General features: G+C 36.6%; 1 pseudogene; it reads left to right on the top strand.

Annotated features, from left to right (window-relative positions):
* The first annotated feature begins 37980 nt into the window (after positions 1-37980).
* LOC116756379 lies at positions 37981-70568 on the top strand (annotated as a pseudogene).
* Positions 70569-72089: the final 1521 nt, after the last annotated feature.

The raw sequence follows: 72089 nt of genomic DNA, 5'->3' as shown, positions 1-72089 counted from the left end.
GAGCATCTTTATGACCATACTTTGAGTTATTTATCAGGTAAATTACTTAGCTCTGTTCATTAGAGTTTAAACAGAGGTTAAAACTGTCTCCAGCCCCCCCACCCCCAGGGTTTTATGTTGTTCTTGTATTTGGAACTGTTCTTCAGTCTCATTCTGTTTGACTTTCTGTGTTTGTCTTCATAAATTATGCTAAACAGTTACCTCTCCTGGTCTTGAAGATGTGGCCCTATTTTGGAGCACCCCCTATGTAGGTGTGGCTGCCAAGTGGCTTAGGCTTTCTGGGGCTGGAGTAGGCATGTGGTGGGGGTGTCCCAGGGTGCACCAGGCCAAGGCTGCTTTTGCAGGACTACTGGAGCTGGAGCAGGAGGGGCTGAGGTTTTTCCCAGGATGTGCTGGGCCAAACTGGGGTTGCTCTGGCAGGATTTCTGGAACTGGAGTGGGCATGAGCTAGGGACATGCTGGGATGGACTTGGCAGGCCAGCTAGAGTACCAGGTGCTTTACAAACTGCTGCCTCTGCACTAGGACTCAGAGCAAGTGAATTTGTGTGAGCCCTTTAAGTGTGGAGATATGGTTTCCTACAGCCCTCTGGCTCTCCTGGATGTAAGCTCTGTTATTTTTCAAAGCTAGGTGTTATGGTGGCTTGTCTTCCTTGTGCAGGTCCTCAGGGCTTGGGTGCCTGATGTGGGAGTGGAACCCCTCAATTTTTAGGGAGGATCTCCACATTTGTCTCTATGCTTTTGTTCCATTCTCATTTTCAGCAAGACTGGCTTTCTCTGCTTCAGGTTCCTTTTGAATACTTGGAAAAATGTAACATCTTGTTCCCATGAACCACAGTGATTGAGGAAACTTTTACATCTGTTACTTCACATTCTCAAGAAGAGATTATTGACAATATAGCTTAAGTAGAGTGTCTATACCTGATCCAATAAGCTATGGCCAGAGGAATAAAATCAGCAGCATGGCTGCCTATTTCTCATTTTTTTTTAGGATAGATTGTGGAGTTATTCTCAAAAACAGAGTTGGGTTGTGCAGCTAACACCCAAGAATCTGTTATGCTATGTTTGGCAACACAGCGTATATAGGATATGTTAGAGTCAGTGGGGGTAAAGTGTCAAATCTAGTATTTCCAAGTTGAGGGGTTAGAAAAATTATAGTGTTGATGGCATAACTAGGAAGTTAAAAGTAAGAACTAATGTGGAGAGGAAAGTTGGTAACAGGATATTATTACATTGTAAGAGAGATATTGGGGGTTCAGTTTGGAGAAAATTGAGCTATTTATTATTGGATCATAACATTTTCCCTTGATATGTGAGAAACTGACCCCGATAAATCTTTGTCTAAATAAAAAACCTCTCATATCTTGATTCCTCAATCTAACCTACCAACTCCTTTCCTTTCTACAAGATTTATGTAGATAAACCAGATTAACATTTTCCCCTGGCTATCTTCTTAGGCATAATTGACAAAGCTCATTGATTGACCTTTGAAATTGAATAAGAGATACAATTGTGCAAATCCAAGAACAATACAAGTCATGTTAAGACAATTCTCTGAAATGAAAAATGATAGTTTGGAAAACTCACTACTTATACTAATGGCAAGATTACATATACCATTATCTCCAAACTTATAATGGGCTCAAAAATTTACTCTGAATCTAGGAAAATTGAACCATAGTATAAAACATGCTTATTTTCCTTGAAAATCTTTTCTCTCAATTTTATTGTTAATCTGTAATAGGTGCCAGAAATATTTGACCTGGCAGTCAAACTGTATATACTATGGACAGCTGGGCTGGATGGCTTCTGCCTTACAATTATGTGGAATATAAAGTGTATGACTCATAAGCGCAATTACCATCAACTTTGAATTTCTAACAATATATGACAGAGAAGTACCAAATATCATTGTTAACACTTTTTATATAGCTTAACAATATACTATATTTATATTCAAAATGAGAGTGCTTTAGTTATGTCCATTTTCTAAAACTACAAATGCAAAAATCAAAGAAGTTATAATAGAAGTAAAAAACATGACAATGTCTATTAGAAATTGAGATATGAGAATTTATATATGATAGCATGTGTTTTGTGGGTAATGATAGCCCACCAAGATCTAATTTAATCAAATATATAAAGAGGTAATAATTTTTAAAGAATTGAGGTAAACCATACTAGAAAAAATGTTATTGTTTATTTTTAATGCCAGAACAGTATTCCTGGTGCAATTTTAATATTTCATTAAGGCATTAACTTTCATATTGTGGGTTTTATCCAAGGATTTTATGGTTGATGATATACTTTTTCTTCTTGAAAAAAGTTAGAATTTTATTTCATAGCAGTGGTGGATGATGGGAATGTTCTTTTCCCATCCATCTGAATATGTTCTATTATCACTTAATTACTAGGACTTAATCCAGCAATTTAAGAAAAGTATATTGGCTTTTGTTAGAAACATAAATTATAACCACGTACAGTGCTCCGTATTTTTTGGGAATTATGCAAAAACATTTTGCTAGATGTTTTTCTTCAAAAATTTTCTTACACTAGATAGCTCTTAGGTGTTCAAGTCATAATGAGAATGCTCCTTTAAATTTTTCTTGCCTTTTTTCATTAGTTTCAGGATGCAGTATGTTTCTCACATTTTAAGCATTTGCCTCTGAATCTGGGAAAACTTAAATAAGTTTCTCTTGTTTCAGCCATAGATAAAAGTGTAAATTACTAAAATTTGTGTATAAAGGTTATACACAAATTTACATGGCTGTGGAAACAGTATTTGACAGAAGAATGCATGCTAAATGAATGTTTGACAAAAAGAATTTAAGATTAAAAAGAGAGAGAGAGGAAAAAAAGCAAAGAAAACGACTCCTAAGTCTGACAGATGAAGGCAACATATACTTGTAGTTCATTTGTGGGATGCAAAAAGACATGCACACCGAATGGTACTCATTTTAAGACTTTAGCTTATTTTTTGCACACTTTACCCTGACTCCGACTTGTGACTTTTCTGTTTTATCACTGGTATATTTATATTCTGCCAGACTTGAAAACTTAGTCATCTGTGACTCCTCTCTGGCTGCTTTAAGCTCTGTAACCAATAAGTCATAAAATTTTTTATTTTATTCAAAGAAATGTTATACTTTCACAGGGTATAGGTAGATTTCTAAGAACAGTCTTTCCTCAGCATTGGGGAATAATTAGTCCTATACTGGGCCCTGCTTGGTCCTACTTAATATGCCTTCAAAGTAAGATCCAAAAATATAAAACCTTGTCTAAGAAACTTAACTGTGTCTCAGAACATAGCTTGAAAATACTTATGAGAATACAAAATATATCTAGCACCCATCAAGTTCACATTTACAATGTAAGGTATCTGATAAAAATGACCAGGCATGCAAAAAAAAAAACCAAAAAAAACAGGAACATACAGCTTATATGACGATAAACCAGTCAGTTGAAACTGACCCAAAACTGACACATAACATAAATTAACAGACAAGGACATTAAAACTGTTGCTATAACAAGTATATTCCAAATGTTTAAAATGTTAATTGAGACATAAAAGAACAGCAAATGTAAAGAAGACCCAAATTGGGCTTCTAAATAAAAACTAGAATGTGTGAGGTGTAAAACACAATGGATGGGATTACTGATATGTTAGAAATAGCAAAAAATATTAAGAAGTTGCAAACTTGGAGATATAACTATAGAAACAATCCAAAATAAAGCACAGAGAAAGAGAATAGTTAACATGCACAGATTATCAGGTATCTGTGGTATCAAGATGGCTAATACATATTTAATTAGCATCCCTCAAAGAGGATAGGGGAGAAAATATATTTGAACAAAAATAGGCCAAATTTTTCCAAATGTAATAAGACAGTAACCTATAGCTCCAAGAAGCTCAATGAACACCAATAGATGCTTACATACATACACACACACAGGAGGAAAGAAAACTGTAACAGGCACAGCACAACAAAACTGCTGATAATTAAAAAAAAACTTAAAAAAACAAGAAAAATATAAACAAAATTAAGAATGGGAGCAATATTCTTATCAGAAACAAGGCAAATTAGAACACAGTGGAGTGACATGTTTATAGTATGTAAAGAAAAAAAAACTGTCAACCTAGAATTCTATACCTAGCAAAAATATCTTTCAAAAACAAAGGCAAATAAAGATATTTCAGGACATAAAAAAAGAAACAGACTCACACTATAAAAAATATTAAAGCACATTCATTTGAATAAAAATGCAGATAGCAAGATGAAATCTGCATCTACAAAAAGGATTAAAGAGTACCAAGAATGGTAACTTAAAGATATATTATAAACCCTAAAACAACCATTAAAACAGCAAAACAGTTATGGCTAATAATTCAACTATGGAGATAAAAATGGAATCATAAAAAATATTCAATTTTTTTGTTAAACCAACATTATTTTTTAATATATCTACCTCAACTGGAGACTTATTTCTGTAAAACAGATACAAAACAAAAACGACACCACAGCCTACAATACAGAATGTTCTGTATAAATCAATGAGGGAAAACATGATCTAAGAGAAAAAAACAGAAAAAGAAAAAGAAAAGGACAACACATGGAGAGAGGATGAACAGCTCAGGTCAGGAATTTTATCTGAAATTCTGCATTGAATAGAATTCTTTCAGCCACTTCTTAAAGGCTATGGACATTTTCCCCACAATCAGATAGGAGAGATAAAAAACACATACCAAGATGTTTATATCAATAATCATATTAAATGTAAATGGCCTAATTTCCCAATCAAGAGGTATAAATTGTCTAATTGGTGAAAAAAATAAAAACAATATAATGTTGCCTACAAGAATCACACTTCACATATAGAGAATATTAGATAAAAGTAAAATGATAAAAGGTTAGCTATGCTAACATTAATAATAAGACAGCTAGAGTAGCTGTTAAATGTCAGACAAAGTAGATTTAAAAGCTGAGATAATGTATCATTTAATAATAAATGGCTCAATTCATTAAGAGATACACACCCAATCATTTACGCACCTAATAACAAAACTTCAAAAATCATGGAGCAAAAACTGATAAAACTATAAGAAACAATAATCTATAATTATAGTCAGATATTTTAATAGCCATCACTCAACAATAAATAGACCATGTAGGCAAAAAAATCAGTATGAATAAAGAAGATTTGAACAACACTATAAACCAACTTGACCTAATTGCCATTTAGAGAACACTCCACCCAACAACAGCAAAATACACATTTTTTTTCCAAGTGTGCAAAGAACATTTACAAAGATAGACTGTTATTTGCATCATAAAACGAGTTTTGATAATGTTTAACAGGATTTGCATCATATAAAATATGCTCTCTCATCTCAATGAAGAAATCAATAAAAGATGTCTCAAAAAATCCCCAATATTTGTAAACAAAAAACACGTGGTTAGGGCTTCCCTGGTGGCACAGTGGTTGAGAATCTGCCTGCTAATTCAGGGGACACGGGTTCGAGCCCTGGTCTGGAAGGACCCCACATGCCACAGAGCAACTAGGCCCATGAGCCACAACTACTGAGCCTGCATGTCTGGAGCCTGTGCTCCGCAGCAAGAGAGGCCGCGATAGTGAGAGGCCCGCGCACCACGATGAAGAGTGGCCCCCACTTGCCACAACTAGAGAAAGCCCTAGCACAGAAACAAAGACCCAACACAGCGAAAATAAATAAATTAATAAACTCCTAGCCCCAACATCTTCTTTTAAAAAAAAAAAAAGAAACCATCCTTTTAAAAAAAAAACAAAACACGTGGTTAAATGACACAAGTCATAGATGAAATCAAAAGAGAAATTACAAAGTATTTTATCTAAACAAAAATGAATATGCAACATATTCTAATTTTGGGGATACTACAAAAGCAGTACTGGGAAAATTTATAGCATTAGAAAAAATTTTTTAAATGAATGCTTTTCACCATAAGATCAGAAAAAAGACAAGGATATTCATTCTCACTATTTCTATTCAACATTTTACTGAAGGTCCTATCTAGCACAATAGGGGGAATAAAAGACAACCAGATTAAAGAGAAAAAATAAAACCAGCTTATTCACAGATGGCATCATCCTCTATGAATATTATCCAATGCAATCTATAAGAACTCCTAAAACTAACAAATGACTTTAGAAAACTGCAGGATACAAGCTAATTAACAAAAATCAATTATATTTCTATATACTAGTATTGAACAATTGCAAAGTAAAGTTGGAAGAAAAAACCTTTATAATCACATAACAAAATGAAATACTTAGGGATAAATCTGACGGATGATGTGAAAGTCATGCATATTGAATTCTATAAGATATTGCTCAATAAATGGAGAGATCCATCATGGATACGCAAAGGTCCCAATATTAAGATGTCAATTCTCCCTAAAATTGATGTGCAGTTTTAGTGCAATTGAAAACAACATACTAGTAGGCACTTTTTTTTTGACAGAACTTGACAAATTGATTCTAAAATTTATATGGAGATAGAAAGGGCCTCAGATAGCCAAAATAACTTTTACAAGGTAGACCAAGTTGGAAGACTAAGACTACCAGATTTAAGACATTATAAAACTGCCCTAATTACGAGAGTTGGGTATTGGCATAAATTAGAAGAATGGATCTATAGAACAGAATAGAGAGCCCAGAAATAGACATACACATATATAGGCAACTGATTTTTGACAGAGGAATAAAGGTAATATAGTAAAGAAAATATTTTATGAAAAATGATATCTAAAATATTGGATATCCATATGCTAAAAAATAATCTTCAATACGTATATTGCACTATACTGTATGTAAAAAATTAACTCAAAGTGAAACAGATTTTAATGTAAAATTGAAATTACACAACCATTTTGGAAAATAGCTTGGCAGTTTCTTAAACAGTTAAGCACATATCTACCATATGATCTAGACATCCCACCCCAAGTATTTACCCCAGAGAAAGCAAGCACATGTTCACACAAAAAGTTTTACAGGCATGTTCACATGTGCTTTATTTCTAATAACCAAAACCTGAAAACAACCCCCAAATCCATCAACAGGTAAGTAGATAAGAAGTAGAAAACTATTCAGCAACAAAAAAGTAAACTATTGAAATATGGATGAATCTCAAAGTAATTATGGGGAGTGAAAGAATCCAGAACATAAAAAAGAGCACCTAATTTATAATACCAGGTATAAAAAATTTAAGAAATTAGATGTTATGTATACTAACTAGAAGTGGACCAGTTTTTGCCAGATTTGGCGGGGGGGATGAGGGGATTGAGAAATAAGAAGGAGGGATTAGGAAGAGCTAAAATAAAAATGTTGTGGGTAACATACTCATTATCTTGACTGATTGTGATGATGGTTTCTTGGGGGTTTATACATATGTCCAAACTTCAAAAATTATACACATATACATGTGCACTTTATTGTATATCAATTATATCTCAATAATGCTGTTTAAAAGTATAGAACTAATCAAGCTCATAAAATAACAGGAAGTAGCATACTTACTTTTGACAGAACTTGACAAATTGATTCTAAAATTTATATGGGGATAGAAAGGGCCTCAGAAAGCCAAAATAACTTTTACAAGGTAGACCAAGTTGGAAGACTACCAGATTTAAAACATTATAAAACTGCCCTAATTACGAGAGTTGGGTATTGGCATAGAGATGTACTTGGAAGTCTCCACTGGAGTGGATGAGCTCCGACCATTCCCACCCTATTTTGTCCCTCTTTTCCAGACTCAAATCCTGAGACACCCAGAGAAACAGAGGGATAGACACCCATTTTCCTGATTTGAGTCAGGAATCTACCGTTTGCCTAAGAGGGGACAGATTACTTTTGTTTAAAGTCTCCAAGCATATTGTAGAGAGTTAAAATCCCCCAGAGAAACCTGGGATATTATGAAAAGTGGAATGAATGGCTAACTAAACATCTTCACTTAAGTAAGCATATTTATTCCAATTCACTTAACATTCAACGAATTTTACTGATTGCCTATTCCATCCATGACATGCAGCGTACATTGATGAAAAGATGGAGAGCCATCCTCCTTGGGAAGTGGTACAGTGGGGGAAATGTATATATAAAGAGGGAAATTTAAATACTTATATGGCTTCTTCTCCTCTAAGTCTTAGGTCCTGCCCCAATCCATGAAACTACCTCACAGCTTGAGCCAGCACAGAGGCAGGAAGAGGAGGGAAAGTTGCAGAGCCATAAAAATAGAAAGAGGAAGCACTGCAGGGGTAATGAGTACCTGGCAGTAGGCATTTAGTAAAGAGGATTGGAGTAAAACAAGCTCCTTTAAACATAGTTAAACACAGAAGAGTGAGCAATTGCAAACCAAAAGTTTAAGCACTTTCTGCAAATAATAAAAAAACAAGGCAAAACCTTTCTGTAAGTAAAGCAAAGTCAGTTCAGGATCAGAATTTGTGAAGGAAAGAAATCACTATCTGAAGCAGACCAGAATAGACTTCTAGAGATTTTACCAGTTCACTGGACAGGCAAAATTATGTAAGAGGTCAGTGCATAATTGTACATGGGGAAACCTAGGCTGACAAACTTCTCTGTCACTTATGGGTAACAGCAATTAAGTTCTCTCCTCATGTTCTGATCTATTCAATGTTGATAATATTAGTAGCTACCTCACATATTATGAAGGATGAAGGATAGAATGTGCATAAATCCCTCATCAGAATACTTTACTCAGTGAAAGGTAGAAATAGGTTACAAATTATTACTGGAACCTCACTCTCTATTACCTATAGTTAATTCTCATATTTATATTAGCTATATAGTAACATATATATTCATCTTTTCTTTTTGTATATTCATAAAGTCTCTATTAAAGAAACTCTTCAGTTATGATCATTGCTAAAGATCTATTCTAGAAGCAACATGAAATGGACACAATACCTCACTTATCATTCCCTACTTTCTCCACAGTGCCCAAGCCAAGTGTGTAGCACATATTTGTTAAATAAGAAAAATGATTTGGGTAAATTCCATCTGAGGACAGCAATCAGGGGTCAGGTGGTCAGAGTCAGTTATAAAGCAGCAGGGTGAATATTACCTAGTTACCTGAGCAATTTATTCCTATTTAAATTTAGCAAAAAAGTAGCCCTCTCGGGTCTCTAATATGTAGAGTTCTATTGGCTTGAAGCTGCTCTTCCTGGCCTTGGATGTGATGTTGCCCTGGCCTTGGTTGTGTGTTTTTGAAGAACATTTCTTACCCTATCTTGTAATTATAGATATATATCATGGTATGTGTATGTTTATATACATATTTATACATATTCATATTTAACTTATAAAGGGTCAGTAAAAGAATAGACCAACCAATCACAATTTTGCTTTTATTAAGCCCTGGGAGTTTTTTCTCCTGAAACATGCAACAAATAACTAACACGTGTCTTTGTGTGGGCAAATGCACATTCAATACAGGATATGCTTATTCAGAATGAGGTACAGATTTTTATTTTTATTCAACATTTCTTCAGTTTCATATTTTTGGAAAAATTATTGATCTTTTTGTAATGCACATATACCAAGTTAATATATCCTAATTATTGCACATTATTAGAAGTTTAAAATATAATAATGTAAACAATGAAGAAAAGTCCTTGCTGGTTAACTTTTCCCCCCATAGTTTTATGGAGGCCTCTCTCTAATCAGGATTTTGAGCCCTTCAACTGCTGAACTAGCAAACTGTTCATAAGTTACATATGGTACTAGCCGAAACTGCAGACTTTGCAATACTTTCCAAGAATTTCAGAAATCGCACAAAAGCAAATATTAAGTGTATCCAGTAGTAAAGGTATGATGAGGAAGACACATTCAATGGCAGAGTAAATTAGTTCATCAAAAGAGCAGCACAGGCAACCAAGATAACCAGTGTTACCACATTACCGTGAAAGGTATTGAAAAATCCTGGCCTCCATCTTTGCTAGAGATAAACTCATCACTTCATAGCTCAAACCATCCAAAATAGAAAATGTCTGATTCTTACTCTCTCACAAATGGGTGAAATAACAAACCAAGTAAAGGAAGCATTTTTTTTCAATGCTCAAAAAGGCCACCTTCTACGGTCCCTCACCCCCTCCTCTCAGAAATCCTTCAAACCAATCACGATCTCCATAATAGCTTTGGACCAACAACTTAGCAAACTAATGAAAGTAACTTCTGATTCCGAAGCATTTCTTTCCATTTGGAAATATTGAAGTCAAGGAAGGACTTTTTCTTTGAAAAAATATAGAAGGCAAATAATAATGTCATAAGTAAGTGATGTGAATTAATAAAATAGCATCCTGATGACGAAGAGGAAAGATACATGCCTGGCTTTGCCAGGCCCTATTCAGCAAGGGCCTTTTTGGAAGTTGGGAATGATTGGATTGGCCAGAGTCCACTTTGTTGTGCATGGAGCTTCCTGCTGGCTGGCGTGACGTAGGATGTTATTAAGCAGTTTGGGCTGGGGCATTATTATTCTCCATGAAGAATTTAAAGAAGATCTTGAGCCTATTGCAAGAGGAGTCATGCTGTGCCATGCAATATAAAAATATCATCAGTCTTATGCCACTGGCACATTCAAGCACCTAGTGGGATAAGCCAGGCACCAATGTTCAAGGTTTTATATAAGGTAACAGCTGCTTTGGTCAGACAGTTAATTAAATATGTTAATTTCCCATACAACCAACAGTAGCAACAACAGTTCGAAGAGAGATTTTATGACATTTCTGGGTTCCCTCCTATACCCAGGAGAGTGGCTTGTGCCCACATCATCTCCTAGTCTCCGTTGTGCAGTAATGCTGTTTTCCCCCTTTGGAAACAGCCCTGTTCTATGACACTGCAAATATTGTACATGCTTTGGTAGCACATTAACCACTGCCAATTGTCACCACTCCAGTCCTGAAAGGCTATTTGGGTCTGATCCCACGCTAGTGTTTGGTTAGTCAGTAAATATCACAAATCATACTGAAGAGGGGGAATGGGCTTTTTCTCCATTTGTGTCATTCTGGCTTGGCATTTATATTTTATCTTTGTGGAACTGATAGAGCACAGATTGTAAATCACGTAAGAGCAATGACTAGATTCCATCCTAGGCATGAGGTTGCACCAAAAGATTGTTCTAGATAGTGTTATGAGTTAATCATATGGAGTGCACACATCTGAGAATACATTGTTTAAACATAATAATATGTAAATGTGCTTTCTGGCAATATGTGGCACTGTGAAAGAAAATGTTCTCACTTAATTCATGAAAAGAAGCAATCACAATATCTAGGAGTTATAAATATAACTGTGACATGGAACCATATAATATTTTTGTGTCATACAGGAATCTTTGAGGATTGCAAAGGAGATGGCAATCTGATTGTGATAATGAAACTGATTTTATGCACCTGAATGAAAGTTTCAGAGAACACTGCTGAAGAAGAGTTGCAACAGCTCAAGTGTTAGTGATTGGCATTTTGATGGAGATGTTTATCAGCCTACAAGTTTCTCAGGAAAGTTCAAAAAGCTCATGCTTGTTGATTAGGTTATCATCAGTAGAATAACTCTTCTCCTGTCTAATGTCATTTTTTTTTTTAGGAGACGTGGTTTTTGTATAGCACATATGTTTTCATATTGCTTAAAGATATCTACAATCTATATCATTAAATCTGAATGCAAAGTGATATGGTAGGAAAGACTAATGAACCAGACTTTCTGCCACAGTTGCTAGGTTGTCTCTATTTTCTTATTTGTAAAATGAGGGGCTTGTGGAAATGAACTTTGAGATCACATCCCGGTCTGATTTTCTATTTGATGAAATATGATAAAATCAAAACGTTCTGACCTATCACAAACCAGCTGGGGATTTTTTTTTTTTTTTTTTTTTGCGGTACGCGGGCCTCTCACTGTTGTGGCCTCTCCCGTTGCAGAGCACAGGCTCCGGACGCGCAGGCTCAGCGGCCATGGCTCACGGGCCCAGCCGCTCCGCGGCATGTGGGATCTTCCCGGACCGGGGCACGAACCCGTGTCCCCTGCATCGGCAGGCGGACTCTCAACCACTGTGCCACCAGGGAAGCCCCAGCTGGTGATTTTGAACTCAAATACTCTGAGTCTCAAACTTCTATGTTTCTAAGGATGTAATACATTGTGAATATGGTTAGTGAATTACAAAATGCTCTAAAAGTTATTAATGAGATTCTTTGTTTTTAGATTCATAGTTCATTCTTTCAATAAATTACACAATTTTGTTTATTTAAAAATCTCAGGACAATAGTGTTATTGGTATAATTCACTCTAAGTCCAAAGACTAGAAGTTCTGATGTCCAAGGTCAGAAAAAGATGGATGTCCCAGATTAAGAAGACAGAATTTGCTCTTCATCTTCTTGTCTGTTTCAGGCTCCAATGGATTGGATGATGCCTGCCCACATGGGTGGGGACAGATTGCTTTACTCAGTTTACTGAATCAAATGCTAATATGTTCCAGAAACACCCACACAGACACACCCACAAATAGCATTTTACCAGCTGTCTGGGTATCCTTCCTTAACACAAGATTAACCATCACACATAACTATTAACTTATCTTCCTTCTACTAATGTCATCAAGGAGATCAGTGAGAAATCCATTAGGGGACAGTAAACATCACAGAGTTGAGGAGGATTTTCAGGGCAAGTGAGGAGAGAAAATTCCGATATCTAGTTGTTTAAATTTGATTTTTAATCTCTAGGTCCATTGTAGTTTCTTCCTGAGGGAACAAATGTAGATTTAATTGTGACTACAGAATACATAAAATATCTTACTGGTTGGGAGAGGGAGAAGGGGGCTGATTCTGGAAATTATAGAATGGTTGATATGAAACTGTCTACTCTTTTCTGAATAGGCAGCTGGAGGATGGGAGGGCAGCCAGCAGTTTCCCAGGGACAATGTTGCTGTATTAGTGAGGGTTCTCCAGAGAAGCAGAATCAACAGGAGATATAGATATCTTAATATCTATCTCAAGAGATTATACAATGTTGGCTCACACAATTATGGAAGCTGAGAAGTCCCAGGATCTGCCAACTGCAAGCTGGAGACCCAGGAAAGCTGGTGATATGGTTCAAAGGCCTGAGGGCCAGAGAATCAATGGTATAGATTCCAGTCCAGGTCTGAAGACCTGAGACCAGGAGCACCAAGAGCAGGAGAATTGATGTCCCAACTCATCCCAACTGATAATTGACCCATCAGTCAATTATCCTGCCCTATCAGTCAGATAATTCAAACTTTCTTCACCTTTTTGTTCTACGCAGGTCCTTAACAGTTTGGATGATGCCCACGTGCATTGGAAAGGGCCATCTGTTTTACAAAGTCCACCAATTCAAATGCTAATCTTTTCCAGAAACATCCTCACAGACACAGAAATATTTCACAACTATCTAGGCATCCCTTAGCCAGTCAAGTTGACGCATAAAATTAACCATCTCAGCTGGGCATATGGATCCCAGGTCTGATGACAATACAAAGCATTGTTTGGGATTTCCATGTCTGTACCAAGGTAACCAAGGTTGAACTGGTTTTCCAAAGGCAAATATACCCAAGGAAATAAAGAGTAAAACAGCAAAGATTCCACAGCAGCCAAACCATGTGATTTCAGTTCATTTGTAAGAATTTGTACAGTCAGAGTTGAAATGTTTCCTTAGGCTTTTTAGATAGTGACTGTTGTCTCAGGTGAAGGTCTCTAAGAAGACAGTTAATAGAGTGGATTTGCTCTTGCGGATTCACTAACAAAGCTTTATGATCCATTCACCTCATTTACATTTGAGATATTGTTAGGGAAATGCCACACAAATCTTTCCTTGAGTTCAACCTGACATTGCACACTATCTCACAGATTTGAAATTAACATAACCCTTATATGGAAAAAGTTTGGAGTAAATAAGGTGGGGATTCAAATTCAGTCATTTCCCTATCCTTTTATCTGCTTTCACCTCAAACTTTTTTAATATGTAAGGAAAGTAGCTTTATATATATTATCTATTACAAACTTTACATCAATTTTATAAGGAAAGTTACTTTCCTTACAGGGAAAGAACATTTTAACAGATGAAGAACCCTAGACTTAAAGTTATCAAGTGACTTTCCCAAGGTCACCCAGCCAGGGAATGACTGAGAATTCCTATTCAAGATTATTTGACTTCTCAAGTTGAGTTAACATTCCACCCCCCAATTTTTAAAATCTGAAGCTGCAAAACTCAGCAAAGGGTACTTGGCAGGAAGTGGGTCAAATAAAATTATTACATTAGAATGGAGTCTTAGATATAATTAATGCAACATCTTCTTATTACTCTTGTGGAATAGGGGAAGTATATATCAGGGCTCTCCAGAGAACAAGCAAACCAAAGAGAAAAGGGTAATGAACTTGGAGAGAGGTCTCCAGTGAGGAGCTAAAGAACTCTTTCATCCCAACTTACTAATTTAAAAAGATTGATTAGTTGTAGTTCCCCATTACACTTGAATAGTGTTTTACAGTTTAGTTCCCCATTATACTTGAACATTGTTTTATAGCTTATAGAGTATTTTATAATAGGTTTCCTTATTTGATTTGGTCCCTATAGAAGCTCTATTTTATAGTGAGGGGGATATTATAATCTCAATTTTATAGATTAAAGATTTTAATTACAAAACTATCTTGAAATGGCATAACTAGTAGATCTAGATCTAAACACAAGTCTTATTTGTTTTTTTGGTTTGCTTTTAAATGCAAATGCAGTGTTCTTTCTAACCACATTATCCCTTTTGAGAACACATAGTTACCAAATGCATATGTAATAAATACTAGAAAAAAATGTTTGATAAATTTAGGATTATCTTAAAAGTGTTGAATTCAAGTCAGAAACAATGGAAATGAAATGCAATACAAGTAAATGTAAATACAGCATTTAGATTTAAAAAGAAGAATTGGCCTGAATTGAGGAAATTTCCTTGTCACAAGCTTGCCATGTATCAACAGTAAAATAGAATTTTTCAGAAATTGTTAATGAAAGCAAGGTAGGATTAGGAGAAACATTGTTCTGAGGAATGGGAGTGACAACATTGTTTTCTCTGAATTGGTCAGAATGATGCTAAAAGCTTGGCCTCTCTGTACACCGGTGCCAACTCAAATCTCAGAGACAGAGTTTTGGGTGAAGTAGAAAAGGATAGCTTTATTACTTTGCCAGGCAAAGGGGGACACAGAAGGCTCCTGCCTTGAGAAACTGTGTCCCAACCCCAGAGGATTTGATGGGGGTGTTCATAACAATGGTTCAAGGCTGGGATCTCTGACAAGACTAGGGTATGTGTGCAGGGCTTCCACTCCTTTAATTGGCCTGAGGTGGTCTGTCTTCTAAACTAGATGAGCTTCTCTGGTCCCTTTAATCTTGCCTCAGGTGGTTTCTTGGTTGCTCATCCCTTGATTACCAACTGTTTGAATCTGCCCTTTGGAACTCAGGGAAGATCATGGAGGTTGTAGTCTTACCTACAAGAAATATGCGACAAAAAAGGCCTCCTTCGTGCCCCGGAGCCCCACAGGGCTTCTCTCAGTTTCAAGAACACAGTGGAAGCTTTGAGTTCAGTAATTGATAGGACATTTAAAAGGGATATTGGCAAGCAGAAGTTCAGAGGAGGTGATGGGGTAGAGAGATGGGGTCAGGAAATGCATTCATCTCTTGGGTGAGGCAACTAAGGGCACTGCCCAGCACAGTGCAGAGTTCTAAACAGTTCTAAGCATCTGAAAACTAGCACTTCCTTTTATACTCACAATGACCTTAAACACTAGGAAGTAGTATTATTTCCATTTCAAGAGATGAGGAAAGTAAAAAGTGATCACTCCAATACTCAGAGTAATAAGCTAGAAAGCAGCTTATTTGCCAAGAAGTTAAGGGTGCACTGGTATAAGTAAACAATTATGCTAGAGAAATCCTAACATCACATAAGGTCCTAGAGTTATTTGTTTGCTGATGTTTTTATTAATCCCTATACTTCTTGGGTCTCAAAATTCAACTGAAGTTGCAGTTTATTTACCTTAGCATAAATATGAATAATGATATTAATATAAATATACAACATGTATATTATATATAACATAATAAAGATAACTATAAATTTAATTGGCTCTCAACCAGATTTTGTCATGAAATTTTTAGAGAAACCTATATTTCAGCACGTTAAGTGTTTTTTCTATTTTATTACTTGAAATAACTGAATACCTTCTTAGCTGTTACTCTGTTTTGCTATTTTTTCCCCAATTTTTGATTATTTTAATTTTAAAGCTTGAACCATTAGGTCAATAAAAACAAGAAACTAGTACTAGAGAAAGAGTTCTATCAATCACTGCTCTGACACCAACCAGGTGTTCTTCAATTTAATTCAGTTCTGACACTAACTACTTGTACCTGATTCCACAAGTTAAAGACAAGTTCTCCACAAGACTACCTTCGGTTCAGATGACAGCTACAAGTCTCCGGGGCCACCTATACTTCTAGCTCACCAGCTATAAATCTGGGGTTCCTACAATCTCAAGTTTGATAATTTCCTAGAACAACTCAGGACTCACTGAAAGCACTACACCTATGATTACAGTTTATTATAAAGAACTAAGACCCACAACAAATGGAAGATATTAGCATTCTTCATTCCAGAGAAGACCACTTGAGGCCACCTGAGATTAAAGGAAGCAGAGAAGCTCATTAGGAGGAGACCACCTGAGACCAGAATAAAGGAGTGCAGGCCCTGCACACACCCTAATCCTTACCAGGAACCCCACCCTCCTTGAACCTCTGCTATAAAACTCACATCAAATCCTCCCAGGTTGGGATACACAGTTTTTGAGGCAGGAGCCTGTTGTGACCCATTTGCCTGGCAAAGCAATAAAGCTATTCTTTACTACTTGACTCAAAATTCTGTCTCTGAGATTCGATTCGGCATTGGTGCACAGAGGCTGAGTTTTTGGCTTCAGTTATGCTAAGTTAAGAAATAATTGGTCACACTGGATTGAATCTAAGTTGCAGGACTGAAAGTTGTTTGCAATTTCTTTCCCTTCTCTTTTGCAAATGAAGCACTGGCTTTAAGTTTTCTCTTCACTAAAAAACATTTCACTGTTTTTTTTTAATTTGTTTTACTTTTTTATAAATTTATTTACTTATTTTTGGCTGCGTTGGGTCTTTGTTGCTGCACATGGGCTTTCTCTAGTTGTAGTGAGCGGGGGCTATTCTTTGTTGCGGAGTGCAGGGCTTCTCATTGTGGTGGCTTGTCTTTGTTGAGGAGCACAGGCTCTAGGCATGTGGGCTTCAGTAGTTGTGGCTCACAGGCTCTAGAGCACAGGCTCTGTAGTTGTGGTGCATGGGTTTAGTTGCTCCACAGCATGTGGGATCCTCCCAGACCAGGGCTTGAACCCGTGTCCCCTGCATTGACAGCAGATTCTTAACCACTGCGCCACCAGGGAAGTCCCTCACTGTGATATTTTAATTAAGTAGCTCTGTTTAGCCAACAACTCTATCTGAGGCTTTTCATGGGGTTTTATTTTTTCTCTAAATACATCTCTGGGAGCAAAGGTATATTACCACTTATGTCAGGAAGTGACATGATCTTCGTACTTGTTAATCCATAAATAAGGATATGTCTATCACAGGCAGAGAAAATGAAGGGGTGGGGAAAGAAACAATGCATAGCAGCAGGCTTTCTGTGTGTGCCTGGCAGAGCATGAGAAAATGAGGATACTGGTTGAGTTTTCATTCTATTCATCACTGACGTTGTGGAGATAATTGGGTGTTGAAGTTTCTTTCACTCAATATAATGCACATGAACTTTTGAAGGTTTATAGTTTACCTTAGATTTTGTGGCATCATTTATAGAAACTTTAGAACAATCTGAAGTCTAAAGGGAATGAAATCCCTGAAAATTGGAGTGGTCTGTTGGATGGAATACATCCGAGTTTGAATGCAAATGCTGAAATGACAGGTAGAGAGAGGAGAATTATTGTGTCTGTTCATAGTCCCTGAAATGACAACCCTTGGATAAATCTCCCTGCCAGGGGAGAAACAGACTATCTGGTATTTTGACAAGGAAAAGTTTATAAACACTAGAGAAAACTTGGACCTTCGACAAAGAAGAGCTTATGAGAGGGGGCAGGGACAAGAGTCAGACGAAGAATGTCTGGAGCAAAAGAAGCCAATACTGAACAACACTGCTGAAAAATCTAATGATGTGAGTTTTAGTTGCAGAGAAGGCTGAGTAGCAGTTTGGGGACATCTTTTACTTATTTTTCTTATCATGTCATTAAAAAAAAGAAATGGAGTTGCTAATAAAGAGCATTCTGAATAATTTCTAATTAAGTTGAGACAGAGAAAGAAAATGTATATCTTTTACTTTAAGTCTCTCAGTAATAAAAGATGTCCACACCCACAAAATGGACCCGAGTGATTTAAGCTACCCACCCAGCTGTAGAATTTCTGTAGCTGTTGCACATTCTTTGAGGAAGGAAGAAGGTCGGGGTCTGAGGATCCTACTTGAACCTCAGGGAGGATCCAGAAGAGGGAGACAAAGCTACCTCGCCACACTCGTAGTATCTTATATTGACAAGTTCTCACTGAATTTGCTACATATACTTCTGTGTGGCCATAGCTACCGTAAAGGATCCATTACTCATTAAATAAGTGATGAATATACTCAAAAATTGCAGCCACATGGGCCGCACAAATGCATTTTCATATTATTAAGATGTTGCCAACTTGCAACTCTTCGAAATCTGAGTAAATGTTTTGACAAGAGGAGACAGCAAGGACAAATAAGAAGTAGCGGTCTTAAAGAAATTTAGCCCCACTTCTAACAGCTTTAAAGTCTTAAGAGTGTTTTCGCTGGGGCAGTACCAGATAAATTGCTCTTATATGTGCATGCAAGAGGCTAAAATTCTTTTGAAAGTTTATAATTTCTCATGGGAAAACACAACATAAAAGTTACTTTTACTCATAGAAAAACAAAACCATATTTTCCTGTCAACCTTTGCTGTTGGGAATTTCAAACTTTTTGCATTTTTTTCCTGTGATTCTTAGCTGGCCCAAGGGACAGGCGTTTACAACATAATTTACTTTCAACGTGTCTCTGTAAATCATTGTAATACTCTCTATTGCTTGTGGAGAGGGAAAAAAAAAAGAGCTCCCAATGGGGCTTCTTGTCCCACTTTCCCAAGACTCCACCAGCCCAAACACGAACAGAAACTTTCCCTTTTAATGTCCAATCTCAAAGACAAAAGGCACAAAAGGAAACATTGCACAGTAAATACAGGTAAAGTTAGAACTATGGGCAGGCTTTCAGGGAAAAGATTACATTTTAAGATTGAGAGAGGGAGATTTGCCCTAGGTGATGTGGAACGTTTAGAAATGCTCAGGTTATTCTAGAGTTGGTGGGCTGCCCTCAGCCAAATGACTTGAGATCATTTTTCATAAAAATCCTAACCTGTAGCATACATTTGCCAAGCTATTAATATCAAGGATCATTCAGTTTTACATGAGAATTTGATGACTTATACATTGGTTGAACCTTCCCCTTTTAGAACCTTAATGGGAATTTTTAAGCTATTTCACAGTGTGTAAATTTGAATGTAGGTCAGATGAGGAAGAAAAATAGGGCATATCCAGGCCCAAAGAATAACCTGAAAAATAATACATCAGAGCAAAGAAAGGTAAGGTGCAAAATTAAACATGATTAAAAGTGTCTTAAGCAATCTGAGGTTTGAAGACAGAACCTGATAAATTAGCACTACTCTATATAGACCATTTGAGCTCAAATTCAGGCTACTAGTGAGCCTGGTTCCTCCACAAGCTGCAGATTAAGGAGTTAACATATCATGTTAACCTGCTTCTGCTAACTGTCCATAACAGGAAATGTAACCCAGGTGGGTTTGATTATTCACAAGATTAAAGCGTTATGTGTACCATCAAATGGTCACCACATTAAAGCTGTTTTAATGAGGACTTGGGAGATAATGAATGAATGTCGCTAATTCACTGCAGAGAAGACAGCCTGACCTCCTTCTGACCTCTTTGCCGCCAGGTATCTTCAACAACATATTAGTTTTGCTTAAAGCCAAAATGGGACGTTCTGTAAGATAAGAACAAGCCAAATGCTTAGGAGAATGACTTTTGCTAGTGTTAAAGCCAGAAGAAAAAAAATCTTCTCCCTAGAGTCCTTATAAAAAGAACACTGTGTAACAGGATGAAAATCATCCTGACACCTTTATCTCTGACACAGGGCTCAACTACATCAGGCTGTTTCCTGTAGTGCCCCTCAATACTGTCCAGTGACATCATGCCAGGAAAATACCACTAGGTAAAGGCATGGGGGGAGGACTATTATTTAAGGAAATAACTCTCTGCTGGTTTAACTTAATCCTGAGTAAAAATTTAGAGGATTTAGAGGGACCGCTTATCTCTCAGGTAAGCCTTCATAAATATCAAGCTTTTGATAGATTTAAGACAGCAGCATATTAGAGACTGTACTTGCTTGAAAATACTCAGGGCACAGCCAATTTATTGTGATCCCACTTGGTTTTCCAGGCAGCAGGAATATGGTAGGAACTGAGGACCCAGTGATAGTTTTTCCCAAATAAAAGACAGCTTGTCTTCTGCTAAGAGGTGAACCAAAGGAGTAGCTATGAGTAGGGAAGAAGGGACAGACTGGAAATACTCTAGTGCCTATTTTAGTCATTGAGTACAAACACTGTCAAATAAAGTAAAATTAATACAAGCGTATTAATTCATTTTAAGACTTGACCAATAGATACAGTGAGGAAGTATTTTCAGCTACAGTGGTTTCAGCTTTTTTTTTCTGGAAGCGAAAAACATGTTGGATAGAATAGATGGAGTTCTTATGAACCTTGTATTGGAGTATTTTCTCCTAAATAAGCTTATCAAGAAAGTTTCCAAATGTATATTGTGGTTTGTCTATATGGGCAAAGCCTCAGCTTTTAAAGGCTATCTTTAGTTTAAAATACTGAAGAAAACTTAAGTGAGAGGGAAAAGTCCTCAAAATTATTTTCCAGGCCAGATTTATTTTGGCAGTCACATTCAGGAAACTATGTAGTGTACCAAGTTTTAAGAATTGTATTTGGACACCAATCCATAACTGTAGTCATCAGTTTACTGACAACCATCTGCTTGGACACTGCTCCCACATTCTAATAAGTAATGTAAAATTAAAATGGCAACAGACAATTTCAGCAGCAAAAGTAAAAATGGTAATTGCAACCTTGAACTCATACAAAGAGTTATGAATAAAATAGTGATCCTGTTTCATCGTTATTCAAACACATTTAGGTAAAGCGTGCTAATTCTTTCCATTATAACCAAGATCCTTGAAAGAATAATCTTTGTTCATCTTTGCTTCTTTATCTGTTTCACTTCACTACACACAGCTGCTTTGTTTTGTCAGTGCCTTGAAAACCTAGTTTTCAAGTCAAGGTTTCTGTCATTATCTTACTTTGAGCCATTTGATGTTATGGAGGTAAAATAAATGGCTTAATAAATGTTGGGCACCCTTTACACTCTCAGTGTTTTCTTACGCCAGATTCCATCTATATCCCAATGGCTCCTCAACACTCACTTCAAGCCTAGACTTCCTGCAAGAGATACAGACCTGCATAATCAATGACCTACGAGATATTTCTTTTAAATGTTTCATAGACATAGTTAAATAAAAATGTTCAAAACCAAACATACATCCAGCCCTATACAACATTCACCAAACCTGTTCTTCTGCTTAGTTTTGTCAAAATCTCAGAGAAAACACCATCTACCCAGCTGCCTGTTTCAAAAACCTAGACTCACTGTTGATTTCTCCATCTCTTTTCTTTTTTCATAAACCAATAGTCACAATGTCCTGCACATTAGGTTAAAGTGAATGAAAATGCAATATAAACTTGCTTAAGAAAAATGATTAAGAAAGAAAAAAACATTGGCTCATTTTCCTGAAAAGGTCAGTCCCAACTGACTCTATGGCTTACATTCTCCGGAGTCTTTCCATCTCTTAGCTCTGCTTCTGTCTTGTTTCCACTTCTGGTAGGTTCTCCAGTTAGGGTAGCCAGACGGTTCCTGACAGCTCTAGACTCATGGTCCATTCTCTCAGCAATTCCAGATGAAAAAATGTGCCTCTTCCTCAAAAGTTTTACAGAATCTGAGAAACTAATCTTACTGTCTCCTTGTCTCCGTTTGGCCTCAATTAAATCAAGTGCTTATCCCTGATCCAAGCAGCATGGGTAGGAGGAGGCAGCGATCTGATTGGCCAGTCTGAATTACAGTCCACACCTGGAATAGGGCTGCAGGCAACACCACTGACAGCACAAGAGTGAAAATTATGAAGTGTTAATAGCACAGAAATTGGGGTGCTTTTCCAACAAAGTGGATGCCAGCAGGATATTCCAAGAATATTCATTTTTCCTTTTTTTCCTAAACATGAGCAAAATTTAGAAAAATAAAAATAAAAGAGTGTATTAAACTATAACCTTGATATAATGATACAGTGGGAATTGGTGAAAAGTAGGCATATTTTGGAAGTCATCTTGGTTCCCTTGAAGAGTTTCTGTCTGTGTTTATCTCCTGAGTATGCAGCAATATTTTTATGAATGGCAAGACTTAATGGTTTTACTCTTTCAACATGAATTCTGGATTTTAAAAATAATTAATCTAGATTTTCCTAACTTAAGTAGTAGGATAATAATTCAAGAGAAAGACTGAAAATAAGAGGAGAATGTTTTTTAGTTTGAGGAAAAAACAGGATTGACTTAAATCATGGACATTAAGTACATAAAATTTTTTCATACTAATTTTACCCACCAGCTGTTCTTTTCCACTGCAAATTAAACAAAGAGAAAAGCTTAATTTGCAGAAAGAGGATTGAGATTAGTCATAAGGAGTCTGATGCTTCCATGCATATTGAATGCACCTGTCGGGAGAGCCGACCCTCAGGTAGCTGTGGGCTGGAGCCCTGCTGGGCTTGCTGCAATAGCCTAGTGGTGGCTTCTTACCTCATGTTCCTCTCTGATCCTTTCTGATTAAGGAAGCAGAAAAGCTCTGAGTTGGGTGCTAAAAATGCATTCACCACGGGAAAGAAGTAATGTCTTTCTCTTCTGCTAAATTTCTATTAAGCTGGGAAAGATGTTATCTGCCGGGAGTAGTTTACAGCAGTTTCTCGAAATTCAGGAATGGGAAACAGCAGGAGGCCTTGTTAAAAAACAAATGGCTGCCCCACCCACCCCCCCACCCCCCCGCAGAGATTCTGTTTCAGTAGGTCTGGTATGGGCTTGGGAATTTTCATTTCTAAAAAATTCCCAGGTGATGCTGAAGCTATCGCTTCAGGCACCCCACTTTGAGAATCACTAGCTTCCATGTTGCCCTGTTGTGGTAAAAAAGGTTCGGGGATTCTTTTAGAATTAGGTGAGTCAGAAATGCAAGTGCCCAGATGGTTCCATACAATTAAGGAATTAATAGTAAGCCTCTGTAAGCAGTGTTTTCTTAGAATCTTTTTGATAAAACTGGGCTCATATAGATAAGTTTTCCCACTTTTTCTTAAAGTTTTAGGGGACTGGAAATCTTGCTTTTTGAGATCTCTGGCTTGTGACCTTTTCCCCAGTAATTGAGTATTTTCCTAATGGCCAAACTCCACTCTCCTATCCTTTCTCCAGCCAATACATATCCCATCCTCAACTGAAAATCATAGGCCTAATCAGAATTTCAGAGAATAAGCCCTGGGTCTTTATATTCTTATAAGACTTAATACCCAGGAAAGTAAAGTGCCCAAATGGCTAAATGCTTTTCAATGGGGTCCTTGTGGTTTAGTGTAACACATCCAGCAACAGTATTATACACAGATTCAAAAGTGCTGCCTCTTAAGCAACTGAGCTGGAAGTGGAGGCAGGTGCTCTGGAAAACTAAGTTTTTCTGAAAACTGGTTCTAGTTGTGAAGAAGATACTACAACCAAAGAATCACACAAGGAATCTGAATACTATTGTTCCATGACTTGTGAGCCTGTGATCAAAGCAGTATTTCTAAATGGACATTTTATAGAAAAGGTGATAAGTGTGCATCAATAATAAAACTATGAGTAAATTAGATATATCCATGAGAAAACAAATTCTCTAAGTGAACTCTTACTCTTGAATGAACTGGCTCCTTGGCTACCTTGAATAGTTCACTTATGAACAACGCAGGGTAGGTCCCGAATTCCAAGACATGTAACCATAGTATGAATTCTAGCTGAGTTTGAGAAAAAGTGGGAACCCTTCTGCTTTAAGTCAGTAAAATTCTTCCCTTACTCTTTTTATCTGATGTGCAGTGGTTAGACTTTTGCCAAGGTTGCAGAGGACAAGAGACCCTTGAGTGATTTAACCCATTGTTTTCTTATTTTCACATCCCCCAACCTTAGAGATTCCAGGGCCTCAGTTTATTGATAACACTTTAGTGCTGGCAGAAAAGTTTGGAACTCACTTGTTTATATTGGCATAAAGAGATATCCCTCTGCCCATTTTATGTATGTGGAAATTAAGGCTCTGAAAAAAATCACTGAGATAATGCATGTAAAACACTCATTTTAGGGCCCTTTCCATAGTAAGCTGTTCTTATGCATAGGGCAGAGGACCTCTTTTCAGGAATTTATACAGATTGGACCTGTAAATAATCCATGGCGATGTATTCTATAACAGAGTTAGCAAATGGGACAGAGAGAAGAGAGCAACCAACTCAGTGTGGAGAGGGTACAGAAAGGTCCTCAAAAGAGGACTCATGAAGCCTGTGTAGGGGTTCAGCACATGGTTAAAACACCATGCTTATTGAATGCATTTGTAAGAACATGAAATGTAGATCAAACGATATGTCATTCTGAAGCAATATAAACAGATAGATTTGATCACAACTACTTTTTTTGGTTGAATTATAATGTGTAGTCAATAATTCCCAAAGGTGGTGATTCATCGAAATAATAGAGGAGCTGCTAATAAACACAAACTGGGATACTTCGAAAATTCCGATTCAATTTCATAGATAAGAACAAGGGTGCGGTAGAGTAGCCCAGGGAACCATAGTTTTACAAAGTTCCCAGGTATTTCTGGTTATCAGCAAAGTCTGGAAACCATTGGTTTAATACAGCTGTTCTACTCCCTGGCTGAACATTTGAACAACCTGACACCCTTTTAAAGCTACCCAGACCTAAGCCCCACCCTACTTAGCCCTATTTTATTTTATTTTTAATTCCCCAGGTAATTGTAATATATAGCCAAGGTTGAGAACCACTAATTGAAGCTGATGAATATATTACACTTAGCAAAAGGAAGGAGGGAAGGGAATAGAACAATTGTTGGAAATAAGAAGACACTCTTATGGAGGTTTTCTTACGAATTATAAGTACTTTGAATCTACTTTTGCTACTATTGTTTTACCCCTCTCCCAACGGCCAAATCTCATAAGGACATAGAGGAAGGCAGATATTTGTTTTGATGCTGTTTTCCACCAAGCAATTCAACCAGAAATGTTTCTTTCAGTGAGTGCTTGCAGTGAGAAGAAATGAAGATGCATTCTCCATAGCCTCCCAGTCTAAAATAAAGCACGGTCTCTGTCCTTTTGATCAGAAGTGGTATAGTTTACCATTCCTTTTACCCTACAAATTATAGTGTGTGGGCAATTGTTCAAAGTGTGGGCAATCCTGATTTTCAGTGATGTGAAAAGCACATTTTTGGGAAAATATCTAAAATTTGGGGATTCCTGTTTGAATGGAACTTGTCAAATTCACTTAAAGACAAAGAAAAAGAAAGACAGTCAAGGTGAGAGATTAATCAAGTAATCATTGTTCTTTCAGATTGCAAGCTTTGAAACTCAAGTGGATGACATATTTTGGGAGGGTTCATAATTCACTTATGGAAGACATTTCTATTTTAACTATGTATAAACAACCATTGAGGACAGGTCTTCAGGTGAGGTGGGTCCTTGATGAGTCCTCATTTGGGATGGTTTCATGTAGGATGAATGCATTAATGTTTCCCTTCAGTTTAGATATTCGTGGTTCTGTTTTTTGGCACATAGAGACTCAAAGGCTTTGAATAAGAAAAAAAATAGATATTCTATTTAAGGTTGTTAAGATCATTGAATTAAGTTGGTGGTTCAAATGCTACCATGAAATAAAAATGTGAAAAGTTGTTTTCATAAAGGTTTATCTTCTGTAATTCTGAAGAGCTGAAAAAATAAATTCATAAGTAGATGTAAGTGATAGAATGACAAAGATTTAATATTTATGGTGTAGTAATGTTGGTGACACTATTTCCAAAGTGAATAATATATTTAAGATTAAAGTTAAGCAATATTCCATCAATCTTTTATCAAACTAGTATAATTCTTGCTTCCCTTTTCTGGAACAAATTTGCTACTGGTTTGTCCCTGGCAGTTAGCTAACAGAGCTTCAAAGTTAGAGAACCGCTGAAGTGTGTGTGTGGGGGGGGAGGGGTATGAATTAACTATATATGTATTTATGCAAAAGGTAATTTTGTCTTTCCTGTAAGCATTCTTTTCTCCCTGTCTTCCTCTGTTTTGGAGAACTTGAATGTCTATCTCTATAGGTACAGCTGCATTATTTTAAACCAAGTAAAATCTGAGGTAGAATGACATTCTTTTGACTTTTGTCTGAACTTCATTTTGATGTTTCTGCTTAATGAGCATATACTTTTTAAGCTTTAAAGCAAGGGAATACTCTTGTTTGTGTTTTGCCTTAAATGTCAGAAATCTTTTACACAGGTCATAGACTAAGCCCGAGTGTAAGCCATTAATTACTAAGCAATCATATTTATATCATATATCATTTATTTATAATATCTGAATGTTTTATGTTGTGTGGAGGTACTCTAGCTGCTTCCTGGTTTATCTCTATGATTAAATTTCCTGCATGGTCCTGTAAAGTATGGAGCGTGACACAACTCAGATGAGTAGAAACAGTTACCTAAGTCATGAATCCTATCCCACCTCAACCCACTTATTCTAATACTTCTCTTCAAGGAGCTTCTTATATCCCATTAAATAATTAAAGAGAAGGGTTGATTTATTTTGCTTTCCTTTATCTATAATGACCTTAAAGGAGGAAGGCGAGAAGGGAAACAGAATGTCGCTTCTGTTAATAAGTATACATAGTCTTTTACCGTGGTTTACTGGAGTAAGAAGACAGATAACTCAATTTTCTTCTTCCTTAGCAGGCCCCTTGGGGTGGAGAAACCACTCCAGACTGGTCCTCAAAATCACCCCTGTGTTCTTGGCAGGTGCCAGACTGTTCTGACGTATTGCCCATATCCATATAGATGGATACCTAAGTATGTGTGTGCATGGGAGTGTGTCACATATAAATTAATTTGTCTTTATAGAGAAATCAAAGGCAGGTAAGACTTGGAAGGGAAATCAGAGCTTACTACCCTGTCTGGTGTGATTAACATTCTTCCTTCCAGAGAACACATAAATGCAAAAATCCTACCTGCCTCATATTATCCTAGAACTGAGAATCTTTACAAGATTCAACATCATTCAGATTGCAAATGTCAATTGGTTATTATTATACTTTATGAAAATTTAAAATAATTAACAATATATAATTAGGCCATAGTATACTTGAATTTTGATAACACGTTTTACCCTTTGTGTAATAATACCACCTGGATCCAACTTGGACTTCATGGATTGCTATTGACTCTGTGTGTGTGTGTGTGTGTGTGTGTATGAGATAGAAAGAGAGAGAGAGATGAAGAAAGAGAATGAGAGAAAAACTAATTTCACATGGCTGTTTTTGAGAATTGCTAAAACCACAGAGGGGGTTGCTTCCCTATAGATTCTTTTGCTTGCCTTTGCACATATCTAAGTTTGGTACATTTGGGGATCTTTCACTACTCTGGGTCTACCCAGCACTATAAACGGTCTTTACCCTGGTCATACCCTTCCCATAAAAAGGAAAAAAGAAGAAAGAAAGCATACTGTACTCACATGAATGTAGTTACAGTATAGGGGGTTGCTTCTTGCTTTGCCGTAAACTGATGGTTGAAATCTGTCTAACTGGAAACATTTCAATGCAAAGTAAGGTTTCTGGAAGTAAATCCACAGTACCTGATGCCTGGTGGGTAACATAATGACTGTGTTAGGTGAGGACATTAGAAGGTGTGTATGTGTCAGCAAGCAGTTGGACAGTTCTTTCCAATTCTGCCAGACAGATTTGGCTTCACTACAGTTTGAATGAATTTTTACAGTTTGAACGATTTTTTTAAGATAGGACAACACCACAGTCATACTTGTTTTGGCTGTCAGCAGTGCACGTCGGAGTCTGTCTTATTGTTGCAGCTTATGTAAGTTGTATTAACATGGAGTGCAAGAATTAGGAGAAAACTAGGGAATAGATTTTGTAGTATTTCACAAGGTCTTCTGGAAGCCTTAGAAAGCTGAGAAAATACTCTTGTAAAACTTGTCCCCCTGACCCAAAACTTTCTATCCCCTTCTCAGTAAATTAAGCCATAGATTCTGAACTAAGCCTGAGGTTTCTCATTTTATTTTCAGCTTTTCAGATTTGCATAGTAAAATATCTGATTTGAACAATGAAAGAATAGGATGCAAGCTTCTTTAAGGAAAATGTGCTCTGGGTTTATTTCTTTGTTCGTTTGCTAGATTTATATAGCACTTTTGACCCAAGGTCTAGGACACTTTCTTAGGTCAGGTCCTTCCCCACCTTTTTAAAATTGATCACTTGAGATGTAATCTATGAATCACCCCCCGTGACTTCCTCCAAGCTCCCACTGGCATCGCACACTGGCCGCTCATGTCAGAACCACAGAAAACTACAGCATGTCAGGTCTACGCAACGTCAGCTCTCTGCGGAGAAAGACATTCGTCAATGTCTTATTGCAACTGATGCCCTCCTTGGGAATTTTTTGTTGTAAAATTGTGGTCATGAGACTAATAAAAAAAATCTGCACATATACAAAAAGGGGCATTCGGTTGTTATTTTTCCCCTTTTTTATTTCCATCAGAGAATAAATATCGTAACAGAAAATGTACATGTGTTACTTATTTAAAGCTAGTGCTAAAAAGCACACACATCTTCAAGGAGACAACTGATTCAGTTGAAACCAAGTGAGAAAAAGCAAATCATGGGTCTGGAAAGAGAAGAGTGATAGACAAAGCCAGTTCAGGTTTACTTCTCAGGGCAAAGCTACTTTTCTGATGAGTAAGCTTTTCCTCCAAAGCCCCTCAGTTTAAAAAAGGGAAGGATGATGGAAACTGCCTTGGTTAATTGTCAGCTCACACCTTTCTTTAATGAGTTTCCTAGAAGTTTATGGTTAAGTTACCCTGGTGACTCAGGTAGGGTTTCCATCAACTCCAGCTGAGGCTGTCAGAATAGGAAAACGGGGGTCCATTTTCTGATTAATGAAAATAATAATTATGTACAGATGAAAGCAAAGAGAGAAAGCAAAGAGCTTCCATGTTACTTTAAACAAAGAAGAGTTAAGGCCTTATCTTAACTATGCATTGGCACCGCAATGCGAAATGGTCATGCAAAATTAATTTTTAATGTGTTCAATTTATATTAAAAGTTTCTGCAAGTGTGTGAATTTTTTTTTCCAAGGCTGGAGTGCTACTTCATTTACAATATTCCCTGAAGGTGTTTTTTTTTTTAAAGAGACTCTTAAACTGAAGCCATTTTAAGGATTTTATGAGACATTATGTGAGCTTTCATATGCAAGTTAGTCGTTAAGTACCAGATATTATATTCTGTAATATGCTTAAGTGATATTAGAGGCTGTATATAGCCTGCAGTAATGGCTATTGCTGCTTTTTTAATTTATCAAGAAAATGTTGCTTAAATAAGGAGCAAATCAATGCTGGGTTGTACAAAATATAAATGTAAGGAAGTAACAGTATTTTTTATATACTTGTTTCTTCTAGCTTCACTAAAAGGGAAAAATACAACCTACTTTCAGGGCTTATATTGACAGAAATTGTCAAAAATAAAATAAAATAGCATATTTAGAATTAGAGAGCTGCTAAGAATACACAGAATGACATTGAACAACTGATACCCATTGCTACTCAGTGCCTCGTGATGGATAGAAAGATGAATTTTACGCCCTTGATAATTGTTTTTTGTATGCTGTCTGGCATTCAGAGTAAAATCTCTTACTTGGATTTTGACCAGTAAAGGCTTTGACTATTTTTCCTACAAAGGGAAATATTTATATTAAGCTGGATTCATTGGTCAAGCTTTGAAAAGCATGGATAAAGCCCCCACCTGATGAGTGGAATTGACTTAAAAAAAATTAATGAGAGATTCTTGTGCAAAGCTCTTCCCACTCTGCAACTTAGTCACCACCACTGCCACCACCTATTTCTAAGTGTTGATAATTCTGTGTATGTCTAAACAGTTTTTTAACATTGTCCTGAATTAAAGTTTTCATTTGGGAAGAAATGAGATATGACCAGTTATTGACAAGCTATGTATCGTATCCAGGGGCTTTTCATTATGGAAATAGGACTGAGACTAAAAATAAATCTCTTTTTGTTTAAAAAAATAAAAATCTCAAAGTAGTGAAAAGCCCTAAGCAAAATGAAGATTCCCTTAGTTTGGTAGTAAGAAATTTATTTTATACTTACATTTTAATATTAAAATAAAATGATTCCTTAGCTGAGGTTATTCCCTTGAACATTTTCTCCCATTATGGGCATTATCACCATACACTTACATATATATTTTGGGCTTCTTAAATAGTATCTTAAATACCATCAATGTGCCGTGGTAGATTCACACTTTGAGCTCACATTTCTCACAATACAAAAAAAAATAACTTCAATTGTGTTTCCTTGACACTGTGTTTTATAAGACAAATAACAAAATATGAAGCCAATAAACAAAATAACTTTCAGAGATTACAACAGGCTCAATTTTAGCCCTTCCATATCTCAAATATGGGTTAATGATTGTTTATTAATTAATCTTTATTTTCATTCCACGAACATTGACCAAGCCCTAACTATACTCCTGACATGATTCTCTGAGGTTCTGAGAGCGCCTAAGTTGTCCTCAAAATCACCAACCAAAAAAGTGCATTATATTCACTCTAATTTCAATGGTCAGTGTATTTTTGGTTTCCTATTCTTAAAGAATGATAATACAAATCTTTTATATGTGAGATAACTATCTGATAATCAGAATGTTTGTTTTTATTGGAGCACCCTACGGCCAGCCAACACTTTCCTGTGTTTTCTGCTGCTTTTTCAATCTTGGGAGGAATCTCATTATAGTTACTAACTATCCTTATTGTCATTTTGAAAAAATATCAACATGGGCAGGCAGAGTTTTCTATTTACAACCCCTTCAAGCTGTGGAATCTTTCTGGGTATTCACAAATTTCCTGGTCCCCCTGGGTCCCAGTAAACCCAAAGCTACGTGTTTAAAAGGAAGACAATATTCCAACTTAGCCCTCCGCCTTCCTTGGCCCAGCTGCAGATCTCTCTCCTTCGTTCTCCACTTTGCATTGTGATTAAATACATTTAAAATCAAAATCATCTTTTCCACTCGCTTTTCCTCTCCCAGCTGCTGATTCCCACCCGATCCTTCTTTTGGAGTCAGAATTAATACGAATATTTAAAATCCTTGCCCTAGACCAGCAGCTGCAGATTTCTACTCCCCATACTGTGCTCCGTCTGCAGCTCACCAAAATGTTTCTCAGAAAAACAATACGAAGATGTTTTTTCCTTCCAAAACTTCTAGTGCTTTCGTGGCCCTCATTTTAACCTGATTTCTTTGATAAGGACCGTGAACATGATCGTGTTCAAAAGTTAAGTGGGTCAGATTGTGGGTGTGCATGTCGGGGGTGAGCTTGCTTGATATTAATTAATATTTGCATAAAACAGCACGTGGGGCTGTCTGCACAATTCATTCTTACGGAACATATTGAAACACATATTACATGCTATACATTTTGGACCAATACAGGAAAGTAAAAACTGAATAGAGCTTAGCTCTACCAGATCTTAAAATAAACATTCAGAAGAAGTAAGGGAAATAAGCAAATAAAGTTTTTTGGCAGAGAGTTTATTTATTTAGCAACAGTGATGCAGTTGCTTATACTTTCCACAAATGTTTTATCTCTTTTTCCGCAGCACCTGTCCCTGAGTGAATAGAACCACATCTGTCTCATCTTGGCATCACAAGTACACATCTACATCTGTGAATGATGATTCCATTTTTGAAGGAAACCGTGTATACTTTTGCACTCCTGCAGTCTGGTTAAAAAAAAAAAATTTGCACAATGGATTTTGTGTCTTGCAGGAAAGCTTTTAAAGTGAATAAAAAGTTTGGAACTGGTACAAAAATATTGAATTTGCAATTTTGGAAAGCTATGAGTTTTACCTATATCTGTATGTGCACGTTGTATGTGTAAATGTATATATTATTTGATTAACACAAAATATCAGATAAAGAAAGGAATCACTTAGTAGAAGGCATGATTTAAAAAGAAAATGCTTTAGTAAACACTTCAATATTTTACAAGCTTATAAGATGGTAATGGTTTGCATATTGCTTCAGAAATATTTTCTGAAAGACAAAGATTAATTTTAAGGAAGGAAGAATTCGGGGTCATAATTGATACCAATTACAGTTACTGATTGTGATAATTTAGGGTATTTTGTATTTTGCACACTTCAATTTTAATACAAATAACCAATCTCTATGCAGAATCCTCTAATAATTAATGGAGGGGAGATGGAGGATCCTGGTAGCCGTAACTTCAGACAGATCCAAAGCAGAAACTACAGTTCAGAAGATACAGTTTTTCTTTTCCCTAAACCTACATGAATTTCTGTAGTCTCTATTTGAAACCACAAACGTGGCCATCGCCCTTTCTCTTTTTTTCTCTCTTTTCCCCACATCCACTCCAATCTCCTAGTCCCAGTTCATTTTACTCCATTCTTCTATCTTATTGCCATTTACCATCATCTCTTTTCTAGATTCTGCAAAAGCCTCCAAACTGACCTGTGGACCCCAAGACTATCTTCTCTCCAACCTCTGTTCCCACTGCACCCAAAAAGAGCATTTCTGAATTCATCTCTGATCTAGGATTTCCCTGCTTAAAACCCTTCGATGGCTCTCCATTGCCCTCGGAGAAAGCCCAAACCCAATGCCTCACCTGGATTAAAAGAGCCTCCAGGGTGGGCTCAGCAGCCTCACCTTTTTCTGCCTCCTCTGGCCCTCCCCACTCCCCGTGCCCTTCAGCCATTGGAGAATTATTTTCACTTCCTGAAACTCTTCCCGTTGTCCTCTCTCCCTCTCCTTCCCCCTCCCAACCTTTGAGCTTTTTCCTATGTTACTCATTGTGCCTGCAACTGTTTCTGCTTCCACCTTTTCCCTCCACACTACTTTACCGCTCAATAGCAACTGGGGATGGATGGGTAGAGCTATATAACAGGTGTCACATCTGTGGGTGCAGGAACTATGAACTCAAACTTCATGACCTTCCCTTTCTTGTGTGTGGATGCCTCTATACTGTGTGCAGGACACTGACTTAGGCACTGTAAGAGTATTTTTTAAATGCTGTTCAAAAGTTGGGCAATATGCTTAAGAAAATTGAACTGATACAAGCAGAGTGTGCTCATACACAGAACAGAAATGACACAAGCAGGGTATACAGGAAATAGACATCATTTTGCTGTTTGGTGCAAGGAGTGAAGGTAATTACTTTGGCATATTAGTAGTCTTTGATCTGACATTTCCTCACATTCATTTTCTTCCACAAATAAAATAGCCAGGTCTTGATAATGCTTATATAATGATTTGTGGCTTTCAAAGATAATCCTGTAGGTGATTCCATAATCTCCCTCTTTACCATTTCCCAGAGTTTCACAGGTCTTGCATTCATGAGTCTCAGCTCTGTTCCTCTTGCTTCTCTGGAAGTCTATTTAGTTTTTCTTGATCACTCCATGGTCAGAAGGGAGAACAGCTGCTCTCCACGGCTGTGTGTTTGTTCATACTGCTGAAGAATCCTGTATCTCACCTATCCTTCAAATAGCACTAGGTTCTTGAAGGAAAAACTGCATCTGCAGACTTAACTGGGTTTTGTTTTGATTTCAAGGACACTGCTTGTCCCAGGGTGGTTGCTGTACTGCTGCACCACCATCTCCTCAGGTCCCATGAGACACACCTCGACCGTTCTCCTGGTTTTCTGTACTTTGCATCATGTACATGCAGAGAACTGTCTGAAGTGCTAGCCATTGGCACAAACCTTCCTCAGTACTTTTTTTTTTTTTTTCATCTGAAGGCGAGAAGAGCAAGCTGCCTAATTTACCAGCACTTCCTGGGTGGCCCCACCTTCTTTTCTCTCCTGTCTGGCCTAACCCAGCTGCCATCTGTTCTTCTAAGCACCCCGGGCCCTCCTGTGCTTGACAATACACTGCAGTGTTACACGTAGATAAGTGAACTGTGATGGAAATCTTGAATTCTTTCTCTTTCATGATGTGTCCAGTTTCCTGTTGTTTTGTTGGTTGCAGCCAGTTTGTGTATACACGCAAGTTTCCTTTTGCTTAGTTTTATTCCAAAGGAAAATTTTAAAAAATGTTTTTAAGTAAATAATGTGTATTATTTATTGATAGCACCATGGATATTAGATAAATATACAGGCAGGAAGTTTTTAAAAGCATATATTATACACCCAAGAGAATAAAAGGAGTTGTTTCAGCCTACTGGGAAAATTATATAATTAGGGAATTTTTAAAAATATGTTACTCCATCAGTTTTACTGGTCATTTGAGTCTGTTTTAAAAACACATTAAAAAAATATTTTAAAAAAAGGATCTTTAATTGTTGGACATATTCTTTTTCCCCTAATTTTAGATATGTCTATCATTTAAATTCCTCAGATTTCACAGCTGATCCCTGCTATTATGTTTGGAATTAACATTATTATCTAGAAAAAATTTTGTAATAAAATACCCAGTAATGAACAATGAGGGTTTAAAAGTTACAGTAGAGATTTTGGGTCAATTCTTTAATAGTCAATGTAATTTTAATTCTGAGAGGGAAAGCTGCCTTAGTGCCAGTAAGCACCACGTATACATATACACTATTAGTAATTTTTAACCTCAAATACACTGATTTCTATTGCTTTAATTCAAAATGACTAATATTCAAATCACAAAATTGATTTATCAAATTTTATTGAAAAAACTTACATTTAGTAGATGTTTCATTATATTTTTCTTTTTTTTACAATTTGGATAATCAGTAGAAATTTAGAATGATTGACATTCAAGTTTTGGATTCAGGAATATAATAAAGAAATACTCCTAGGTCCACTTTGTTTTTTCATTTTCAGCAAAGCTAAGTTGTACTTTTAAAACTTTGAATATCTATTTACTTCAGTTGTCTCTGAAGTAAGGAAGGAAGATGGTGAGGAATAGTAAAAATTAAAATCAGAATTATGTTAGTTAAGGCTGGAAGATATATCATAGTGTCCTAAAAGGAAAATAAAGTAAAATTTTTCTATTAGCTTGTGACCATGAAATAGTCTCCATTTGATATTATGTGTGCCAGTATTATAGTTGGAAATAGCATATATCTATGGGTATATCCAATAAGGTATTTCTAAGCTAGCTGACACTAGTGACATTTCTAATTATAGTTAACTATTTAGGGTTTATTAGAAATGCTCTGTATTTATCTCTTGTTTACATGGGTTCTCAGATTTAACTGTAGTTAGTTTACTCTTAACAGTATCTACAGGGTTAACTGAACTCCTCTGCCACTTATTAAGTATATAACTTTGGCAGATTTACTTAATTTCTCCAAGTCTAAATTTCCTTCTCTGTAAATGGAACCGATACAAGTTTTATTTTGATAAAATCAGGGGTCAGCAAACTATAGCCCACAGGTCAAATCTGATACGCGGCCTATTTTGGAGTAGACAAGGAGGTAAAGATGGTGTTTATATTTGTGATGAGTTGTAAAAACAAAATAAAACAACAACAAAAGCAATGAAGACTATCTAAGAGACCCTATGTGACTGCAAAGCCTAAAATATTCGATATCTGGCCCTTTATAGATAAGTTTCCAACCCTTAAATTATATCAAAGAATTATTTTAAAGATTAAATTATTAAATTTTTTATTTGTGTAAAGAAGTTGGTAGGATGTCAGGCATATGGAACAGGCTCAATAAATGTCACTTGTTATAGATTTTGGTGATAATGATAAGAAAATGATATTAATATTCTTCTTAATGGGTCCACCAATTGGTTAAGTCCCATTTTATCTGTGTTCTCTCACTACGTCTTATTGTAAATAGCATCTGTGTTAGATAAAACAGAAAGCCATTCCTTTATAGAAGGATGTAAAATGTTCTACATTTTAAAGAAAACTTAACAATGTATAATTTCTGACTCATTTTTATTCACTAATTAATTAATTTTATTATTCTTAATGCAACTCTGATGTGAGAAGCTGTGTCTTGGGAGGAGGGAAGTCTGGAGGTAGGTTCATAAAAACATGTCAAAGATCACTGGAAAGGAAATCACTTAATGTTCTTTCTTTGTGTTTTATTTTTATTTCTCTTGTAAAAGAAAGAATGTTAGTCACTTGATTTCTCCTTTTCTGAAGAGAGGCTTCCATTTGGAAAGAGTGATGTTTTCCCAAAGAGTGGTGGGGGGAGGAGTTAGAAAGGAAGATACAAAAGGGAAATAAGTCTATTGTTTTGTTTTGTTTTACCTTCAGAGAATGTAGAGCATTAAATCCCATGCTTTCCGAATGTCCTGGGAATCTTACGTAAGCCCACCATAAACTAAGGTTCATACAAGTAAACATCCATCCCTTCCTTAAGCATTAGATTAAAATGCATTAAAAAAAAAAAAAAAAAAAACTTTGTCAGCGGTTCTAATGGTGGAATGCTATGGATCCCAGCCAGTGGGTCCTTGGGAATGCCATCACAAGGGGACCCATCCAGCTGAGTAACAGAGCAGTGGAATCTGCTCAGAGTAGTCTTGTTTGGACTCAAGCTTGAGTCCAACTAAATGTGTGGGGGGATAAAATAAATAAGGCTCCCCTCCACAGGAAGAAAGAAAGGAAAGAAAGAAAGAAAGAAAGAAAGAAAGAAAGAAAGAAAGAAAGAAAGAAAGAGAGAGAGAGAGGGAGGGAGGGAGGGAGGGAGGGAGGGAGGGAGGGAGGGAGGGAGGGAGGAAGGAAGGAAGGAAGGAAGGAAGGAAGGAAGGAAGGAAGGAAGGAAGGAAGAAAGAAAGAAAAAGAAAGAAAGAAAGAAAGGGAGGGAGGGAGGGAGGGAGGGAGGGAGGGAGGGAGGGAGGGAGGAAGGAAGGAAGGAAGGAAGGAAGGAAGGAAGGAAGGAAGAAAGAAAGAAAGAAAAAGAAAGAAAGAAAGAAAACCAGTAGGGGTTCAAGTTAAAAAGGAAGGCCTTATAAACACACCTGATTTGGTCAGCAGTAGCAAGATTCGTGAGGGCCATGGCTAGGTAGAAATGAAATAGGCCATGAGTTCCCCACCAAATTCCTGTGCAAATAGGATTCTGGTGTTTCTACTAGGGCTTTCTTTGTTCTTCAACATCATGATAGCCAAGCCACAGGATTCTAGAGCCCTCGGTTAAGAGAATTAACACAAACCTATGAACATGCCAGACCCACACTTAATAGTAAAAGGCATCCATTGGGCTTCCTATTAAAGCACTAGCGCATGAACCGTTTTGTTACACATTTTCCCACAGTAAAAAAGAAAAATGATGTATTGTCTACGTTTTTAATAAGGTGGAGAAAATCATCCCATCTTTCCATGATTTGGGCTTTGGGACCAGTTCTGAAAATGTACTACAGCCAGTCTTCTTAAAGTCAAAGTGAGGTTGAGGAGAAGCAAGATGACATTGCAGGGTTCCTCACAGGCATAGATGAAGCAAAGCTGCCAGAAGGAGACTGTCTTAGTAGGTCATACAGGGTGCCTCACAGAGGGACTGCAGGAAGAACCAGTGCTAAAAGCCCTGCTGGATAAGGTGAGTCCCCATGTATGAAATCTGACTTTGACAAACTCAAATTCTTCAAATTGCTGCTGAATCTATCCCATTCAGCTGCACTTCAGATCGATGATTCCTAAACTTAAGAACAGATGCACATTTCTGAAGATTCAGGACTTTTCTGCATTGCTCCTCATCAAATCTGATTTGAACTCATAGGAAGATTGTTAAAAACTCTTCCAGTTTAAAACTATCCCTCTTAGAGATATTTTAAGATAGCATTGCTGAGCAACTTGGTAACAGTTTTTACTTATTTTGCAAACCATTATGTATGTAGGTGAGCTAAAGGTCATTTAAAAGCAAGATACTATGTGATCTCATTTTGCATCCCGAATCCTTATTTTTACCTGCAATGCCATCTATCCTGGATCCACCCCATCACCTGGCAATTATTACCCAAGGGTCTCATTTTTTAGGACACACAAGGCTACTTCTGTTATAAACATACCAGTGCGGACAGACTAGAGACACTGAGGAGAAATAAATGATAAAATGGCTGATGTCCCCACCTAAGACTAGAAGCCCTGCCCTTCTGAAGTGGAAACATTTAAGATTCATTTTAAACCTACTGGTAACCTCTGAAGATATCTGTGTATGTTGTCTCTATATAAAGAGAGTTCCAGGAATAGCCTGGACTCATGTCAAACATTGTAGCAAAAACTATTTCCTACTAAGTCCTCCTTGAGAATCTGAAATATGCCTCCAGAAATACCTCAGAGGCTTTTTCTATAGGAAAAAATCTTCCTCCCAAACTGCCAATAAATTGTTTTAATAAGTAAACAAATGCTGGGATGTAACCAAGTTGTAAAATTCTAAGTAATGAGTTGTTTTGCCTTTAACTATCCATGATTACTATCAACTCAAAGGAAGAAAAAAGTAAGGGACTAGATGTTCCCTCAACATATAGCATCTGTGAAATGGTCACATTGGCCAAAACTGTTGGAACAGAGCTGCTCATTTCTGAAGAATGTTGAGGCACAGAGGGCCTGGCAGGAGGTATTGTGTCAATGGAGTCAACGAGAAACCTCCTTGAAAACCTAAGATCAGGTCTGTGCTCTGTGACCACCTAGAGGGGTGGGATAGGGAGGGTGGGAGCAAGACGCAAGAGGGAGGAATTATGGGGATATATGTATATGTGTAGCTGATTCGCTGTGTTATAAAGCAGAAACTAACACACCATTGTAAAGCAATTATACTCCAATAAAGATGTTTAAAAAAAAAAAAGCTTTCCTATTTTCAGGGCTGCCTCTATGTTCTGTGTGTGTCTTCAGTGGATATGTGGCCAAGACTGAAATGCTCTGTCGGTACCCTCTCAAGAGGGAAACCCTTTAATTTTTTCTTCCTTAATTTTTTCTTCACCTTTTCCTCCTGTGCTTCCTGCTTCTCCTCTTCTGCCTCTGTATAATCCTTCTCCTCCTCATTAAACTTTCTGGGATTTTAAAGACAAGGCTGAATGTGGTTTAGATATTTGAAACTTGAAAAAGATTGCTTTTGTTGACTTTTATTTTCTCATATGTTTGGGGTGATCCATGGCCTTGCAAGGGAGTGTCACTGTGGGTAGGAATGGAATGAAGAGAGAAAATAAACATTTATTACCTGTTAGCTAAGTGCCAGGAATAGACTTAGTCATTTTACTATTACACTGAATAATCACACCAACTCCATGAGGTAAATATTATTTTTTTCCTTATCGAATGAGGGAAAATTTCAAAATAACGATGCCCAAGATCATGCAGTTTGTAAGTAACAGAGGTAGATATGAATCCACTTCTGTCCAACTCTGAAGTGCATGCTCTTTCAAGTAAATATACATGGGAAGATAAGGCTTATATGAGTTTTCAGACAAAGGAATTTGGCGGGGGGGCAATTCCATGAAATATGTCACTTTGTATTTCTCAGTATAATAAATATCTTAAGTTCTGCTTATATTCTGTGCTTTGTGCTAATCATTAATGTAGTGTTGAAATTACGAGCTTACATACTAGTAGGGTAGGCAAAGAATTAATCATTTAAAATTTAATTATTAGCAATTAATTGATCAATTTTTGATCCTAATAGGAAGTAAACAAAGTGAGATGCTAGACAGTAATTGGGAGCGGAGGGCAACCTAATTATATTCAGTGTCCAAGGAAGGCTTCTTTAAGGAAGTAACATTTAAGCTGAGACCTGAAGGATAAAAAGGAGCTGGCTTTGCCAAGAATGGGAAGATGAGTGTCCCAGGCAGAGAGAACAGAGACTAGGGTGAAAGGAACATAGTAAACTAGGGAGAGAGGTGAACACAGAGATTGGAGAAATTGGTGGGAGTCTGGTGATGCTGAAATGTATGTGTACATTAATACACTTAATTTTTATTCAAAATGTAGTGGAAAGCCATTGAAGGGTAAGATACAGAGGAGTGATATGATATGATTTACATTAAAACAGAATCTATTTGGTTGTTGAATGCATCTCTCCATCTAGTCTGTACTCTAGGAAGTGAAAATGTATCTAACAGCTCCATATTATGTCTGAGAGGACGGGGCCAGATAATTAGTTTTACTTTCTTTCCTTATTCCAAATCCATTGCTTAATTAGAATGCCATTGCTTTTCTCTTATCTATAGGACAGTGGACAAGCAATAGTTTTATGACATTTGAGATTACAAAATTTAGTTCAGAATGTCATTGTCTCTCTCTTATTTGTGTGAGAGTGGATAAACAAGAGAGATCACCTTTCTGTTGGTCAGGGGCTCTGCAGGATCCATGGGAAAGAGGCCCAGGAGTTGTTTAGTGCCATGGTCCTGCCAATAACATTATTCAGTGGTTAAAACATTATGAGGCATGGTTGGTAAGAGAATGGTTCTGGAACTACACTGTTTTATTTTGAACCCTGGCTCTACTATTTACCAGGTGGGAATCCTTGGGTGACTCACTTAACTTCTCTGTGTCTCAGATTTCTCACCTCTCATGTAGGGATGATAATAGTATCTACTGCATGTGATAATTGTGAGAAGGAAATGAATTAAAACCTACGTAGCCCTTAGAACAGTGCCTGGAACATACTAATGAACAAATAAGGGCTAATTGTATCTAAAATTGTCAGATTAGAGCAGGGATTAAGTTTAGTCTTAGAGGTAGTCTACCAAAATTTGTTTCATCCATCCCTTTGCAAGTGGGAAAGAAGGTAAACACCACTCTTCTAATATGTGTGTATTAATGAAGTATTCGTAGGTTAAGGAAGTTGCAGATATTGGGAGAGCTACTTGAAAGAAAGAGAATAAAAAAAACAGGATTCTTGAGAACATCAATATTTAAGAAAAGAAAGAGGGGCAATAAAACTAGGCCATCAGAAGGAATGCTAACAAAAACTCTACAGACAAAAAGTGCTGGAGAGGGTGTGGAGAAAAGGGAACCCTCTTGCACTGTTGGTGTGAATGTACATATTTTTTTTTAGAGTTTTATTTTTTTAATTTATTTTTATATAGCAGGTTCTTATTATTTATCTATTTTATACATATTAGTGTTCATAGGTCAATCCCAAACTCCTAATTCATCCCACCACCACCCCCATGCTATCCCCCACTGGTGTCCGTATGTTTGTTCTCTACATCTGTGTCTATTTCTGCCTTGCAAACTGGTTTATCTGTACCATTTTTCTAGATTCCACATATATGTGTTAATATATAATATTTGTTTTTCTCTTTCTGACTTACTTCACTCTGTATGACAGTCTCTAGGTCCACATCTCTACAAATGACCCAATTTGGTTCCTTTTTATGTCTGAGTAATATTCCATTGTATATATGTACCACATTTTCTTCATCCATTCATCTGTCAATGGGCATTTAGGTTGCTTCCATGACCCAGCTATTGTAAACAGTCCTGCAATGAACATTGGGGTGCATGTGTCTTTTTGAATTATGGTTTTCTCTGGGTATATGCCCAGTAGTGGGATTGCTGGGTCATGTGGTAATTCTATTTTTAATTTTTTAAGGAACCTCCATACTGTTCTCCATAGTGGTTGTATCAATTTACATTCCCACCAACAGAGCAAGAGGGTTCCCTTTTCTCCACACCCTCTCCAGCATTTGTTGTTTGTAGATTTTCTGATGATGCCCATTCTAATTGGTGTGAGGTGATACCTCATTGTAGTTTAGATTTGCATTTCTCTAATAATTAGTAATGTTGAGCAGCTTTTCATGTGCATCTTGGCCATCTGTATGTTTTCTTTGGAGAGATGTCTATTTAGGTCTTTTGCCCATTTTTTGATTGGGTTGTTGGTTTTTTTTCATATTGAGCTGCATGAGCTGTTTATATATTTTGGAGATTAATCCTTTGTCCATTGATTCGTTTGCAAATATTTTTTTACCATTCTGAGGGCTGTCTTTTCATCTTGTTTATAGTTTCCTTTGCTGTGCAAAAGCTTTTAAGTTTCATTAGGTCCCATTTGTTTATTTTTGTTTTTATTTCCATTACTCTAGGAGGTGGGTCAAAACAGACCTTGCTGTGATTTATGTCAAAGAGCATTCTTCCTATGTTTTCCTCTAAGAGTTTTATAGTGTCTGGTCTTACATTTAGGTTTTTAATCCATTTTGAATTTATGTTTATGGTGTTAGGGACTGTTCTAATTTCATTCTTGTACATGTAGCTGTCCAGTTTTCCCAGCACCACTTATTGAAGAGAGTGTCTTTTCTCTATTGTGTATTTTTGCCTCCTTTGTCATAGATTAGTTGACCATAGGTGAGTGGGTTTATCTCTGGGCTCTCTATCCTGTCCATTGATCTATATTTCTGTTTTGTGCCAGTACCATATTGTTTTGATGACTGTAGCTTTGTAGTATAGTCTGAAGTCAGGGAGTCTGATTCCTCCAGCTCCATTTTTTTCCCTCAAGATTGCTTTGACTATTCAGGGTCTTTTGTGTCTCCATACAGATTTTAAGATTTTTTTGTTCTAGTTCTGTAAAAAATGCCATTGGTAATTTGATAGGGATTGCACTGAATCTGTAGATTGCATCAGGTAGTATAGTCATTTTCACAATATTGATTCTTCCAATCCTAGAAAATGGTATATCTCTCCATCTGTCTGTGCCATCTTTGATTTCTTTCATCACTGTCTTATAGTTTTCTGAGTACAGGTCTTTTACCTCCTTAGGTAGATTTATACCTAGGTATTTTATTCTTTTTGTTGCAATGGTGAATGGGATTGTTTCCTTAATTTCTCTTTCTGATCTTTCATTGTTAGTGTATAGGAATGCCAGAGATTTCTGTGCATTAATTTTGTAACCTGCAACTTTACCAAATTCGTTGGTTAGCTCTAGTAGTTTTCTGGTGGCATCTTTAGGATTATCTATGTATAGTATCATGTCATCTGCAAATAGTGACAGTTTTACTTCTTCTTTTCTAATTTGTATTCCTTTTATGCATGGCTAGGACTTCCAAAACTATGTTGAATAGTACTAGCAAAAGTGGGCATCCTTGTCTTTTTCCTTATCTTAGAGGAAATGCTTTCAATTTTTCACCATTTAGAATGATGTTTGCTGTGGGTTTGTCTTTTATGGTCTTTATAATGTTGAGGTAGTTTCCCTCTATGCCCATTTTCTGGAGAGTTTTTATCATAAATGGGTGCCAAATTTTGTCAAAAGATTTTTCTGCATCTATTGAGATGATCATATGGTTTTAATTCTTCAGTTTGTTAATATGGTGTATCACATTGATTGATTTGAGTATACTGAAGAATCCTTACATCCCTGGGATAAGCCCCACTTGATCATGGTGTATGATCCTTTTAATGCACTGTTGGATTCTGTTTGCTCATATTTTGTTGAGGATTTTTGCATCTATATTCTTCAGTGATACTGGTCTGTAATTTTGTTTTTTTGTAGTATCTCTGTTCGGTTTTGGTATCAGGGTGACGGTGGCCTCATAGAATGAATTTGGCAGTGCTCATTCCTCTGCAATTTTTTGGAAGAGTTTGAGAGGGATGGGTTTTAGCTCTTCTCTAAATGTTTGATAGAATTCACCTGTGAAGCCATCTGGTCATGGACTTTTGTTTGTTGGAAGATTTAAAATCACAGTTTCAATTTCAGTGTTTGTGATTGGTCTGTTTATATTTTGTATTTCTTCCTGGTTCAGTCTCAGAAGGTTGTGCATTTCTAAGAATTTATCCATTTCTTCCAGGTTGTCCATTTTATTGGCACAGAGTTGCTTGTAGTAGTCTCTTATGATGATTTGTATTTCTGCAGTGTCTGTTGTAATTTCTCCTTTTTCATTTCTAATTTTATTGATTTGAGTCTGCTCCCTCTTTTTCTTGATGAGTCTGGCTAAATGTTTATCAATTTTGTTTATCTTCTCAAAGAGGAAGCTTTTAGTTTTATTGAACTTTGCTGTTGTTTTCTTTGCTTCTATTTCATTTATTTCTGCTCTGCTCTTTATGATTTCTTTCCTTCTACTAACTTTGAGTTTTGTTTGTTCTTCTTTCTCTAGTTCCTTTAGGTGTAAGGTTAGATTGTTTATATGAGATTTTCTTTTTTCTTGAGGTAGGATTGTATTGTTATAATCTTCCTTTTTAGAACTGCTTTTGCTTCATCCCATAGGTTTCGGATCATCATGTTTTCACTGTCATTTGTCTGTCGGTATTTTTTGATTTCCTCTTTGATTTCTTCAGTGATTTCTTGGTTATTTAGTAATGTATTGTTTAGCCTCCATGTGTTTACGGTTTTTACATTTTTTTTCCTTGTAATTGATTTCTAATCTCATAGCATTGCAGTCAGAAAAGATGCTTGATATGATTTCAATTTTCTTAAATTTACTGAGGCTTGATTTGTGACCCAAGATGTGATCTATCCTGGAGAATGTTCCATTTGCACTTGAGAAGAAAGTGTAATCTGCTGTTTTCAGATGGAATGTCCTATAAATATCAATTAAATCTATCTGGTCTATTGTGTCATTTAAAACTTGTGTTTCTTTATTAATTTTCTGTCTGGTTGATCTGTCCATTGGTATAAATGAGGTGTTAAAGTCCCCCACTATTATTGCATTACTGTCGATTTCCTCTTTTATAGCTGTTAGCATTTGCCTTATGTATTGAGGTGCTCCTATGTTGGGTGCATATATATTTATAATTGTTATATCTTCTTCTTAGATTGATCCCTTGATCCTTATATAGTAACCTTCCTTGTCTCTTATAACATTCTTTATTTTAAAGTCTATTTTATCTGATATGAGTATTGCTACTCTGGCTTTTTTTGATTTCCATTTTCATGGGATATCTTTTTTCATCCCCTCACTTTCAGTCTGTATGTGTCCCTAGATCTGAAGTGGGTCTCTCGTAGACCGCATATATATATATATATATATATATATATATATATATATATATATATATATATATATATATATATGTCTTGTTTTTGTATCCATTCAGCGAGCCTGTGTCTTTTGGTTGGAGCATTTAATCCATTCACATTTAAGGTGATTATCAATATGTATGTTCCTATTACCATTTTCTTAATTGTTTAGGGCTTGTTTTTGTAGGTTCTTGTCTTCTCTTGTATTTCCCACTTAGAGAAGTTCCTTTAGCATTTGTTGTAGAGCTGGTTTGGTGGTGCTGAATGCTGTGAGCTTTTGCTTGTCTGTAAAGCTTTTGATTTCTCTGTCAAATCTGAATGAGATCCTTGCCGGGTAGAGTAATCTTGGTTGTAGGTGCTTCCCTTTCAACACTTTATATATATGGTGCCACTCTCTTCTGGCTTGTAGAGCTTCTGCTGAGAAATCAGCTGTTAACCTTATGGGAGTTCCCTTATATGTTATTTGACATTTTTCCCTTGTTGCTTTTAATAATTTTTCTCTGTCTTTAATTTTTGTCAATTTGATTACTGTGTGTCTCGGCATGTTTCTCTTTGGGTTTATCCTGCTTGGGACTCTGCACTTCCTGGACTTGGGTGGCTATTTCCTTTCCCATGTTAGGGAAGTTTTTGACTATAGTCACTTCAAATATTTTCTCGGGTCTTTCTGTCTCTCCTCTCCTTCTGGGACCCCTATAATATGAATGTTGGTGCATTTAATGTTGTCCCAGTGGTCTCTTAGGCTGTCTTCACTTCTTTTCATTCTTTATTCTTTATTCTGTTCTTTGGCAGTAAATTCCACCACTCTGTCTTCTGGGTCACTTATCTGTTCTTCTGCTTCAGTATTGATTCCTTCTAGTGTATTTTTCATTTCAGTTTTTGTATTGTTCATCTTTGTTTGTTTGTTCTTTAATTCTTCTAGGTTTTTGTTCTTTAATTCTTCTAGGTCTTTGTTAAATATTTCTTGAATCTTCTCGATCTTTGCCTCCATTCTTTTTCTGAGGTCCTGGATTATCTTCACTATCATTATTCTGAATTCTTTTTCTGGAAGGTTGCCTATCTCCACTTCATTTAGTTGTTTGGGGTTTTATCTTTTTCTTTCATCTGGTACATAATCCTCTGCCTTTTCATTTTGTCTATCTTTCTGTGAATGTGGTTTTCATTCTACAGGCTGCAGAATTGTAGTTTTTCCTGCTTCTGCTGGTGGGAATATAAACTGATATAACCACTATGAAGAACAGTATGGAGGTCCCTTAGAAAACTAAAAATAGAACTACCATATGGCCCAGCAATCCCACTACTGGACATATACCCTGAGAAAACCATAATTCAAAAGGACACATGTATCCCAGTGTTCTTTGCAGCACTAGTTACAATAGCCAGGACATGGAAGCAACCTAAATGTCCAATGACATATTAATGGATAAAGAAGATGTGATACATATATACAATGGAATATTACTCAGCCATAAAAAGGGTCGTTTGTAGAAATGTGGATTTGCCTAGAATTTGTCATACAGAGTGAAGTAAGCCAGAAAGAGAAAAACAAATGTCATATATTAACGCATATATGGGGAATCTAGAGAAATGGTACAGATGAACATATCTGCAGGGCAGAAATAGAGATGTAGATGTAGAGAATGGACATGTGGACACAGCAGGAGAAGGGGAAGGTGGGACGAATTGGGAGATTAGGATTGACATATATACACTATCATGAGTAAAATAGATAGCTAGTGGGAACATGCCATAAAGCACAGGAATCTCAGCTTGGTGCTCTGTGAAGACCTAGATGGGTGGGATGGGGGGGTGGGAAGGAGGTTCTAGAGGGAAGGGATATAGGTATACATGTAGCTGATTCACTTCATTGTATAGCAGATACTAACGCAGAGTTTTAAAGCAATTATACTCTAATTTTAAAAAAGAAGGAATGTTCTAAAAATGTAGAAGAATAGGTGAAAGTAGGTAATAGTGGTAAAGAGATCAGCAGAATGAATAGTGAAAACAGATCCCCATTGATTGTGCCATTAGGACAATATTGACCTTTGTTCAGTTGGTCTTGGGGTAGACTTGGAACAAGAAGTTGGTTTGTAGCCAGTGGTTAAAACCTATTTATGAAGTGAATTATAAACAACTCTTCTAACAGGAAAAATGAAGAGAGGGGAAGTGATAGCTTTGAAAGGAGGCTGGAATTGTGTGTGTGTGTTTGTGTGTGTGTGTGTGTGTGTGTGTGTGTGTGTCTGTGTGTACACCCAAAATATATGGGGGAATGAAAACTTGTTTGTAATATGTGAATATAATGTAATGGAAAAGAGAATGTATACATCTAAATTTAAAGACATATTGAATTGAATGAGTTTCCTAAAGGAAGATATAATAGACTCATTATAAAAGAGGCAATTAAGAGCATCCTGACTGAGTTTGTATCTTATCTCCAGCATTTCCTAGTTGTAGCCATGGGCATATTGCTGAAGCTCTCTGTGCCTCAGTTTCCACATCTGTAAAATTGGGCTAATATTAGGACCTACCACAGGTGGCTGGGGTCATGTGCTGTGCCCATATGCATCCCAAGCATATAGTAAGTGCAATAGAAGTAACAGCTATTTTTGTGAAGGAAGGGAGGTAACATCTTCTTTGAGATTGAAGAGTAAGTCGGGCAAAGTAGTAATTGAATTGTGAAAGATAAGGGAGGGAATTAGAAAAATTTCTTAGAAACCCTCTACTTCCTCAATAAATGAGAAGAAAAGTTCTCTTCTGAAAATGAGGAAGGCAGGCATGGGGTCTGAAATTTAGAGAAAGTGGTAAATTTTGAGCATAGGTTCTGGAAAATGGCAAAGAAAGATGAAATAAAAAGATGATCAAGAAGGACTTAGGGACTAGCTAATATGAATACACTTGTCAAAGAATCAGTGTGCCTCCTCGTGAGATTTTCTCCAGCAGGTTTTACCAGCTGGTAGATGCTGTAGTTACCACCCTACACAGACTCTGCAGGTCAGAAGGAGGTAGAGATTTAGTAAGGGATCTGTTATCACAGTCATTCATTAAGTCATTCCATCAGGAATGCTACCATGTTTAAAAATGTTTTATTATTATCATTTTCAAATATTCTACTATTTTTAGTATTTATTTTTTTCCTTGTAGAAAAATATATGCAATATAAAATTTAACCATTTTCAAGCATACAACTTATTTGTATAGTACAAGTAAGCTATAAATGTAGCATTTCATACATTTACACTGTTGTGCAACAATTACTACTATGCATCTCCAGAAATTTTTTTATCATCCAAACTAAAACTCTGTACCATTAAAAGAACTACTCTGCATTACCCTCTTCTCCCAACCCCTGGTAACCACTCTTCTGCTCTCTGTCTTAATCAATTTGACTATTCTAGGTACCTTATATAAGTGGAGTCATACAATATTTTTCCTTTTGTGTCTGGTTTATTTAACTTAGCATAATATTTTCAATTATTTTCATAATATTTAACTTAGCATGGTATTTTCGGATACCATGTATCCGAATTTCATTCCTTTCTGAGGCTGAATAATATTCCATTGTATGTATGTGACATATTTTTTTATGTGTCACATCTGTATCACATCTGTCCATGAAAATACAGGTTGTTTCCACCTTTTGGTTATTGTGAATAATACTGCTATAGATCTCTATCTATATCTATATATCCATCAGGAGCAACTGGACTTTATCACAGAAATGCAAGGTTGGTTCAACAGCCAAAAATCAATCAAATCATTTCACCATATTAACAGAAAAAACAAAAATAAAGACATATGGCCCTTTCAACAGATGCAGAAATAGGCTTTGATCTAATTCCATACTCATTCATGAAGGAAAAATAAAAACATAGGAAACTAGGAATAGAAAGAAACATCTTCAATCTGATAAAGAGCATACACATAAAAATCAACATCATTTTTATTGGTAAATATCGAATATTTTCTACTAAGATTAGGAACAATAAAACAATCTTACTTTAACTATTTCTATCAATGTTTTTTATTAGAGGTCAGAACAAGTGTCATAAGGCAAGAAAATAATAGAAAGTGTGATGACTGGAAGGGAAGAATAAAACTGTTTCTTTGCAGATTATGTGATTGTATTGTAGTAAGTCCTAAGGAGTCTACAAAATTTTACTAAAAATAATAAGTGATTTTAGCAAGTTCAAGAATACAATTCACTAAAACCGATTTTATTAATTAAAAAATAAAATATAATTTGTATTAATAATTATTTAAAAATTTGGAATAAAATTAACCAAAGACAAGTAAAACCTGTACCTCAAAATCTCCAAAATGTTGCTGAGATAAATTCAAAAGGATATAAAATATTGAGAGATATATTGTGTTACTGGATTGGAAAACTCATTGTTGTTAAGATGTCACTTTTCCTCCAATAATTTGTAGATTCACTTCAATCCAAATAAAAATCACAGTGGGCTATTTTGTAGAAATTAATAAGATGATTTTAAATCTTGTATGGAAATACAAATGATGTATCTAGATTAGTTGAAACAATCTTGAAAATTGTGAAGAAACAATCTTGAAGAACAAAATTGCAAATTTCATATTATCTGATTTTAAGAATTATTTTAAAGCCAACCTAATCAAGATTGGGTGGAATTTGCATAAGAATAGAGTCACAACTCAGCTGAACAGACTAGACAGCCTAGAAATAAATCTACACATAAATGTCAATTGATTTTAGACAAAGGTGTGAAGGAAATTCAATGGAGAGAGAATATTCTTTCTTTTTTTTTATGGTTGGGCAACCATCACCACCATCATTTTAGCATATTTCTATCATCCCCAAAAGTCTGCTGTCAATCCCTGCTCCTACTCCCACCATCAGGCAATCACTAATCTTATTTCATAAAGGAAATTCTTTTTCAACAAATGGTCTATAGCATCTGTATAAACACATGGAATGAAATTTACCATGTCTACTTCGCAATATGCACAAACATTAGAAATGGATCATATACCTGAAAGTAAAATCTAAAGCAATAATCTTAAAAAAAAATGTGAGAATACCTTTATGACCTTGGGTTATGTGAATATTTCTTGGCAAGGAAAAAAAAAGCAATAGACATAAAGAAGATTAAATTTTAAAATGAATTTCACCAAAGTGATTTTTTTTAAAGTGTCCATCTAAAGATACCATTATGAAAATAAAAATGCAAGTCACAGGCTGGAGAAAATATTCATAATCCGTACATCTGACAGAGGATTTGCATCCAGAATACATAAATAATTTCTACAAATCATTAATAAATGTTAACTAGCCAATATAAACAGGCTAGATAATTGAACAGCCACTTATCAAAAGATATGTCAAGCCAAAAGCCCACTGAACCATTCTCCACTTGGGTTAAATAAAAACCACTTCATGCTCATTTGAAGAACTAAATTAAAGACTGATAATACTAAATGTGATGATTTGGAGGAACTAGAACTTTCATATGTTACTGGTGGGGGTACAAAGCAATACACCCCTTTGGTAAACTGTTTGGCTGTTTCTTACAAAGTTAAACATACTCCATCAACCCATTGTCCAGAAATTCCACTCTTAAATATTTACAAGAGAAATGAAGCATATGTTCACAAACAGCAGTGTGCCAAAATGTTTGTAGCAATTCATAGTAGCCCCAAACTGCTAAAACCCAAATATCCTTAAGAGAAAAAAGGATATATTCTGATATATTCATATGATGGAATTCTACTCAGCATTTATAATAGAATATGGCACTGTATAATGAATAACACTGGAGAATTAAGCAACAACAAAAACAGCAAAACATTTGGTTGAATAAAAGAATCCAGACACAATAGAGTACATGCCATATGATACAATTTGTAAACACTTCAAATACAAGGTAAAAGTTGTATATATTGATTGAAATCAGAGCAGTAGCTGCCTATGAGTCCTGAGAATGATTGTAGGGCAGCATAAAGGAAATTTTTGGTATGATGGAAATGTTCTCTGCATTGGGTACAGGGTTGTATATATTAGTTAAAAATCATTGAATTATACACTTAAATGTGCACATTTCATTGTATATAAATGTTGTCTTAATTTAAAACAAATGTTACCAAAGTTGGTTAATAAATAAGAAGACCATTAACAGGAAGAGGAAGCACCTGTGTAAGTAGCATTGACTTTTTTGTGACTCCCTGAATACTATGCCCTTTCATAGTTCCTTACTGTCCTCCTTCAGCTCTAACTGGCCCTTCACAAAATTTTCCCTTATCTCTTTTGTATCCACCTCCTTTATAAGGCAATCTCTGCTCTTCTTTTTTGATAGCTCTCTTCAATTCTCCTCTTTCTCCATCTTAAGACCAATTCTGATAATCCTTATTCCTATTAAGGTGTGAGTGACAAATAGCATTGTTAAACTGTTGACTTTCTGCCAAATATTTATTTTTTATAAGTGAAATGTTAGAACTCAGTGTCAAAGAAGTAGCTCAAAATAATTTGCACTATCTCAATAAATTTAGAATTTTATCTTTTATATATATATATATATATATATATATATTTTTTTTTTTTTTTTTTTTTTTTTTTTTTTTTGCAGTACGCGGGCCTCTCCCATTGCGGAGCACAGGCTCCGGACGCGCAGGCTCAGCGGCTACGGCTCACGGGCCCAGCCGCTCCGCGGCATGTGGGATCTTCCCGGACCGGGGCACGAACCCGTGTCCCCTGCATCGGCAGGCGGTCTCTCAACCACTGCGCCACCAGGGAAGCCCTATCTTTTATATTTTTAATCAGTTGCTCAACTAATACTGAGTTGCCAGAGAGTTTGATGAACCAGGGGATAAATTGAAGAGCTGTCAATCTGGGGAGAAGTGGGCAGATCTTAAGCAAATGAGGACTTAATGAATGTACATAAACAAAATGACAAATGTTTTTGAAAGGCGGGGGCGTCTTCTAGGACTCTTTCCTCTTCTTCTTCTCTTCCATACATTTCACTTTCTATTCTATCACTGAATGTTTGAAAAATCACTCTAGTGTGTCTCATCAATTCTGTGACCATTCCTATTCATCTTGCTCAAATTCTGCTGTCTCTCACTTGTCCTAAGATGTCACCTTATTCACCTCTGTGATTCCAATTGTGTCCACCTCCTTTCTTACCAATTTTCCCTCCCCTTTCATTCTTCATCCTCTTTTTAAAAAAAAAAAAAAAAAAAATTATTTATTTATTTTTGGTTGCATTGGGTCTTCGTTGCTGCACAGGCTTTCTCTAGTTGTGGCGAGTGGAGGCTACTTTTCCTTGCAGTGCACGGGCTTCTCATTGTGGTGGCTTCTCTTGTTGCAGAGCTTGGGCTCTAGGTGCGTGGGCTGCAGTAGTTGTGGTACGCAGGCTCAGTAGTCGTGGCTCGCGGGCTCTAGAGCGCAGGCTCAGTAGTTGTTGCGCATGGGCGCCGCGGCATGTGGGATCTTCCCAGACAAGGGCTCGAACCCATGTCCCCTGCATTGGCAGGCGGATTCTTAACCACTGCACCACCAGGGAAGTCCCCATCCTCTCATTGATTCTCTCCCAAATTCCAGCTACACTAAGTGTGGGTGGTTTGGAAATAGATTATACCCTTTCATGTTTCTGTACCTTAGCATAGACTATTTCCTTTTCCTGGAAAGTCCACGCCGCGGCACTGACTTCATTAAGATCCAAGTAGTTAACTAACTTTTTTCAGGAAGCCATAGTCTGCTCTCTCCTGTGCATGCTTCCCTTTGGTGACTTTTGCTTATTATTGTACATGCCATTTTTTCCTTTTGCCTGCTAGATTGTAAACTCCTTGAGAAAGGGATTGTGATAATCTAGGTATTCTATTTTCTGGCCCAGTATCTGACCCACTGTAAGCATTCAATAAGTATTTGTTGACCTAATGTTTTATGAGAAATATTTAAAAAGATAACTAAACTTTCTTTTCTTTCTGTTTGAAATGTTTGTGTGTATGTATATTTGCTTCAGTTTTTTGTTTGTTTGTTTTGTTTTAATTTTGGTCTTCTTCCTTTATTTACACACATCTACACACATGGAAAACCATTAACAAATGTTATTGAAGGAAGGTGCCAAAAGAAATTAACATAAATGGGTATATTCTCTGGAGTTGAACATTTTGCCATTTATTTTTCATGAGATAGCTTCTGAAACATCAGTCTTCACTGTAAAAAAACCTAATGAAGCAAAGCTGACTTTAGGAGCCATATTTGTAAAAGAGAAGTAAAAAGATTAGTTAATATTCTTTTAAGAAGATGATTTTCCTTTACCCAGTTTACTTATGTGCAAATCACTGACCCACTTTTAACATAATGAGGATAATAGGTAGGTTTGGGTAGGTATCAAAATTAAAGTCTAAAGTCTGCGTCTAAATTATGAGTTGCTTGCTTGTGAGAAATTTCCTAACTGGGACGGCTTCCAAAAGCACTTTACCGTAGCTTCATGGAATTTTCTCAACTGTTTTATTTGGTTCCTTCTCCACACCTCTTCCCTTGTGCATAGAGGCACATCTGTCTGTTTTCTGCCTTATCAAGCATGCATCTACATCTGTGAGGAAAACTCCACTTCCTCGGCTAAAAACCTGTATCTGATTGTGGTAATAAAGCTCTACTTCCTCAGTTCAAAACATACATCAGACAAGACCAATTACTTCAAATGACTCATAGTAACAGGCAAAGCAAAAGTTGTCTTTTCAAAGCCTTTGAACTTCTCCTGCTTCAAAGGTGTACTAAAACGTGGTTATGAGGTGATTGTCTAAAATTGCCAAATTACCAGTTTCCAAGCTTTGACATTTGCTATTTTGCATAACTAGACAAAGGAAATCAGTGAGATTACCTTCCAGGGGGAAAAGAGACCCAAAAAAAGGGCAGACAAAAAAGTAACTATGACATAGGTGAGGCTGGTGGCCATGATGCCTCTTAGGCAAAGGGCAGGAATTAACTATTGATAGAATCAGGTTACTAAGTTAAGCAAGCAGATATTTTTCATTCTTATTCTTGCTCTTAAAAACATAAAAAATATATTACTCTGAGAATGATCAGCGAATAAGATTTTTCTTAAAGAAGCCACTGTCCAGAAGTTTTGCCTGATATTTTGAACTCTGGTGAAATACTTCCCGATACTCGCTTATGTGTCAAAAATGTCAGTAGCGGTAAAAGTAGTCAAAACTCATAATTGCCTGTCAGCTGTCTGGGGATTTGCGTGAATTGAATTTGTGGCCATATCTGTTTCTGTCCTTTCTCTAGAGTGAATTTAGTCTGACCTTCTTCAAGGGAAATACTTTCTATAGGTTTACTGCCTTCCTACCATACCTTTCAATAGCATAAAAGGCTTTTTATTTTACTTCTTGTAAACATCTTTAAAAATGTTTACCTTCTTTATAAAACTTCTTCCTAAGCACAGCAGGAACAGCTGAGCCCAATGGCTATGGGCAAGTTCTCTAGAGTCAGATGCCTCAGTTCAAATCCTGGTTCTGTACGTCCATTCACCTGGATGCCTTTAGATGGGCTACTGACTTCTCCCTGTCTTAATTTCTGCATCTACAAAATGGGGATAATGTTGGGAATTCCCTGGCGGTCCAGTAGTTAGGACTTTGAGCTTTCACTGCCGAGGGCCCAGGTTCAATGTCTGGTGGGGTTTAATCCCTGGTGAACTAAGATTTTACAAGCCTCGCGATGCGGCCAAAAAAAAAAAAAAAAAAAACCAAACAAATGGGGGTAATGTAAAAGTACCTATCCCATGGGTTGTTATGAGTGAGAAATACATTAATATTTATAAAGCATTTCAAATAGTATCTGGCACATGGTAAGCCATATACGTGTTTTGTAAAATATTTTAAAATGATAACGTGTGTATATTTAATTTACTTTTCAGAGCTTGATTAAATTGAGAGCACAATGATTTTGTTTTTCAAAAGCGATATAATCTGATGAGAAAAAACGCTGAGGCCCACTGCCTGAGTCTAAGGAGAAGTACTTGGTAGTTGGAACTAGCCAGCTTCTCCCGTAATTGCCACCATACCAAGCCACTAAAGGGTTCCCCTGGCAGAAAGTTCAAACATACTACTGAATCCAGTGAACTAAGCCTTGTCTCCAAATATTTTTTCTTATTTTCTTAGTGTGTCATCCCTCTTAAAATAAGGAGCAAAAAATCTGCGACCCTTGAAAACATACCCTTTCTTAACAATGAGCAATAAGTGAGCAATTTTGATTAGGTGATATTATTCACAATTTATAAATACCTAGCAGTCAGGCATGGTGCAACCACCAATTCTTAGACATTTAGATCAAGAGAGACACTTTAGATTAGTTAGTTCAAGACTCTCACTTTACAGAAGAAGACTACAGTGAAACAGACACAGATAGGTTTTCCAAGATCATAGTCACAATTAGCAATGGATTTGGGTCATGCTGTTGGAGAGCCTGCCTTTGGAGTCAGGCAATCCTGAGTTCAATTTGCATCTCTCCCACTTCTATACCACTGAATGCATCTTAATCTTAGTTTCCTCAACCCCGAAAATATAGCGAGATGATACTTGTAGATGAGATAATAATTGTAAAGCAATTAGCATATTGGCTGGCTCATAGCAAACTCTCAATAAATCATACCTATTTTTATTATTAGTCTTATTATTTCCTTGTCTCCTGTGTCTCTTCCATCATAAAACCAAATACCAGATGTTAAAATAAATACTAGTCTCCTCCAAATGATTATTGTCGAATCATACCCTCTATGATTTGCTGCCCTTCATAGTCTATCCAACACAGGTGGTTTGTAGATGCCCAGTTGGCACCTTAATTTGTAAGGCAAATAGTGACTGAGTCAAAATTTCATACTCACATTTATATATAGCACAGACCCTGTAAATAAACCTGCAGAGTCAAGTTTTATCTTGTCCACTTTGTGTCATCAAGCTCTTGTACAGGAAATGGAGTGTATTTAATATTGGTGACTCTGTATGTGTCATTTAATTGTCTCTATTGATTGGATTTCATCAGAGTGTGGGGCTTGGACAGAGGTTTGATTAGACTGCAAGTATTCTTGGCCGTTTTCTTTTACCCGACACCATATCAATGTACCTTCTGGTGTGGTATCACTTTCAAAATCAATATCTGAAAAAAGCCCTGCACACAGGCGCCCAGGAAGAAAAGGCAGTGCCTCTTAAGTCTCCTTATACACACAGATTAAACCTCTCCAATTGAAAAAGATTTATTGCATGTTTTAGAGCAGGATAGAGGAGAAAATAAGAACTGAAGGTGTCTCCATAGATTTCTTGTGTAATTTATGCATCATTTTTTATTTAAAAGTGTCAAATTCTCCCTGTTAATGTTGGTTGACGTTTGAGAATGGATCATTTTTATCAATGAAATTTTACACTTTCAATCTAGTGCTTTTTTCCCCTAGATGTAATAATAGTCTATAAATATATTTTTTGGGCAAACTGATATCTTAGACAGACTATTCTTGCCCAGATTCATTTTGCATGGATTTAATTGCTGTGAAATGTCCACTGGGCCTCCAGACTAATCTTCCACTGAAGCAAAGTTTACTTTTCTATTTGCCAAAGTTGCTCCATCATGAATTCACAAAGCTCAGGCTCCAGATTTAAATAACACAAACTAAGTAGCATTAAGCAGCAAATGTGTCTCTTTATGCTAGGTTCATGGAGTTTGTGGTGGTGTCATTATGCTGACTGGGAAAGGGGCTGGGATAAAATGCTTATTTATCTCTCCTCTGAAACATGGAATTTTCTCAGAGGTCAGTTGCTGGGATCTTGGTAGTCAGGGTTGAACTGAAACTCCTAGGAGTAGATGAGGCAATTTGAATAACTTCAGACTATTTTAAGTATCAAAACCCTGGGGTTTGGAAATAATATATTCTATACCGTAAAATGTAAATTCCTAATAAAGCAAGTTACCTGGCACCAATATACCCAGCGTTATACCCTGAGATGGAAGTCTTCTGCCATAGAGTGATAGGAATAAATGGATAAAGAGCATGAACTCCATTCTGTACTACCACTGTCCTCTTTTTTTGCAATACCTCTCTGTCTGTAACTTTATCATCTCCTCCTTCAGGTTCTTTTATCCTTGCCTTGTGCTCTTCCTTTTTGTCATATGTTACTTTAGAAAAGTGCTTGGCAAACTAAAGACCCTGAGCCAAATCTGGCAGCTTTGTTGTGTAGCAGAGACCATCTGGCCAGCAAAACCTAAACACTTGCTACCTGGTCCTTTGCAGAAAAAGTCTGTAGACCCCTGTATTAGAGCAACAAGTTTTCATTGTGAAATGACAAATTTTATGTGGGACGAGTTGGAGGGAAACGCAATTCCTCCCCAAAATACCATCCTGTTCTCTGATAATAATTGTATTTTCTGTATCTCATTTCTAAAGTTACAAGTATCGGACTGTCATTTCTACTTACATTTCTGTATAATGTTCTCAATGTCAGGAAATATTAAGATGCTGAAAACGTAGTTCTGTACATTTTGCTATCTTCTGTGATGACTCTCTCACTCTTATGAAATGGTTAAAGTGTGTGGTTGCCTCTGAAGAGAGAGAAAGTATATATTTATATACATATTTAATGTTTTGAATTGTGATTTTTATAAGCATGTGCACAAATATATTTAATACAGATTTTAAAATTAATTATTACTAAAGAGCTTTTCCCAGATTCTGGTCAATATATTATATACAGTAGAGACTTTTTCTACATTTAGAGAGAAATGATATGATATATCAGGTAAAAATCAGTTTGTAACACAGTAATTTTCACATACATACTCACTTAAACTTTTTTACATTTATAATCAGGGAACCCCAAGCAAGAAAATTATAACTCAGTTGAACTAAAGCAAAGATTCTCAGGCATGACCTTTCCCAAATTGTTTTAGAACTTAATAGAAGTAGCCACCATTTAGTGAGTATTTACTGAGTATCAAGTGTTTTAGGTATAACGTTTCAGTTAATCTCCCTAACAATGCTGTGAGGAGGGTTGGAGATGAGGAGACAGAGGCCAAGAGTTTAGTCACCCTCAGTCAAAGACAGATGTGTCAAGTCTAGAGCTCAAGGTCTTTCCACAACACCGGGTACTTCTAACTGAAGGCAGATCTCCATGGTATGCAGACTTCAAATACTTCTTGGAGGCCAGTTTCACTAGGGATTTGGGAACAGAGAGACCCAGACACTTTCAGAACAGCCCTAGGAGCTTTGATGAGTCCATTGAAAATCTAAGTAGTACACATTAGGAAAAGAGTGTGTGTTCTGCTTTTCAGTTCATCAGGGTGTGGAATCTTGGGGGAAAGATGTCCACTGCAATTCATGAGAGGGAAGAAGTTCCCCAAGTTCAGCTTTTATTTTCCAGAATCTGAATTCGGATTCAGAGCACTCATCCTTCTACAGCCTAGGGCTGAAGTCATCAGTGAAGATGCTGCTGCTATATCATGTAAAGAGTTTCAGTGACCCCCAAGTCATGGAAACTTGTTCGTAAGGGCCCAGAGGGATCTGGGCTGAAAACAAAAATTGGGGCATATGTTCTTGATCTGCCCTCCTGACATGACGTATGCTGTGGTTAATTTTGCTAAAACTTTGTTCTGATCAGGTTACTTCCCTTTTCACCAACCTTGCCAAAACAATAAATATTTATTTCCAAAGAATATTTTCTCTGTGCATTTAAACAGTTTGCTATACATCAACGAGATCCTGGAGATGTGTGTATGGTGTGTCTGTGTCTATGTTCTTGTTTATCACATCCTGTAGGTAATAACAAACTGAAAACAGTACAGTCGTCCCTGGTATCTGCAGGGGATTGGTTCTGGGATTCTCCATGGGGAACAAAATCCATGGATGCTCAAGTCCTTTATATAAAAGGATGTAGTATAGTTGGACCTCCGTGTCTGCAGGTTCTGCATCCACAGATATGGAGGGTCAACTCTACAGGAGAAAGGATATGAGAAAAGAGTCTCACCACAGGATGGAGGTGGGACATGGAAAAGGGTTGGGTGAGAGTTGGGAGCTTGCTCTAGCCTGGGACTGGGAAGGTCTCACGGGTGATGTAACTTCAGATGAAAAACTCTAAAACTCTAGTATTGGAAGGAGAGTCAGATCTAGGTTTTGTGGTGCCTGAAACTCATACCATTTGTGAGGGGGGATTCTTTAAGAAAAAAAGATACAAAACCACAAGCATAAAATCACGTAGGAAGTCTTGAAAGATGCCTTAAAATCTTAGGTTTCCTTAGCTCATAGTAAATCTGTTTCAGGTTGGACATTGACATTGTAACCTGATTTTCTCACTGGGAGCAAATGCCTCTGTCAGCAGATAAAGAGTATCTCTAGGAGCATTTCAGGCATCCTAGGCTGAGATCAAACTGAAGTTTTGTCCTGGACTGTTGGAGAGGCAATCGGGTCTCTGGAAGCTCATCCAGATGCCAAGGTTAAGATACACTAGAAGTCTCCTGGTTGCGGTGCTGGGCTGTTCTGTGACCTTGCAAAAGACTGGGATCCGGGCAAACTCATGCCATGTAAAGATCCCCAAGGATGAATGTAAGGTACAGCTGTGAGGGAAGCCACAAAGGAAGCAGTGTTATCCTGCTGTTCTTCCCTATCGTTATCTTCAAACCAGGAGAAAAGTTGGGAAGACTGGCAAATTAACTTCTGTTGTTTTGTGACAATTCCAGGGGAGAGGCTGCTCTTCATTTAGGTTGTGTGGTGAAGAGAGAGGCTGTGCATTCCCCCTCAACATCTCAGTGGGTGTCTCTGAGGCAGCAACACCCTCACAGGTCCATGGGAAGCAGAGGCAGGAACAGGACATGAAGGATCCAGTTCTGAGTGGAAAGGATATGGCACCTTGTAGAAAATAACTGAGAAACACTCTGAAAGTGAACTGTTTTACCACTTGGAAATGTTCGGTCTCAAACTCACTTAATTGGTGTACTTATCAAGTGCATCAACAACCTTAAGAACAGGTTGGTGTTGCCTGGTAGACATAAAATCAAAGCAAATAAACACTAAATAACATGGCTATATTTCCTGTCACTGACCTTTGTTCAAGGGTTCCTTCCATCTTGCTTACCAACTGCTTATCCCCAGTCAATCTGTATTGGATGAAAACGACCTGTCCTATGAGGTCCAGCTCAACTGGCCATGGAATATGAAAACCTTCCCTGATTCCCCCAATCACAAACGGTCTTTCTATTTGAAGCATTATGTCTTTACATCTTTCTATGGCTCTACACACTTTCATCTAGAAGTGTGGTTACTTTAGTGAATATCTGGACTAGCCTCTCTTGTCTATGAGGATTAGAATGTTACTCAGGTTCTCTTAAATCTTTTGGGTTTCTGTTTGCTTAATAGTGTTTGTAACAAGGCAAAACACTGCACACTGAAATCTCATGGGAAACAAGAGATAGTCCTAGAACTGAGCTACCCAGATGGAAACAAAGTTGGGAAGTTAAAGGAACCTATCAGGTGTGGGTACAGCAGTCATCTTCATTCACCGACCCAGCCTCACATCATACAAAGCCTGTAGAAAGGAAGCTCATCTTGGTAGGTAGCAAGCCAGTACTGCAAACACAGTGGTTGATGGGGCACTAAGCACACAATGCCCAGATGGACTGAAGGTTGTCTGGGTTGTAGCATGAATGCGTTTCTTAGAGGAAGATACCATTCTGATAGCAAATGTATGAGCTTGGTTACCCATGTACTAAAAAATTATATTTTTCTCCTCAGCTCCTCTACTCCCTAGAGCCAAAATCCTTCCACTGAAGACTTTGTCATTAGGTACTATGACAATGCTTAGTTCCCAGACTCTCATAGGCCAGTCTCCATCTTACTCTCTGTGTATCCCTCAGAGCAAGACCTTTTGCACATAGGAGGCTCTCAATAAGTTTTGAATGAATAGGTGGCTAGAAATCAGCTGTAATATCTTTCTGCATATACATCATATGTAAGCTACCAGGGTTTGGGGATTTTTTCCCCTTTAATCTGTATTTTCACTAAGAGAAGGAGGGGAGTCATTATTCTTTGACACATGAAGTACCTCATTTTTAATGTAGGTAAACTGCCTGTTCAGAGGAAACAGTACACTGTGGTACTGAAAACAACTGTATGGCTCATGAGAGCTACCTTATTATCTGACTAAATTGGTTTATGTAGAAAAAACTAAAGAATAGAAAATATACTTCAAACATTAAGTAAATATCTTAAATGGAATCAAATTCTTGGAGAAGATATGAAAGCTCTCCATCTGAGGTCAGGATGAGGATGGGGGAAGGCTTGAATCTTTAGCTGATTTGTTGAAGAAAACTTAGCAGTATGTAGTACGTGGTGAAGAATAATCCTGAATTGGCACAAGCAAGAAAGGTAGGATTTGCCTGCTTCTTTGAACATTAGTTCATATCCTTCATATTCATTATACTGTAGACCATTAAGCTATTTTATGGGCATGAGAGAAGTTCAAGTACAGCACAAGTTGCCAAAAGGATTATGAATTTCATTTTGATTGATCAATAATTAACTGTACCTTGTGAAATTACAGGCTTGACTAACTGTGGAACGTATTGTAGTGAACAGCCCAAGCTGCCAGAAAGAACAGAGAAGACAGAAGAAGAAAAGATGGAAACTGAAACATCTGTCCCCTTTATGCTGCAAGAGCTGGTAACCAAGATCTCGCTGTTTCCTTCTCTATCTAAAGTACAAACAGCATAAAGCAGGGATTGGATTGATACAGGACACTACAGAAGATGTTTGCTTATAATTATTTCTAGCACTTTTTTGAAGCTCAGGGATAAAACATTTCCAATTATTCATCAAGCTCTTGGAACACAGGCCTCTATAAGAGGGATTTAGCAGAACACAAATAGCACACAAGGGTACAGATGAAAGGAAAGAATGTGAAGGGATTATTACCATAAAAAAGCAAATGACTATTTGATGGAATTACAATACAGGGAGTCAGAGAGGGATGGGAAAATAATGCTAATTGATAAATACATAGCTGTTTAGCATTAATTTGAATTATGTCATGGCTGTGAAATGAATAGTAACTGTCATTTGTTTTTCACACGTGAATATATATATATGTATATATATATATATATATATATACACACACACACACACATATACATATATATATATAACTTTTGAAAGATAACTATTCTAGACTTCCGTTGCCTCAGTGGCTGCCTTAGAAAAGCTGTCCACTTTCCTTCAACCAATGAGAGCTCTAATTATTAAAATATTGGTGGAAATTCCCTTTACTAATATCTGACAGCCTTAGTTTACCCAAAATACACAATTCGTACTACCCATTTATGGTTTACATCTACGTACTTCTAAGCAGGTTTTTTTTTATTTAGAAGATATTTCTTTCTTTTTGTTTGTTTGTTTAATTATTTATTTATTTTATTTTTGGCTGCGTTGGGTCTTTGTTGCTGTGCACAGGCTTTCTCTAGTTGAGGCTAGCAGGGGCTACTCTTTGTTGCAGTGCGTGGGCTTCTCATTGCCATGGTTCCTCTTGTTGTGGAGCATGGGCTCTAGGCGCGCGGGCTTTAGTAGTTGTGGCTCGTGGGCTCCAGAGCACAGGCTCAGTAGTTGTGGCGCACGGGCTTAGTTGCTCCACGGCATGTGGGATCTTCCTGGACCAGGGCTCGAACCCATGTCCCCTGCATTGGCAGGCGGATGCTTAACCACTGCACCACCAGGGAAGTCCCATAAACAGGTTTTGAGTACTGTTTAATGTGGAAAAATGTTAAAATCTAAGCCAAATCTGAAACAAAGTATAGGACTGACTATCCCTGTTTCTGTTCTGTAATTCCTCTACATACTTTTCTTCCTTTGTTAGTACAGAGAAAAGTTAAATTATCTAGCAATAACAGCAATTTTAGCACAAACATGCTTTTAAAATTGCATTTGGCAGATTTATGGATGCTGGGGAATCTCAAAATAGAAGGTGAAATCACTTTCTAACCACAAATAGCTAAGCCACCCCAGTAACAGTATAGTTCAGACCTGGGAATAGATTACCTTTCAAAAAGATATTGAATTTAAGTATTTCTTTCCAGTTACCTCTGATCAGATAAAAGGATTTCTATTTATTTTTTAATAAAATAAAATACTTGGGAGAAAAGTACCAAAGGAATTCAAATTAAATGGTAAGACAGGATCTCTAAAACTCTTCTATTATCCCAAACTATAAGAACCCATCCATTGGTTGTTCCACTCAGGAATGTTGAAGTTCTCACAGGCCCATTCAATCATGAACTGTACTTGCCCCAGAGTGTCCTTCAGAGAGCAGAGAGGCACTAGATGGTTAGGTCTTTGAGGTTTTCTGTAGTTCTCTTTCTATTTTTGTTTTCTAAACTTCGTGTTACATACAACTCAAATTTTTAGTTTCAGACAAATAGTATACTTGCGGGTGTAGTTAAGACGTAAGATTCATGATGGCACAGCATAATAAAAGAAATCAGTTTTGCTACCTAATAATGTGCTTCAAAGAATAGAAAAAGTTTAATGTGCAGTTGAGGAAGGCACACATTTACAAGTTAAGATATATCGGTCACCAATGCACTCAATAAATATTAACGTCACAAATCTGCATAATTGTAGTTCTAAACACAAGAACCTTTTCTGGTCAGTTTGTGGGGAGAGAAGAGTAAAAACGGTGAGATAATATAGGGTCCTGGAAGAACTGAGACCTTCAGAATATCAGATAGGTCAAGAAATAAATGTGTATGAAATAGGATTGCAACATTTTTTTTGAACAGAGAAAGCATTTACCGATAAGGAAAAAAACAAAAGATGGAAAGGTATCTAGTCATTTTCTGTGTGTATCTCTTCTGAAATTGGGAATAGGAAAAATATTTCAGTTTTATACTGATTTTCTCATGGCTTTTGGAAATTATTTATTTACATTACACTAAAATAAATACCACAATAAAGTTTTTGTTTACTATGATTTAAAGTAAATGTTTCACGACCAGGATTTAAAGTTACATTTGTGACTGCAAATAATTCTTAGAAATGAATATTTCCTTGTTTTGCTTTTATACTAAACAAATCTGCAGCAAGTTACTTTAAAAATGAAATAAATCTTGTGTTCATAGTGACAGTCAATAACACTACAGCATAATAATCAATTGCTATTTGTAGCAGCAGGACTAGCAGTGGGGGCAGATCAGTGCAAATTACTGTCACTGTGTGCTGTCATGTATGCAGCCAGCCCGTAGAACCCAAGACAAATGAAGCTCGATACAGCAGAACGAGACAGTACTTAGTCATACCTGCACCACAACAGAGGAATGTGGGTTGGCATCAAATATAACAGGAAAGTGGATATAAATCTAAAACATTGATGGGTAAGAAAAATAAATTAATCCAGCTAAGAGTTCTGTTCCCAAGATTCAAAGTTAAATGCTCATACCTTTTTTTTCTATGAGCTGGAAATTGGTGGATTACAGGTGTCTAGGGATCTACAAAAAGGTTAGATGGCTTTTTAGTGAACGCCAGAGAAGTCTGTGCTGTACTTGACTCTGTTTCAGAGAGATAACTGACTCTAAAATCAGATATTAGGTGTAAATCACTAGTAATGGCCAATTCTAATGACAAATTTAAGTGATAATATATTCCACATACAAATAAGAAACAACTAAGAGGGGTGAAAACCACGTTTGTCAATATCATTGGGGTTAAAATATTTTTTTAATCTTTTCAATTTTTTTATATTTAATTCAAAGAAAGAAAGGAAGCTGCTGGTCTATCTTTGGGAAATCCTTAAATCTTTTAGCCAATCAAGTAATTTTAAAGCTAGAACTACTGATTTTCTACCTTAGTCTCTTTCTGTGATGAATCAGATGACTTGCCTTCTTTTTGCAGGTAAGTAATACAGAATACAGAGAGTAATGGGGAGAAGGCAACCAGTATATTCAAATCCACGAAAGAAAGAAGCCGAGCAGACTGACAATAGCATAGTAATCCCTCCATTTCTAACACTCCCCGATAGTTAATGAAGTTTGCAGAGAGGTATAGTCACTCATTCAGGAGAAAAGGGCTTCAAGTATTTCCTTGAACAAGATCAGGACCAACCGTGTAATCTACTGCACCCTGTTTTAAATGAATCTGGGGTGCCCCTTGTTCAAAAGCAATAAGAATTTCAAGACCACACAACAGACCACTGAACCAAGCGTGGGCCCTCTAAATGTGGGGCTTCCTCCAACGACCCAGATTGTGCACCCATGAAGCCAGCCATCGATGCGAGAGTTCATCTTCCTAAGCTTTGACCTCCCCACAAACACCAGCCTAGTTTGGTTTATGTTACTTAACCCTCAACAAATTGATCTCTAAAACAAGGGTTACAGATTGATAGCCTGCAGGCTGAAGTTGGCCCAGAGACATATTCTGGTCGACCTGATGGGTGACTCTTATAGGTCAAGACTGAGTAACAGCTGATCCCTTTGGATGAGACTTCTTCTCTCAGTCCCTATTATTTCTTATTCTTTGACAGTGAGCCATTTTTGCCCCTTACATACCTTCCTAGCCCCTGTTAACATTTGAGTTTACCACCCATAAAATGGTAATGGAAATCTTTAGCTAGCTTTCCGTGATCCTAAATAGCAGTGCAAATAATAGTAGTAAAAGCATCATGCTGAAAAACCCTACATGGATCTTTTTTTTTTTTTTTTTTTTTTTTTTGCGGCTCTGGACGCGCAGGCTCAGCATCCATGGCTCACGGGCCCAGCCGCTCCGCGGCATGTGGGATCTTCCCAGACCAGGGCACGAACCCATGTCCCCTGCATCAGCAGGCGGACTCTCAACCACTGCGCCACCAGGGAAGCCCTCTACATGGATCTTAAGAAAACATTAGTTAAAGCAAAAATAAGTTAATAGTATTGATGAAATGCATATTCTATAAACTATGCTCTCAGGAAAAATTTGCCTTAACTCACTACCTCCTTTAATGAAAACCTGTTAGGAAGAAATGCCACTCTCTACTTTCACCCTGTTTAATTCACTGATCTAGATGGGGGGAAAAAAAAAAAAACCTCAAAAATTCACTTACCAATACGTTGAGCCATTTACAATTCTGAAATCACATTAAAAGCAACTAACAAACACCAAGGGGAAAGGGGCAGAAACACTTAAGTACAATTAAAAGAAACTGAAATGACCCTCGGAAGGAAACTGTGATGAATGAAAAATAGTAACTCTTTTCCCAAGTAAAATGACTTTATCAAAATGACAGCATGATGCCTAAAATATGTACATTATTTAGAAATGTGACAATTCACTCGATTGTTAAACATGGTGGTGATAAATTGTAGTTTTCTAAAAGGGACGAAATGACCTGAAAAATAATGCACCTATGATTTAAGAAAACATTTCTGCCAAATATGATAATGCTTTGAGTTCAATACAGTGACTTTCTTATTGATAGTTCATGTTATTAATGGCTTAAATATATAACTCTGTCTTATAACTCTATCATGGGCAGAATCCAACTGCAAACCCAGTGTGTATTTTTATTGCTTTCATCTTGCTAGATTATTTTCAAGATAGAAAGTCTACACCAATTTAATTGTGATTAGACTTAACTTCTAGACTAAGCTCACATATAAGAAGATGAACAAATCCTAGAATGTCTTTTTGACTACTGCTTCAACTTCCCAACGAACGGAATGAAGAACTTAATATAAATTTTTGGTCTCTACTGTATTTTACTCTGTAGTTTTGGCTCTGCTGTATGAAAGCCATTTGCCTTATTTGCAGCATTTGGAAAAAAGAAAGCACACAGCAATACTCTTGAGTCCAACTTTTGCCACAGTCAGCCACTGTTTCTGAGATTCAGGTCTGTATAAGTATATTAGAGCAGATTTTTTTCCTTCATTCTGCCTCTATTCCCCAAACTGTAATTCCATTCAAAGAAATATTTGTCATGTAAGTCAGCAAGGATTAGAACTATCTTTAAGAGATTGCTTTTAGAATATTATTGGTGTTTACCTCGCAGAGAACAGATAAGGCTACTGCTACCATTATTGTAATTTTACTGAAGATGTGCCTTTTTTTTTTTTTTTTTTTTGCGGTACGCAGGTCTCTCACTGTTGTGGCCTCTCCCGTTGCGGAGCACAGGCTCCGGACGCGCAGGCTCAGCGGCCATGGCTCACGGGCCCAGCCGCTCCGAGGCACGTGGTATCTTCCCGGACCGGGGCACGAACCCGCGTCCCCTGCATCGGCAGATGGACTCTCAACCACTGCGTCACCAGGGAAGCCCTGAAGATGTGCCTTTTTAATGATGAAAACTGTGTTAGGACTTTGGAGAATGGCTTTCTCTGTTTAAAATATATGCTGCAGAGCTCAAACCTTAAACTAGATGTGTTAGATATGAGATTTCTTTTTTAACAGAATAAATTTAAGGTGGAGCATGATGTGTCACTAAAAACGTTTCCCAGGAGAAATCTATCTCATGAGGGTGTGATTCATTTGGCCCAGGGAAACTACAAAGCTAGCACCACTAGCCCATACTTCTGAGTTGTTTGCTCTTCATGAAGTAGTCTAGGTATTATCTACTGACCTTTCTTCATTGTCATTTTTCTACAGTGATCTCCTTTTACAACCAGTGAATTCCACTTCATCTTTTCTATAATATCCACACATCCCTTGAGTAAGAAATATGGCTTATGGAAAAATGAATAAGACTTGGGCTTGACAACAATGAGCTTAGCACTAAGTGGAGAGGTTTGCACACATTCTATCATTCTGTATAACCATCCGGAACAAAATGGGTCAGGGATGAGGCTGATTTGGCACTTTTATGGTTGACTAACCTGCACAGATTCACATGCCTAATAAGTATCAGGGCAAAGATTTGCACCTATGCTTAAAGGTCCCAGCTCTTTTCATTGTGCCATGTTGTCTTTCTTCAGGATCTATGGGTTACAGGCCTCTGTACCTTACAAGCCTTATCAATAAATGAACCAGATGACATTTTTGAGGATTTTTTGGATTGCATTAGAGGTAAAGTTTACAGAACTGGGAATCCAAAATAAAAATGACTGCCCTCTCCCTCATGACTCTTAAACTAAATTAAAACTGGAATAATTTTTGAATCCTAGAGTCTCAAGAAAGAAGCAAATACCATATAAACGAATTGATAACAAGAATTTTTTGAAATGCCTTTCCCATGATATCATGTATTTGCCAAAAGTTGAAATTTAGTAGAATCTTCTGAATCATAAGGTAACTACCAACCTTTATTTTTTATATTTTTGGTGTTAAGAATTCTTTAGTATTTAATTCTTTGAAAAGCAGTTATTTGTTCACATATGTGTGTGAAGGTTTATTATACATATCAATACAACAATGAATGACAAATGTCTTATCCTCGGTTTGCTTAAAATGATTAATAAAGTACCTGTGCAATATTTCTCAGTTAGCTAAAATACTAATTATATAGTTCTGTACCTGAAACCTTATGAATATATACTAGTAAAGAACATTAAAAATACCACATGTGGAGAAAAAAGACATTCAGTTATATTAAATAGCAGGTATAAATACCATTCTCATGACTATCTCATATATGTAGTTTCATTTTTGTGTTTGTACTTAAAAAATATAAAATGCAAACTCAGTGTTATAACAACTTTGTCAATTAGCTAATTTTACAATGTGTAATTCCATCACAAACTTTCCAAGTACTATAAACACTAGTTATTTTTGATGCCCTTTCTATGTTTTCTGCAACATAGAAATAAATAGCAGGGTATTCAATTCCATCATTCATTGGTACTCCTGTTTATTATAGAGAGGGCACTCTAGAAAATCCCATTTATTTTATGTAGCATGTTTATGATACAGAGCATATCAAGATTTCTATTAAAATAGAAACTCACATTGAATGTTTGCTTGCAGTGCTGACCAACCAACTGTTGGTTCCAGAAAACACTGTTAGGAATTTTAATGATTTGAATTGTAAGAAATGCATTAGCATTAACTAAAGGTGATGAAAAATCTCTGGTTCTAGTTTTTAGACTCTCCCACCACCCCCCTTTTTTTCACTATTTCCTTTCCTTTCCTTACATTGGATTTTGTCATATGTATAGGTATAGCCATGTGGGGAAATGTGAGATTGATTGCATAGCAGTAACATAATATAAAGTGAATGGATCTAAGAGTCAAGATTTCACCAAATGAAATATTTTTAACTTCTATTTTTTACTAAGAAAAATAAAACTAGATGGAAACTATTGTATCAATATTACTATTTAAAATTCTAATTATTTAGAATTGTAAGATGAAAAAGACTCTTAAAAATTGTATTGTGCTCTCCTGTCATGCAAGATGGTGGTAAAATAAAGCTGGAAACCCAGACATTAAGGAGGAAAAAGCAAAGGAAGGGTGATGTCAGTGGCAAGGTTAAGAAGGAAAACCACAGGGCAAAAATGCCCAAGAAAGGGAAACCCACTACAGCTGAAATTCTGTCTTAGTCAGAGGGATCTGCAGGCATTCCCCATCCAAGGAAAGCCATGTGCAAGAGGAAAAGCTCGGCAGTTAAATCCAGCATTGAGAGGCAAAAGGAGATGGTTCTTGCTACTGTCACAAGCCAGTTGCTGGTAAGAAGAATGGTGGCACCCAAGTGTTCAAACTTGGCAATATATCTAGTTATTATCCTACTGAAGAGGTGACTGAAAAGCTGTTGAGCCACTGAAAAAAGCCCTTTTGTTGCCATGTGAAAAAACTTAGAGATAGTGTCATTTACACTACTGGTCACCGCAGAGGCAAAAATGTGGCTTTCCTGAAGCAGCTTGCTACTTGTAATTGAATCTCTGGTTAGTTTCTCTATGCTGAACACAAAAGAAATTTGTCATTTTCCCCTCCACTAAAATTGAAAAGAAAATACCCAAACATTGCACTGATGCCTACTTCAAGAAGGAGCTACATAAGCCCAGTCACCAAGATGAGATTCTTGACACAGAGAAAAAATTACCAGGTTACAGAGCAGTGCAATATTCATCGGAAAGCTCTGGACTCTCAAAGTATGCCAACAATCATAGCTGTTCCCAGCTCCATGATTATCTGCGTTCAGTGTTCTCTCTTACAAATGAAGATTATCCTCACAAATTGGTGCCCTAAATTTCTAACACAGAGCACTAATTAAAATAACTGAAACATTAAAAATATAGTATTGCTTTAAACATAATTCATACCAGCATATGTTTTCAGTTCAATTAATTAATATTGATTAATTAATATTTTGAGGTATTGGTACATAGAGAAAATATACATTTGATCAAAAATAAAATTTTTATGATAGCCAATTTTTCAAAATCTTTCCTTTTAAAATTAGACATTTCTGTCATTGAAAAGTTTGATTCTATATGCAAATTGTAATTAACAGGTAATAAAAAGCGAAGTAACTATTCAATACAAATAATAACTTAGTATTATTTTTCCCCAGAAATAAAAGTAAGGTTTTTAAAAAATATAATACTACCTCATTGAAGTCATAATGCTCTTGATATACATGAAGTTTTCAGTGAACCTGAATTTTATTTTTTACTTATCATATATCAAATGATGTGAATGTAATGGTTCACAATTTAAAGTACAATGATTCTATTTATAGAAATAACAGACACTAGTAGATAAAATATATATGTTCCATATATAAGAAGACTTATTATTAAATAAATAGTAATAAATATTAAATTTTTCTTATTTAGGGGAAAAATCTAGATTCCATAGAGCATAGATACAATGCTTGAAAAAAAGAGTAATGCCCAGCTAATGGAGGACTCTGAGGGAAAGGGGCCTGCCTAATATTTAGGATATTATTGTAGCTAGAATAGGGTTAGTTTACCAGTGTTGCAGTTTGGAAAATTAGCAACCATGTATAAAACTTACAGGAAAATTGATAACCAACTATCCTACCATCAGAAAAGTGACTCATTTCTCGAAGACGTCCATTGAGATATTTTGCAGCACTGAGGGTTCATCAAAGTGTAGCGTTTGTAATATGGGAAAATAGCCTTCAATAATAACCTTTCCCTTAATATGGTGGCAATTGCCAAGGGCCTAATATAATTTGGCAAAAAGTGCCTTGTGTACTTAAATCAAGAGCTGATTTAATCTTATTACAAAAACTATAATGGTTTTATTGAACTTCTATCTAGTCTCTATTGGTCTAGTCAGGTAGATAGAAATTCACTTCCTCTCTTTGTTCTTTTAACTTAAGATGCTTTGGAAAAGGAAATGAAATGTATCAAGGTAATGTAGTTGATTCTAACAACAAGAAAACTTTGAAGTTAAAGTAGTTTAGTTGGGGAATGTCAATGAGGCTTCCATGGAGTGCTTAGATGCTTCGTACCAGTTATAATGGGCACCCTTCTCCCGAAAGGTAGGAAAATAGTATTTGTTTCACATTATCTTTAACATCTCCAGTAAGCTATCCTTCGTACACAATTGCATAATTTATCTAGCACCACTTCTCATGTATGGGTGATTGTATACACCTATCTGAGAGATTGACAAGCTAAAAAAAAAATAACTTTGATGAACATTTATACTCTCAGATGAAAAAGAAAGCATTAAAGTTTACGTATGATGCACACATAACTGAAAAATTTTGGAGATATAGTGAAAAGTGAATTGTAG

Source organism: Phocoena sinus, chromosome 7, assembly GCF_008692025.1.
Source record: "Phocoena sinus isolate mPhoSin1 chromosome 7, mPhoSin1.pri, whole genome shotgun sequence".
Taxonomy (NCBI): domain Eukaryota; kingdom Metazoa; phylum Chordata; class Mammalia; order Artiodactyla; family Phocoenidae; genus Phocoena; species Phocoena sinus.
This window is presented reverse-complemented; position numbering and strand designations above follow the sequence as displayed.